We start from the raw sequence: 72,089 nt of genomic DNA, 5'->3' as shown, positions 1-72,089 counted from the left end.
TACAGTCCGTGGGTCGCAAAGAGTGGGACACGACTGAGCGTGCACAGTTGCAATAGAGAGCTCAGCTTATCCTACAGGGATATCTAAAGCTAGGATGGCCATTCAGAAAATTTATGAATGGAGAAGATGAGGCCAGGTCTTTGTGCCTCCACACTGACCAGTCATTGGATGTGGTCTTACCTGGAGGAAGTAGTGTACCCCTGGGCAAGGCAGCTCCCTTCAACCCATAGCAATTCCTAGAGGGTGATTCAGCTATGACTCTCAGCAGCCTATATTCCTAGCATCTGGGGGCATGTGAGTGCCTCAATCATAAAAGCGGGATCTGGGCAGTGCATTACATCATCCACTTCACTCAAGAAAGGAATGGGATCAGTATGATGGAACATAATTCAGCACTTAAAAAGAATAAGATACATTTATGCCAGCTGCTTTGGAGAGATTGTTGCAAGGTTTCTAGATAAAATGTGTAGAAAATTGCCTAATGTAGCCCCCTTTTTTTGTTAAATATACATTAGCTCCCCAAAGGCTTACATATGAATACACACATATACACATGTTATGTAGACATGAAGAACTAGGTGGTTAGTATGGATCACAAGAAGTGGGAAAGGGTTGATGCCATAGATGGAGTAGGGACTTTTGTGGAGGACTCCTACACAAAAGGAAAGGAAAAAACCTGCACTAAAATGGGAAATGGATCTGGATCAGATTTTGGCCAAGGCGATGTCAGGAAGGAATCATCTAGGAGGCTTTGGGAGGAGTTAATATGTATCCCTGAAAACTGGAAAATCAATAGAAACTTGTGAGAGTGATATAATCTTAATTGGGGTCCTGACAAGAAATAGATGCTACACACAAATGTAGCAGTGAGGGAAAATTAAAGAAGAGACTGTGTAAAAGGGTTTCAGTGTGGTTAAAAGAAATTGTAGTACATTGGATAAATTGTGTACAGATACTCACTCCTCACTACCCCCCCCAACCTTTGGGATGGAGTATACACACCTGTTCCTCTGAATTTACGCTTGGCCATTGCACTTGCTTTCATCAGTGAGATATGGGCAGACATGAAGTGCCCAGAGGATTTCAATATGCTTGTGTGGTTTTGCTAGTCTTCTTGCACTCCTATGATTGTCTTGAGAAGAGCTTGCCCCAGGTAACTGCTGATCCCAGTGTTTGAGCTACATAGTAATTCACATGGAGCAGATCTGAACACAGTTTGCATCCTAGAGCCAAGCCCATTCTAACTGCATTCTGAAGTAGAATAGCCCCAAATAGCCCATAGCACATGAGCAAGGAGAACAGGTGACTGTCCTAAGTTTTGGGGAGATATCTTATACAGCATTATTGTAGCAATAGCTAACTATTACTGACACCAACAAGGGATTTTTAAATAACCTGAGGCTAGCAATAGTGGGGAGCTGTTACCTCCCCCCAAAGCATGAAGGGGTAGTGTTAGTCACTTAGTCGTGTCCGACTCTTTGTGATCCCATGGACTGTAGCAAGCTCACTAGGCTCCTCTGTCCGTGGAATTCTTCAGGCAAGAATACTGGAGTGGGTTGCCATTTCCTTCTCCAGGGGATCTTTCTGACCCAGGGATGGAACCCGGGTCTCCTGCATTGCAGGCAGATTCTTTACTATCTGAGCCACCAGGGAAGAAGGGGTAGTAAGGGCAGGGAATGGTTACTGGAGCACAGTAACCTGGACAGAATTTGTGGCCTTTGGTAGAAGAACTCAGCCACAACCATCTTTTAGTCTGGTAGAGATGGAGCCTTCCCAGTGGCCAAACTCAACAAGAATCCAGAAGGCAAGGGAAACATTAATGCAGTCCATAACGGTCAGCTTCCTGGGCACAGAGTAGGGTGGAGGAGAGCGGTTATAAAAGGACAAATGGAAGATATTGAGAAGATATATGAACAGTCCATTCCAAGTGAGGAATATGCAAAGAGATGCACAATCATATTAGTAATCAGAGAGATTTTAAACAGAACAACATGGGACCCCATTTCAAAACTATTATGTTGGTAATAGTAAAAATAATGACAATATCAAGTGTTGAAGTGACATGGGGAAATGAGAATTCTCATATACTTCTTTTTTTAAAATTTTATTTGGCTGTGCTGGGTTGCTGAGTGTGGGCTTCTCGTTGTGGTGGCTTCTCTTGTTGCAGAACATGGGCCCTAGAGTGTGCTGGCTTGGTAGCTGTGGCACATGCGCATAGTTGACCTTCAGTATGTGGGATCTTCCCAGGGCAGGGGTAGAACCCATGTCCCCTGCATTGGCAGGCAGATTCTTAACCACTGGACCACCAGGAAAGTCCTCATATACTGCTTTTGACAGTACAACAAAATTGGAGATGAATGTGGCATGCCTTATAAAATTTGACATACATACCCTACAAACAAGCAATTCCGATAAAGATGTTGCCTGTAGCATTAAAAAAAAGTGTGTTATGACTAGGAACTCTCTTAAGCTGTATAGCACCATTGTCCACATTAATAAAAGGTGCCCCCTTGTAGTGAAAGCAATCTTATGTGTGCACAGTGCGGCAACCAGATGGTATTTTCCTGCTTAAAAAAAGCAACTCATAGTAAGTTCCATTGTTTGACTTGGTGAAATGGCTTGGGGCTGGAGTGCAGCCTCAGTTACTAGCTTGGTAAGGGGCACTTCAGAAGTGAACAACCTTCTGGACCATAAGCAGCATCCCTGTTTGTAGTCCCTGAAAATTGGAAACATTAAGTATCATAATGGAAAATGCATACATACATGTATATATAGATATTTCTTTTTGTCCTCTTTATATATAGTCACTTTAAATTTCAGAAAAGTTTCAAGAATAATTCAGGAAACTCCTATGTTCTTTATTGCATTAGCTTTTTCTCTTTCCCTATCTACCTGTAGCTATATATATATATATATATAAAATATGTATTTTCCGAATCATATGCATAATATATATAATACATCATATAATCATATGAATCATTTATATATAATCATATATGTACATATACACATATATCACTATATATATGAATTTTGTAATTATTTGATAGTAAGTTCATTAAAAACAATAATGTATATCTAGAAAAAAACTACAACTAAGATAATATTTAAAGGTTAAATACCAAATGCTTTCTTCTGAGGTCACAAACTGGACAGAATTGTCTAGTAGCACCATTTTTGTCCACAATGTCTTGGAGGTCTTAGCACAACTAGTCAATAAAAGGAAATAAAGGATATCGAGATAAGGGAAATAAAACCCACTATTTGAAGGTCTGACAGTATACAGTAAATTCCAGTAAATCTACAAATAATTAGAAATAATAAATTTAATGATTTTGCTGAATCCATGAATAATGTATACAAATTTAAAGCAGACAATGACAAGTATTGGTGACCATGTGGAGAAATTAGAGTCCTCATATATTGCTAGTAAAATGGTGCAGCTACTGTGAAAAACAGTCTGGCAGTTCCTCAAAAAGTTAAGCATAGAGTTAATAATACCACAGGACACAACCAGCAATTTCACTCCTAGGTATGTACTCAAGAGCACTGAAAATATACATCCCCACAAAAGCTTGTACATGAGTGCTTATAGCAGCACTATTCATAATTACCCGAAAGTGCAGACAACTCAAAAGTCCAGGAAGTGATGAATGAATAGCCAAATATGGTATATCCATGTATTGCAATATTATTCAACCATAAAGAGGAATGAAAGACTGATACATTTGATGAACCTAGAAAACATAGCACTTAAGTGAGAGAAACCAGCACAAAAGACACATATTGTGTAATTCTATTTATATGAAATATCCAGAACAGGCAAATATATAGATACAGGGAGTTGATTAGTGATTGTTGCAGCTTGGGGGAGGGGATGGTGGAGAGGCATAGGGTTTCTTTTTGGGGTAATGGAAATGTTTTAAAATTCAGTTCAGTTCAGTTGCTCAGTCATGTCCGACTCTTTGTGACCCCATGGACTGCAGCACACCAGGCTTCCCTGTCCATCACCAACTCCTGGAGCTTCCTCAAACTCAGGTCTATCAAGTCGGTGATGCCATTCAACCAGCTCATCCTCTGTTGTCCCCTTCTCCTCCTGCCTTCAATCTTTCCCAGCATCAGGGTCTTTTCCAGTGAGTCAGTTCTTCACATCAGGTGGCCAAAGGATTGGAGCTTCAGCTTCAGCATCAGTCCTTTCAAAGAATATTTAGGACTGATTTCCTTTAGGATGGACTAGTTTAATTTCCTTACAGTCCAAGGGACTCTCAAGAGTCTTCTCCAACACCACAGTTCAAAAGCATCAATTCTTTGGTGCTCAGCTTTCTTTATAGTCCAACTCTCACATCCATACATGACTCCTGGAAAAACCATAGCTTTGACTAGATGGACCTTTGTCAGCAAAGTAATGTCTCTGCTTTTTAATATGCTGTCTAGGTTGATCATAGCTTTTCTTTCAAGGAGCAAGCGTCTTTTAATTTCATGGCTGCAGTCACCATCTGCAGTGATTTTGGAGCAAAAAAAAATAAAGTCTGTCACAGTTTCCATCGTTTCCCCATCTATTTGCCATGAAGTGATGGGACCAGATGCCATGATCTTAGTTTTTTGAATGTTGAGTTTTCAGCAGATTTTTCAATCTCCTCTTTCACTTTCATCAAGAGGCTCTTTAGTTCCTCTTCACTTTCTGCCATAAGGGTGGTGTCATCTGTATATCTGAGTTTATTGGTATTTCTCCTGGCAATCTTGATTCCAGCTTGTGCTTCCTCCCTCCAGCCCAGCATTTCTTATGATGTACTCTGCATATAAGTTAAATAAGCAGGGTGATGATATACAGCTTTGATGAACTCCTTCCCCAATTTTGAACCAGTCCGTTGTTCTATGTCCAGTCCTAACTGTTGCTTCTTGACCTGCATACAGATTTCTCAGGAGGCAAGTAAGGTGGTCTGGTATTCCCACCTCTTTAAGAATTTTCCACAGTTTGTTGTGATACACACAGTCAAAGTCTTTGGTGTAGTCAATAAAGCAGAAGTAGATGTTTTTCTGGAACTCTCTTGCTTTTTCTATGATCCAACAGATGTTGGCAATTTGATCTCTGGTTCTTCTTTTTCTAAACCAGCTTGAACTTCTGGAAGTTCTCAGTTCACATACTATTGAAGCCTGGCTTGGAGAATTTTGAGCATTACTTTGCTAGTATGTAAGAAGAGTGCAATTGTGTGGTAGTTTGAAAATTCTTTGGCATTGCCTTTTTTTGGGATTGGAATGAAAACTGACCTTTTTCAGTCCTGTGGCCACTGCTGAGTTTTCCAAATTTTCTGGCATATTGAGTACAGCACAGGTAGTGGTAATGGTTGTACAGAGGAGGGCAAGACAACCCACTCCAGTGTTCTTGACTGGAAAACCCCATGCACAGAGGAGCCTGGGGGGCTACAGTCCATGGGGTCACAAAAAGTCAGACACAACAGAAGTGACTTAGCATGCATGCACACAATTATTGTACAACTCTGTGAATATATTAAAAACTACTGACTTGTATAGTTCTTTTAAAGAGTGATATTGTAGTGTGTGGACTATATCTCAACAAAGCTATTGTAAAAAGCTAATTGTATTCCTATTTCCTAAAAATAAACTAGTGGGAATAGTATTTAACAAAAATAATACCATTTATTATAGTTTATAAATTACCAAACACCCAGGAATAAAATATTTGCAATATTTCAACACTGGAAAATCCAAAATATTACTGAAGTAAATTGAGTAGCAAAATAAATGGAAGGCTATAATATGTTAATGAATTCAAAGACTCAAAATTGTTATATAATATATTCTTCCCAAATTTATTTTTAGATTCAGTGTGATTTCAGTCAAAATTAAGCAGGCTTTAGAAAAAAATACAGGAGGATATCTTTCTGATATTCAGTTATTCTTAAACAAGATACAAAAGTTAACCATAAAAAATGATAAGTGACTCTAAAATGTACATGAAAAGGCAAAGAATCTAGAATAGCCAGTCACTATTGAAGAAATACACAAAGCTGGATGACTTACACTACAGGACACCAAGGCTTATTGTAAAAAAAATAAAAAAGCACATGGTATTTGTGCACAGATAGACAAATAGACAAATGGAATACAATAAAAAATCCAGAAAAAAAATTTACACTTATATAGTCACCTGATTTATGACAAACCCACTGTCTCAGTTCAGTAGGGGAAAGAATGGCCTTTTCAATAAATATTTTTGGGTCAATTAGATATCCATATCGAAAAAAATTAACATTATCCCTTACCTCCCAGCAAACATAAAAATTAATTCAGTATAGATTATAGACTTAAATTTGAAAGCTAAAACAACCTTTCTGAATGTTGGAAATATTCTATACATTGATCTGGGCGGTAGTTACACTGATATATACATATGTAAAAATTCATCTACCCTATGCTTAAGATTTTTGTTCTCTACTGGATGTAATCTATTTCTCATGTTTTTAAATATAAGAAAAGAAAAAGAAAGGATTGCATATTTAGATAAATAATAGAGAAGTTGCAGAACATCAAATACAAAGAAAAGCTCTTAAAACAACCAAAGAAGAAACACAAAATTAAGCTGATAGCTAATTTATTAACAGTAAAAATAGAAGCTAAAAGACCATGGAATAATATTGTTTCCACCACTATGATTCAAATTTATCACATTTTAATATTTCTAAGAAAGGGTGTTTCCTACAACTAATTTTAGTCTTATAAATTGTTGTTGACCAAGTGGCCATTGTGACATAGTATCATTGCCTGCTCCTGTGCAAAAAGAAAAAGTACTGCAGCAAATCTTTCAGAACTAATGCCCATAGATAAATGAGAGTGGAATAGTCGTAACTATTACACCATTAATGTTTTGGGCACATAGTACAATATTGTGAGGATAAACAAACACATGGGTGACTCTGTATATGAAAGGGACTTAACAAAAATAATTTTTTAAAAGAATGGGAAAAAAAAAATAAAAGAATGGGGAAAATACATTTTCAGACATGAAAGGCATAAAATGTCCCCCTAATATATCATTGTTAAAAGAGTACATCTAAAGGATACTTTACAAGAGGAAAATGATACCAATAAAAATGTATGGGATGAAAGAAGAGATGATATATGGCTAAATCTAAACAAACTATAGCACAAATATTTAATTTTGAGTTTAAAAAATGAATGAAGCTTAAGTAATGACAAGAAGAGTACTTACCCTGATTACAAGAAGAGGTGATTATTTGTAATTAAAAGGTTCCAAGCTCTTTGCATTCTTTCATTAATTTCGTCTATTAGTTAAGAAGTTAAATTCTCTATTTCTATTCTTTTAGTGGTTGCTCTGAAAAGTTAACATCCCATGTTTAACAATATAGAAAATTAACCGATACAAAGAAATTAGAACAATATAATTGACAAAAACTTAGACTCTGACAATGCCAACTACTAGTGAGGAAATGGGAACACATATATTGAGGAGCATAAATTAAGAATTATTTTGGAAAACAACCTGCAGTGCCTTTGGATTAGTTTCCCTATAAGGTGACTCTGGCCAAGGACTCATATAAAAGTAATATATATCAAGAAGTGGTCCAAAAGATATATGGACAGGAAAAGTGGGGAATTGAACTGTGGAGGGGGTGCAGAGAAGAGAGTCAAGCAATATTTTCTACCAACCAAAGTCTCCCAGAGAATCCCTGTGGCATATCCATCAATCATTAGTTTAAATTACAAGATACTCACTCTTCATGCTTACAAACAAAGGGGGTTCTGATAGCCTGTGGGCAGTCCTATGAGAAAGAGCCACAGATTCTGGCTATTGGAAACAAAAGCACAGAGGAACTGAGGTGCATGAAAATGGCAGAGAGTTCTAAAACAGCATTAACAGCATCTGCTTCGATAGGCATTAGTTTCAAGATTCAATAACATGACACCTAGAGACTGCCCCTCCAGTCCCTCTTACAGTTGTTTGCAGTAAGTGCTCAAATATACCTGCTTAAAATATCTGGAGTATATTCTCTTGTTTGCAGATATCTGTTTATCTGTGCTCTTCTAAAGAAGTAGGCAGAAACATGGACCTTGTCTCAAGATGATGATGAAATAGAATCATGTGAATGATGCACATCTATTATTTTTGGTACCTATTAGGAGCTCAACACACATAAATCTTCATCACTTTTAATATTAGATGTTAACATGTTTTATTTTAGGCAGAGTGAACAATGCTGCCCTAATGTTATGGCTACTTACACAGCAAGTTCTTTGCTCCTCATCTTTATGGCCTTGATTATGTAAATTGTGTGGATATCAATTCATCAAATAATGGGTTCAAATGGCCCCTGGTGGCCTGAGGTTCTGGGATTGCCCAGGAGTGTCCTACTCAAAGCACTCTAGTGATCTGATAAAACTGAACATTCAGGCAGAATATCCATTCAGCTCATTTGGGAGATAACCGGATGGTTGAGGAGAGAAAGACTTTGAATGCATCCAGAGTATGAGTGCCATTCAAATAATGAAAGTACAGAAAAGAACTGAGAATGATGGTTATAGTCAAGATGTTATGCATCTTCGACTTTCAAGATAGGCTGTCTCTGCGTGATTCTATGAAGGGAGAACAAAGTAGAGTACTGGAGCCATTGGGAGGATTCTAGGCAATCCTCCATGTTGAAAGTAAATTTGAATGTTCATATCCTTTAACCATATATTCTCTAAACAACTGGTCCAGAACCACTTTAGACTAAATCCTCTGCTTAAGATTTCTTAGTGGGTGTGATTGTGGGCTCCACATTTGTGGGTAGTTACATATGAAGTTTTATTTGATGTTCAGTCCTTTTGTTTTCTCTCAACATCTCATGGCAGATATTCTTTTTATTTTATTCAATATTCTACTTGGCAAATTTGCTAGAGTTAGCAAATTAATTGAGTATACCTGTGTTTCTTCTTTTGGGAGGATGGGAACCCTTCATTGTTGTAGACCTCCGTGAACTTTGAAAAGGTCTCAATTCAACTTCACCATTGTCTTTATCTCTAGAATGTCATTTAACATCCAATACTTGAAAGTTGATTGATAAGCTTTCATATTATGAGTTAAATATTGCTCCTTATAGAGACCTAAAAATAATTTTTAAAATTCTAGCTGTATTATTTTCATACTTTCAGATGTCAACAATCTCCACCAACCTCATTGTTTGGGGATGAGAGTGGGATGTGAAAGTGGAAGCAAAAGTGTTCCAAATGTCTTGATTATGGTAAAGTAGAAGAGAGCAGAGGCACAAAGCAAATATATTCTGAAAGCCTCATTTTTGTTGACAGAGGTGAAGCAGGACAAAAGAGAACATTTTATTGTGGCAAAGAGTACTTATCTCTAACATCATACACAAAAATAAACTCAAAATGGATTAAGATCTAAATGTAAGACCAGAAACTATAAAATTCTAAGAGAAAAACATAAGCAGAACATTGTCTGACATAAATTACAGCAAGATCCTCTATGATCCACATCCCAGAGTAATGGAAATAAAAACAAAAATAGACAAATGGGACCTAATTAAACTTAAAAGCTTTTTCACAACAAAGGAAACTATAAGTAAGGTGAAAAGGCAGCCTTCAGAATGGGAGAAAATAATAGCAAATGAAACAACTGAAAAAGAATTAATCTCCAAAATATACAAGCAGCTCACGTAGCTCATACCAGGAAAATGAACGACCCAATCAAAAAGTGGGCAAAAGAACTAAACAGACATTTCTCCAAAGAAAACATATAGATGGCTAATAAACACATGAAAAGATGCTCAACACCTTTCATTATTAGAGAAATGCAAATCAAAACCACAATGAGTTACCATTTCACACAGGTCAGAATGGCTGCCATTAAAAATCTACAAACAATAAATGCTGGAGAGGGTGTAGAGAAAAGGGAAGCCTCTTACACTGTTGGTGGGAATGCAAACTAGTACAGCCATTGTGGAGAATAGTGTGGAGATTCCCTAAAAAACTGGAAATAGAGCTGCTATACGACTCAGCAATCCCACTGCTGGGCATACACACCAAAGAAATCAGAATTGAAAGAGACACGTGTACCCCAATGTTCACTGCAGCACTGTTTACAATAGCCAGGACATGGAAGCAACCTAGATGTCCATCAGCAGATGAATGGATAAGAAAGCTGTGGTACATACACACAATGAAATATTACTCAGCTATAAAAAAGAACACATTTGAGTCAGTTCTAATGAGGTGGATGAAACTGGAGCCTATTATACAGAGTGAAGTAAGTCAGAAAGATAAACACCAATACAGTATATTAATGCATATATATGGAATTTAGAAAGATGGTAATGTCAACCCTATATGCAAGACAGCAAAAGAGACACAGATGTAAAGAACAGACTTTTGGACTCTGTGGGAGAAGGCGAGGGTGGGATGATTTGAGAGAATAGCATTGAAACATGTATATTACCATATGTGAAATAGATGACCAGTGCAAGTTCGATGCATGAAGCAGGGCACTCAAAGTTGGTGCTCTGGGACAACCTTGAGGGATGGGGTGGGGAGGGAGGTGGGAGGGGGGTTCAGGATCGGGGGACACATGTGCACCCATGGCTGACTCATGTCGATGTATGGCAAAAACCACCACAATATTGTAAAGTAATTAGCCTCCAATGAAAATAAATTAATTAAAAAAAACTTTAAAAAAGAGTACTTATCATTGGGATATTATATCTTGATTGAAAATTTAAAATTTAATAATGATAGGGGCAAACAGATATTGCCTCACACTACTAGTGAGAATGTAACTTGAAAATCTTGCTGAGGTGAGACTTTGATGGGTCAAAATAGTGTTATATGGACTTTGATCTATATGCTCATTTTAGGACTCTAGCCTAATGACCTTATAAAGAATGTGCTTGCTTCTAGTGAGTTTAAATATGCAATCCTCCACTCAGCTTGCACAACAGGTATGGCTGCTGTCTTTAGCTCAATGCCCAAATTCAGACTTACTATATCCATAGGTCCAACAAGGTTCTGAAATTCTAAATGTCCCTCCTTTGATCATGTGACAGTATGCTTTCAGCTGCCATGAGACAGAGAAACAGCAGCAGCAGGGAGAGGGAAATAGGTTCTGGGGTCAGTAGGGCACTGGAGGCAGGGCCTTGGCTATCAGAAGGCTAGATGGCAGGCCATTGGAGTTGGGGTGGCATCCTTGAGGTTGGGGGGGAGAAAGTGAAAGAGAAAGTTGCTCAGCCATGTCCAACTCTTTGCGACCCCATGGACTACAAGGTCCATGGAATTCTCCAGGCCAGAATACTGGAGTCGGTAGCTGTTCCCTTCTCCAGAGGATCTTCCCAACCTAGGGATCAAACCCAGGTCCTCCACACTGCAGGCGGATTCTTTACTGGCTGAGCCACCAGGGAAGCCCAAGAATACTGGAGTGGGTAGCCTATCCCTTCTCCAGTGGATTTTCCTGACCCAGGAATCGAACTCAGCCTCCTGCATTGAAGGTGGATTCTTTACCAGCTGAGCTACCAAGGAGGGCAGAATGGATTTGGTGACTGTCTATGGATAATCAATAAGAGGGAGGGCACAAAGAGCACTTGGGTTGAGTGAGGGATGGTAGTGTGACCTGCAAGGGGACTAAAAGGAGCAGAATATACAGGGAAGATTAGGAGTTCTGGTCTGGACTTGTGACTGCTGAACCAGCCAGGCAGCCTCCTCTGGCCCATAACCTCCCTTGTCATGATGTCAGGGATTTCCTCCACATACAAACATAAACACAAAGTCCAGATACTTTCCATCTGGGGTCTGTGATTAGCTGTTGTGGTAGGAAGGTAGAGAGGGGTCTTGATGGATCCCACTATGTATTAACTGGTATACTGCTTTTATTTCCTCCTGTTCAGGCATTCCACTTCATCATGCTACTAGTCTGACTTCATGATGGGCTTTCATTTTACTTTATTTTCATTTCATTTCATTGAGCATGTGTGTTTTGACTGATCTTTGTCCTTTCCATACCCGGTGTCATTAGATGTGCTGCTTTTCATTGTAGACTCATTACTGTTCAGAACTGCTTGACATAAACTGAAGTAGTCACACTACCACCGTGATGGAAGCCAAAGTATGTCAACACCTGTATAAGCAAGCAGGGCATCAGATGCCTGCAAAGGTTACTGGAGGAAACTGTAGCACCCAGGATTCCTGGTACTCACTCTCTCACCCTACTCTTTCGGTTGCCTCCAAGTTTCTGATAGACAAATCAGGGACACTCACAAAGGGTCCATATAGAATCCCCTTCCCTACTTCATCTCTTCCCTAGGGCTGCCTTTGTGTACAGGGGTTAACTTAGGCCACTGGGGAATAATGAGGTGTTTCACCAGTACAGCCTATAAGATTTCCCTGAGACCCAAGAGTCCCCTGTGACACTGAAGCACCCAAAGGCCACTTTATTCTCATATTAAATTTTTGTGGATTTCAGCATGACAAAATCTCTCTGTATTATCTCAAATATAGGTTTCAAGTCATTACTGGCCTCAAGCACAAACAAAAATGATTAATTATGTTTTTCTATAATCCTTCATGCATTCATCTTCTCTTTTGACAAACTTTATATTTCTCTCTCCTTCTGAGGTAATGATTTTTGATTGTATATTGAGGATATTAATAGAATGAGGTGAGGGAAACAACCTAATCTAAGAATGACAATTGCAAAGGGGGCACTTATAAAGTTATGAGGGAAAAAACCTCCCTTCTGCCTTAAAAATGCCATTCCTTTGTATCAGTACAGAAACTTGCTAAGACATTCAAGATTAATTCTTGCAAAATATTGCCTCTCCCCAAAACATTTGTTATCACAAAAAAGGACCCGGTATGATACAAGTGGTATAGACAAAAGAATAATGCCTAACAGAGCCATTCTGGCAGGAAGAAGAAAACTGCAGGGGCATTTTTGTTGAGGGAGGCAAGGGGTTACCAACACTGTTCAAAGGATACCGAGTTGTCCCAGGCCATTCTACCTACCTTGAGAGCCAGATGGACACAGACTGTAGGGAATATGCTGGATCTACACCATAAACTGCTTCCAAGCACTTCTCAAACCACTTTAGCAGAATCTACGTTTAAAACCAAACAGTGAATATGCTTAACACAATCATCTTTCACACCCATCCAGAATGGCTGACCTCCAGCAACTTAAACTGGAATCTCAAAATTAGCCAGCTGTCAATTATTTTAAGAACTTGTGCATCATAAAACTCCAATTCAGTAAGTGATGCAAATTTTGCCTCTCACTTTAAAATTGTGGCTTGCTGCTGCTGCTGCTAAGTCGCTTCAGTCGTGTCCGACTCTGTGCGACCCCATAGACGGCAGCCCACCAGGCTCCCCCGTCCCTGGGATTCTCCAGGCAAGAACACTGGAGTGGGTTGCCATTTCCTTCTCCAATGCATGAAAGTGAAACGTGAAGTGAAGTCGCTCAGTCATGCCTGACTCTTAGCGACCACATGGACTGGAGCCTACCAGGCTCCTCCATCCATGGGATTTTTCCAGGCAAGAGTACTGGAGTGGCGTGCCATTGCCTTCTCTGAATTTTGGCCTATTATATGCCAAAGGCAAGTTAATATTGTTTCCACTATTTCTGATGATACTGAACAAAAAATCCTAATACAAAATGAGGATAATGTATTAGTACCTCCAGCTCCACCTAAGTCATATGAACCAGTGCTCAAGTTTACCTGTTCAAATTAAGAGAGAGTCAATAAAGTGAAAAACCACTGTAATGATTAATTCTTCTCTGCCCTGTTCAGGAAAAATCACCCAAACTAGAAATGAGGCAGACTTGATTCAGTATCCTTCTGTAACTCCATCTTTTTATCAGACTCTACTGAAACTTTAACCTTCCCTAGACATAGATGAAGCAGCAGCACTGGTGATTTAACAGGTTAGCATGAAGAGAAGTAGTAAGGAGTACCATTTTTGCCCATTGCAGAAAGTTATAATTTTATTTTCCTGCAGGTTCTCAACCAGGTTTCTACCTAGATTAATAAGAGCAGTTCTGAACTTCCTCCTCTTCCATTTAACAATCAAGGCTCCATAAATGTAAATGCCTTTTCTGAACCACCTGTCATTCTGCTAGTTTCCTGAGTAATAGATTAAATAAAACTTTGACAGGTTTTCACCAACAAATGTATGGGATTCCTCATTTGTAAAAATTAGCTATTATGCTTTCAAAAGCAGCTTTTTGGAAAAGAGAAACTCTTTCCCCAAAGTCTCCTAACTGTTCTTCCTGACATTGCCTTGACCAAAAATTTGATCCAGATCCATTTCCCAAGGAAGGGGCATGGAACTGACTGGTTTGGAGGAGTCAACATCTGAAACTGAATGATCACCAGCAGGGTCTCCATTACCAGGACCACCACAGGGCTATCTTTTTTGCTGGATAATACAAGACACCACATCAGCCACAGAATGGCAGAGGACATACCTTCTGAGCAAGTCATGGACCCCACTTATTGGACCATGGAGGGAGAGGTGTCATATTCATGGAGACTCATTTTCTTCCTGAACATCATCTGATACTTATTGAAAATAAGGGAAAAAAAGTTTGTCCAGGTAGTGTAGAAGAGCTAGGCAGAGTGCAGCGGCTACTGTGCTGAACAAAAGGCACACATCAGAGAGACAGCTGCACATTCAGAAGAGAACTGGATTCTGGGTGAAACCAACAAGTCCACAGGAGACAATGAGTGACTCGATTTGGCTGCCAGGCAGCCCTGGGACCTAGAGGTCACACCCAGCAGGAACAGAAGATGTCTCTGGGATAGGAAAGGCCTGGGTCCCATCACAGGTGAAAGGCTGGCCGGCCCCTCCAGGACGGTGGTGAGCTGTTGGAATCCTTGTTAGTCCAGAGGCTGTGGCCAGCTCAGACACCTCCCAGGTGAGTCCAGATAGCCAAAGACTACAGGCTGCAGGTGGGATGCGGTGCATGGTGATGGCCCCAACAGCGCAGGTCTCTGGCCACCCCGAGGCGGGCCTGGGAGTCTGGCAGGGGGCGGGCGGTTGGCAGCGGCCGGGTGTGGGTGATCTGCCCAGTGGGTAACAGGAGCCCGGCTTGCAATTGGAGCGCAGGACCGAGTCCAAGTGTGCAGGGGAGAGGCCGGGCTGACCCGAGAGGGCGGCTGCAGCAGCTAGAACCTGGAGCGCTATTCCTGGAACAAAAGCAAGCACTACGCGGGAGGGGACACGAGCACGGGGAAATCGCGGCCACCCGAAGGTGAGGGGGGACACGGCGGGAGGACGCCTGTGGCGATCTGGGAGGCGGCGACTGGCGCGGCGGACCCTCCCCCGAGCACCCGCCCCCAAACCTGAGGCGCTCCCGGCCTAGAAGTCCTCGTCTTCCACCCATCCGAACACCCGCTTCATCTCGGCCAGGAAACCCAGCAATCGTTGAGGAGGGGGCTCTGCTTCCTGATATAGGGGATCACTCACTGCAGGGCTGGCCCGGTCATGCAGGTGATGAGGAGCGTCACCTTCAGGGCACCGTTGGTGAACAGGTTCTCGGCCACTAGCATGTAGGCGCCCGTCTGCACGATAAACTCCGGGAGCCGGTCGGTGTCGCCATCAAACGTCTCGGGGAAGGGGATCGGGTTCCTCCACCGACGTGTCTGGGGCCGAATGGGCAGGGCCAGGAGGGCCTTGATCAGGTGCACTCAGCAGTCCATTGAGCTTCGCTCGTTTTGCTGGGCTCTGCGAGGTGCACGATGGTCCTTGAGGAGGCGTGGCAGGAAGTGCGTGTATTCTGAGGCTTCCCAGGCCTGGAGTGGGCTGGGCCATGGGCGGTCTCCAGTGCTCGTGAAGCTCCGCCCACGTGGACTGGCGGTCAATAATGCGCAGGCGCAACAGGAAGCCTGTCTCCACAGGGGTGGGGCTCCGTGCAGGAGGAGGGGGCGGAGCTAATGGGCTCTAGGGGCAGTGGAGGGGGCGGGGCAGTGGAGGGGGTGGGGTGGGAGGGGCAGGGCCGAGTGGGTGGGGCAGGACCAAGGATTCTCTAGGTGGGCTTCAGAGAGGGACAGGGGCATGGGTCAGAGCCAAAGACACTGAATGTTTTTTCTGTTTAATATCAAATTATTTCTATTATCGTATTTTATTTTTCATTGAAGTATAATATTATATAAGTTACTGGTTTATAATAGAGTGATTCCCAATTTTTAATCATTGTACTCCATTTATCATTAGTATAAAATACTGGCTATATTCCCTGTGTTGTACAATATATTCTTGTAGCTTATTCTTATTTCTGTCATGTCCTATGGCATGCAGGATCTTAGTTCCATAACCGGTCATCAAATCCAGGCCCCCTGTGTTGGAAGGGCAGTCTTAACCAATGGACTGCTAGAGAAATGGCTCTTGAAGCTTATTTTATACCTGATAACTTGTGCCTCTTAATTACCTATCCCATACTGACCCTCTTCAATCTCCTTCCTATTGGTAGCTACTATATCTGTGCTACTATATCTGTGAGCCCACTTCCTTTCTGTTAGATTCACCAGTTTGTTGTAGTATCTAGATTTCCACAGCAGTAAAGAATCTGCCTGACAATGCAGGAGATACAAATTTGATCCCTGAGTCTGGAAGATTGCCTGGAGAAGGAAATGGCAACCCACTCCAGTGTTCTTGCCTAGAGAATCCTGTGGACGGAGGAGCCTGATGGGCTGCCGTCCATAGGGTCACACAGACTTGGACACGACTGAAGCGACTTAGCATGCATGCATGCATTGGAGAAGGAAATGGCAACCCACTCTAGTATTTTTGCCTGGATAATCCGAGGGACAGAGGAGCCTGGTGGGCTGCCATCTATGGGGTCACACAGAGTCCGACACAACTGAAGTGACTTAGCAGCAGCAGCAGCAAATCCCATGGGCAGAGGAGCCTGGCAGGCTACAGTCTATGGAGTCACAATAAGAGTCAGAGAAGACTTAGTGACTAAACAACAGCAGCAGCAACATAAGTGACATCACGTAATATCTGTCTTTCTCTGTCTGACTTATTTCACTTAGTGTAATATCCTTCAGGTCCATCCATGTTGCTGCAAATGGCAAAAACTCATTTTTTATGACTGTGAAGAAGGCTGAGTGCCAAAGAATTGATGCTTTTGAACTGTGGTGTTGGAGAAGACTCTTGAGAGTCCCTTGGACTGCAAGGAGATCCAACCAGTCCATTCTAAAGGAGATCAGCCCTGGGATTTCTTTGGAAGGAGTGATGCTAAAGCTGAAACTCCAGTACTTTGGCCACCTCATGTGAAGAGTTGACTTATTGGAAAAGACTCTGATGCTGGGAGGGATTGGGGGCAGGAGGAGAAGGGGAGTTGGACACGACTGAGCGACTGATCTGATCTGATCTGATGGCTCAGTATTCCATAGTATATGTATACCACATCTTCTAAATCCATTGATCTATTGATGAACACTTAAGTTGTTTTCATATCTTGGCAATTGTAAAAAAAAAAAAACGTTGCTATGAACATTGGGATACATAAATCTTTTTGAATTAGTGGTTTTGTTTTTTGGGGGGTATGTACCCAGGAGTGGAATTGCTGGGTTATATGGCAGTTCTATTTTTAGTTTTTTGAGAAACCTCCATACTGCTTTCCACAGTGGCTGCACCAATTTATATTTCCATCAACAGTAGAGGGTTCCCTTTTCTTCACATCCTCACTAATGTGTATTTGTGTTCTTTTGATGATATTCATTCTGACAAGTGTGAGATGATAGCTAATTGTGGTTTTGATTTCCATTTTCCTGATGATTAGTGACAAAAAGTATAGACTCATATGATTCCTTTTTTATATTATTGTCAAGGATAGTCAAAACTAAATGTTTATAGAATACAGAATATTGGTTATCTCAAGACAATCATCCACTTCAGCATTCTTGCCGTGAGAACCCCATGAACAGTATGTAAAGGCAAAAAGATAGGACACTGAAAGATGAACTCCCCAGATCGGTAGGTGCCTAGTATGCTACTGGAGAAGAGCAAAGAAATAGTTCCAGAAGGAATGAAGAGGCTGAGCGAAAGTGGAAACAACACCCAGTTGTGGATGTGTCTGGTGGTGAAAGAAAAGTCCAATGCTGTAAAGAACAATATTGCATAGGAACCTGGAATGCTAGGTCCATGAATCAAGGTAAATTGGAAGTAGTCAAACCAGAGATGGCAAGAGTGAACATCAACGTTTTAGGAATCAGTGAACTAAAATGAACCAGAATGGGTGAATTTAATTCAGATGACCATTATATCTACTATGGCGGAAAAGAAACCCTTAGAAGAAATGGAGTAGCCCTCACAGTCCAAAATGCAGTACTTGGGTGCAATCTCAAAAATGACAGAATGATCTCTGTTTGTTTCCAAGGTAAACCATTCAATATCACAGTAATCTAAGTCAATGCCCCAACCACTAATGCCAAAGAATCTAAAGTTGAACGGTTCTATGAAGACCCACAAGACCTTCTAGGACTAAACCCAAAAAAGATGTCCTTTTCATCATAGGGGATTGGGATGCAAATGTAGAAGTCAAGAAACATATGGAGAAACAGGCAAGTCTGGCCTTGGAGTACAAAGTGAAGCAGGTCAAAGGCTAACAGAGTTTTGCCATGAGAACGCACTTGTCATAGCAAACATCCTCTTCCAACAACACAAGAGACAACTCCACACATGGACATCACCAGATGGTCAATACCAAAATCAAATTGATTATGTTCTTTGCAGCTGAAGATGGAGAAGCTCTGTACAGTCAGCAAAAGCAAGACCTGGAGATGACTGTGGCTCAGATCATGAACTCCTTATTGCAAAATTCAGACTTAAATTGAAGAAAGTAGGGAAAACCGCTAAGCCATTCAGGTATGACCTAAATCAAATCCCTTACAATTATACAGTGGAAGTGACAAATGGATTCAAGGGATTAGATGTGATAGACAGAGTGCCTGAAGAACTATGGACCAAGGTTCATGACATTGTACAGAAAGCGGTGATCAAAACCATTCCCAAGAAAAAGAAATGCCAAAAGGCAAAATGGTTGTCTGAGGGTGGCTTACAAATAGCTGAAAAAAGAAGAGAATTGAAAGGCAAAGGAGAAACGGAAAGATATACCCATCTGAACGCAGAGTTCCAAAGAACAGCAAGGAGAGATAAGAAAGCCTTCCTAAGTGATCAAAGCAAAGAAATAGAGGTAAACGATAGAATGTGAAAGACTAGAGATCTCTTCAAGAAAATTAGAGATACCAAGGGACCATTTCATGCAAAGATGGGAACAATAAAGGACAGAAACGGTATGGACCTAACAGAAGCAGAAGATATTAGGAGGTGGCAAGAATACACAGAAGAACTATACAAAGAGAGTTTAATGACCCAGATAACCACCATGGTGTGATCACTCACCTACTGCCAGACATCCTGGAGTGCAAAGTCAAGTGGGCATTATGAAACATCACTATGAACAAAGCTAGTGGAGGTGATGGAATTCCAGTTGAGCTATTTCGAATCCTAAAAGATAATGGTGTGAAAGTGTTGCACTCAGTATGCCAGCAAATTTTGAAAACTCAGCAGTGGCCACAGGACTAGAAAAGGTCAATTTTCATTCCAATCCTAAAGAAGGCCAATGCCAAAGAATGTTCAAACTGTTGCACAATTGCACTCCCTTCACACGCTAGCAAAGTAATGCTCAAAATTCTCCAAGCCAGGCTTCAACAGTACGTGAACCATGAACTTCCAGAAGTTCAAGCTGGATTTAGAAAAGGAAGAAGAACCAGAGATCAAATTGCCAACATCCGTTGGATCATAGAAAAAAGCAAGAGAGTTCGAGAAAAACATTTGCTTCTTTGACAACGCTAAAGCTTTAGACTCTGTGGATCACAACAAACTGTGGGAAATTCTCAAAGAGATGGGAATACCAGACCACCTTAACTGCCTCATGAGAAACCTGTATGCAGGTCAAGAAGCAACAGGTAGAACCAGACATGGAACAACAGACTGGTTCCAAATTGGGAAAGGAGTATGACAAGGTTCTGTATTGTCACCCTGCTTATTTAACTTCTATGCAGAGTACATCATGAGAAATGCTGGACTGGAAGAAACACAAGCTGGAATCAAGATTGCCAGGAGAAATATCAATAACCTCAGATGTGCAGATGACACCACCCTTATGGCAGAAAGTGAAGAGGAACTAAAGAGCCTCTTGATGAAGGTGAACGAGTAGAGTGAAAAAGTTGGCTTAAAGCTCAACATTCAGAAAATGAAGATCATGGCATCTGGTCCCATCACTTCATGGCAAATAGATGGGGAAACAGTGTCAGACTTTATTTTTCTGGGCTCCAAAATCACTGCAGATGGTGATTGCAGCCATGAAATAAAAGATGCTTATTCCTTGGAAGGAAAGTTATGACCAACCTAGACAGCATATTAAAAAGCAGAGACATTACTTTGCCAACCAAGGTCTGTCTAGTCAAAGCTATGGTTTTTCCAGGAGTCATGTATGGATGTGAGAGCTGGACTCACTGAAGAATTGATGCTTTTGAAGCATGGTGTTGAAGAAGACTCTTGAGAATCCCTTCGATTGCAAGGAGATCAAACAAGTCAATCTTAAAGGAAATCAATCCTGAATATTCACTGGAAGGACTGATGCTGAAGCTGAAGCTCCAGTACTTTGGCCACCTGATGCAAAGTGCTAACTCATTGGAAAAGACCCTGATGTTGGGAAATATTGAAGGCAGGAGGAGAATGGGATGACAGAGGATGAGATGGTTGGATGACATCACCGACTCGATGGACATGAGTTTGAGCAAGCTCTGAGAGATGTGAAGGACAAAGAAGCCTGGTTTGCTGCAGTCCATGGGGTCACAAAGGGTCAGATACAACTGACTGACTGGACAACAACAAGACAAGGGGAATTATATTCTGCAAAGTTGCATAAAGGAACCTTGTGAAAGAGATAAAATGTTTTCCAAAGTGGCTCTACTCTTCTGTATTCCCATCAGCATTTTATGAGAAATTAATTTATTCTTCAAACTCAGTGACAGTATTGTCAGGTTTTTTTTTTTGGTTCTGATTTTGGTTTGTTTTTACTTTAGCCATTCTAGTAAGTGTTAAATGGTAACTCATTGTGGGTTTAGTTTGCCATTCTTTTTTAAAATTTACCTTTAATTAGAGGATAATTGCTTTACACTGTTGTGTTGATTTCTGACATACAAAAACATGAATCAGCCATAAGTATGCATATGTCTACTCCCTCTTGAACCTTCCTCCCAACTCCCACCCCATCCAACCACTCTAGGTTGTCACAGAGCATCGGGTTGAGCTCCCTGTGTTATACAGCAACTTCCCACTAACTCTTCTACATATGGTAAAGTATGTTTCAATGCTACTCTCTCAATTTTTCCCTCTCTCCTTCACCCCGCTGTGTCCACAAGTCTGTTCTCTATGTCTGTGTCTCTAGCAATTCTTAATTCTTAAAGATTAACATCTTTTTTGTGTGCTTACTTACCATATGCAGAAAGTGAGGAAAAACTAAAGAGCCTCTTGATGAAAGTGAAAGAGGAGAGTGAAAAAGTTGGCTTAAAGTTCAACATTCAGAAAACTAAGATCATGGCATCTGGTCCCATCACTTCATGGCAAATAGATGGGGAAACAGTGGAAACAGTGTCAGACTTTATTTTTTGGGGCTCCAAAATCACTGCAGATGGTGATTGCAGCCATGAAATTAAAAGACGCTTACTCCTTGGAAGGAAAGTTATCACCAACCTAGACAGCATATTAAAAAGCAGAGACATTACTTTGTCAACAAAGGGCCATCTAGTCAAGGCTATGGTTTTTCCAGTGGTCATGTATGGATGTGAGAGTCGGACTGTGAAGAAAGCTGAGCACCAAAGAATTGATGCTTTTGAACTTTGGTGTTGGAGAAGACTCTTGAGTGTCCCTTGGACTGCAAGGAGATCCAACAAGTCCATCCTAAAGGAGATCAGTCCTGGGTGTTCATTGGAAGGACTGATGCTAAAGCTGAAACTCCAATACTTTGTCCACCTGATGCAAAGAGCTGACTCATTGGAAAAGACCCTGATGCTGGGAAAGATTGAGGGCAGGAGGAGAAGGGGACGACAGAGGATGAGATGGCTGGATGACATCACCAACTCGATAGACATGGGTTTGGGTGCACTCTGGGAGTTGGTGATGGACAGGGTGGCCTGGTGTGCTACGGTTCATGGGGTTGCAAAGAGTTGGACATGACTGAGTGACTGAACTGAACTGAACTTACCATATATATATATACATATATATGTTTGTGTGTGTTTGTGTGTATCTTCTTTTGTGAAGTGTCTGTTCAAATATTTTGCTCATTTTTAGTTGGATTGTTTACTTTTGTACTGGTGAGTTGTGTTGTGGTAGTCCAAGCATGGATTGGAAAAGACTTTCCAGACTCAGTATTTCAGAAGGGAGTGACTTTATTAAGATCAGGGAGCAGAGATAATGAAGGCACTGCAAATGGAGCAGGCAAGGGAGAGCCAACTGGATGCTGTTAGAGCAGCGGGCTGGTTCAAGGGAGAGCCAATGCTTTTTGTGGGTTAGTAGCCAATTTGTATAGCCTCAAGATAAAGAAAGTTCCTGCTGGAAAGGTGGCATTAGGTAATTGGCTATGGCACTGTAGGATGAGTACCAGGTGGGCATTTTTGCCTAACTCGGGGTCACAAAGCTTGCTGGTGAAGATCAGGGGGTCTTTTGGCAACAGTTATAAAGGGCTCAGTCAGTTCTGGAGGTGACCTTTGTTCTGGGTTCCACTTCTGTGACCTTGGTGCAAGGCCTTGCATCTGTGACCTCGCATCTGTGGCCTTGGGGCAGGACTCCACAAGTTGTATTCAAGTCTTATAAAGGTATGTGATTTACACACACTGCCCCTACTCCTGCCCCCAGTCTGTCCTTATTCTTTTCATTCTCTTAACAGTGTTTCTTGAAGAACACAAAATTTATCTTAAGAAGTCCTCTTTACCCAATTTTCCTTTTATGGATTATCTTTTTCATGTCACAGGTAAGACATCTTTGCCTAATCTAAAGTTGTTCAGGTTTTTTCCTTTCTTCTTCAAGTAGTTTTATAATTTTAGGTTGTGCCATTAGATCTATGAACCATTTTCAGTTAATTTTTGTGTATGGTATGAGGTATTGATAGGGCCTCCCTGATAACTCAGGGGTAAAGAATCCTTCCGCAATTCAGGAGGCATGGATTCAATTCCTGAGTCGTTGAAGATCCCCTGCTGGAGAAAAGGGCAACCCACTCCAGTATTTGTGCCTGAAAAATCCCATGGACAGAGAAGCCTGACGGGCTACAGTTCAAATAGTTGCAAAGAGTCGGACACAACTGAGTGACTGAGCACAGGTACAATGAGGTATTGACAGAAATTTATTTTTTGTATATGGGTATCTAATTGGCCCTGTATCATTGCTGAAAGTACTGTCCTTTCTCCACAGATCTGCACTGACACCTCCGTATATGTGTGGGTCTATTTGTGGATTCTATATTCTGTTCCATTCACCTATTTGTCTATCTTGATGACAATATACACTGTCTTAATTACTGTAGCTTTATCATAAATCTTGACATCAAATAGTATTGTTGCAGGAAGGGAGAGCCACTCCAGAGCCCAAGAGCGGGCTCTAGTCTAACACTTGGAAATGAATTGTCTGAGGAGACACACATGCTGACAAAGCAAGAGACTTTATTGGGAAGGGGCAACCAGGAGGAGGGCAGCAGGGTAAGGGAACAGGAGAACTGCTCTGCCATGTGGCTTGAAGTCTGGCATTTCATTGTAATGGGGTTTGTTTCTGGGTTTTCTCTGGCTGGTCGCTCTGATTTGAGTCCTTCTTGGTGACTGTACAATGCTCAGCCAAGACGAATTCCAGAGAGAAGGATTCTTTTGACATTTTCCAAATTCTTTTGGTTGGTGGTAGCTTACTAGTTCTGCATTTCTTAACAGGACTTCCTGTTGTTGTAAGATAACATGTTGTACGGTAACTATAATGTTGTAAGATAACTCTCGAAAGTCATTACTATGGTGCCTGGCTAGGGTGGGTGGTTTCAGTCTGTGGTCCCCCTAACATTCTTAGTCTTCCAAGTTAGTTCTGTTTTAAACTAGTTTTAATCATTGTGTGTCCTTTGCATTTCCATATGAGTTTTAGCATCAGTTGGGTTAGACAGTAAAGAACCTACCTGCACTGTGGTAGAGCCGGGTTCAATCCTTGGGTTGGGAAGATACCCTGGAGAAGGGAATGGCTACCTACTCCAGTATTCTTGCCTGGAGAATTCCGTGGACAGAGGAGCCTGGCGGGCTACAGTCCATGGGGTAGCAAAAGAGTCAGAGACTACTTAGCAACTAACACTTTCACACTTCACTTTAGAATCACTTACTTTTGCATATTTACATTGAAAAATTTCCTGATACTTTGAATCTATAAATCAATTTGGAAGATAATTGATATCTTAAAAATATTGTTTTCCAACCCATGAATAGATATCTCTCCATTACTCGGATGTATTGTCATTTATCTCAGGAAGGTCATATTTAGCTCTAAGTGTTTCACATTTTTATGGTGTTTAAAACTTCTTTATTTTCTGGAACCTCCTTGGCAGTCCAATGGTTAAGACTCTATGCTCCCACTGCAAGGGGCATGGGTTCGGTCCCTTGTTGGGGAACTAAGATCTCACATGCCAAGTGGCATGGCTTAAAAGCAGCAAAAACATTTTTAGTTTCAAAGTTCTCTTGTTTGTTACTAGAAACACAATTGATTTTTGTGTATTCACCTTGTGTGCTGCAAACATGCCTAGTTCACTCATTAGTTCTAGTTTTCTGTTGTTGTTGATCCTAGATCCTAGGCAGTCTGTTTTCTATATACATGATCATGTCCTCTTTGAACAAGGAGTTTGCCTTCTTTCTGCCGATCTAGATGCCTTTTGACTCTTTGTCTTCTCTCTTTCTTCCTTCATTTCTTTTTTCCTTCCTACCTTTCTTTCCTTCCATTATTTCACTGGTTGGAGTCTCCAGTAAAATATTGAATTGAAATGGTGAGAGTAAGCATGCTTATTGGAGAAGGCAATGGCAACCCACTCCAGTACTCTTGCCTGGAAAATCCCATGGACATAGGGGCCTGGTGGGCTGCAGTCCATGGGGTCGCTAAGAGTCGGACACGACTGAGCGCCTTCACTTTACTTTTCACTTTCATGCATTGGAGGAGGAAATGGCAACCCACTCCAGTGTTCTTGCCTGGAGAATCCCAGGGATGGGGGAGCCTGGTGGGCTGCCGTCTATGGGGTTGCACAGAGTTGGACACGACTGAAGTGACTTAGCAGCAGCAGGCATGCTTCCATTCTTGAATAACGTTGGAAAGCATTCTGGCCTTCACATTTTACAGTATATTAGCTGTAGGTTTTTGTAGATACCCTTTATTAGATAGAAGATTTTCCTTCTATTCCTATTTTGATGAGAGGTTTTTTTTTTTTCCTTTTAGAATCATATGACATAGGAATCTTCCTTGTAGGCATTTTCCCTAGAGAAATGAAAATACATGCTCCCAAAAAATCTGAATGTTTATAGCTGATTTATTTATAATTGCTAAAAGCTTTAAACACGCCAAATCCCTTCAACTGATGAATGAATCACCAAACTGTGGAACATACACCCACGCTGCGACAGACTAGAGTCTGTCCCAACCTCCTGATGATCCTTTTGAGTGTGGGTAGGAATTGTGACTTGCTTCTAACCCATAGAATGACAAATGTTACCCCTATGAATAGGTTACATTATACACAACTCCATCTTCCAAGCTGACTCCTTTTCCATCTCCTGCTGGCCATAAAAAGCAAATTGCAGTGTTGTAAATTGTCTCTAGAGTGGGCAACTGACAGAGAATTTCCAGCAAGCTTTGTAACAAATCAAGAGATTTCTTAACATTTAAGCCTCCTTTACGTTCCCTGGTCATGGTGCACTATTCTTTGAATATGCTGCTCTTGATTATGTTGACTAATATTTGGGAGATTCCACTCTGGTGCAAGGCAAAGAAATCTACAACCAGCGGTGCAAGACTTCTCTGAGAGTTCCATGAATAAGCAGGAAAACATGTTCACAGAAATGCATTCAAGTGGCTACAGAAGGTCGAGGCAGACGATACACTAGGGCGGAGACAGAGGGGTGGAAGCAGTGAAGTGGAGGACAACTCAGCGCCCTAGACAGTGACTCTCTCCTCCCTCACGACAGAGCCAGGTGTCCAAGGCTCCTCCCCTGGTCCCCGCCCCTTGCGCACAGCCCGCACTGCCCGCCTCCTTAGTTCCAGCTACCTCTCTTCTAGAGGGCGTTAGGCCCGTTCCCTTCTCCTGCAGAGCACCCCTTCTGGGTCCTCTTTGGCCCTTGTTAGGCTCCGTGTCGCACCTGCGCACTAGAGACAGCCAGGCCACCTGGGCGGAGCTAAACTGCAGCCGGAACCGCCCATGACTCCGCCCACGCGGGGACCGGTCAGCCCGCTTAAACACGCACTTCCCGCCACACCTCCTCACCAATCCCCGCTGAACCTCACCTAGCCCAGTAAAGAGAGCGAGGCTCGATGGACGGCCGAGTGCAGCTGATCAAGGCCCTCCTGGCCCTGCCCATTCGGCCCCAGACGCGTCGGTGGAGGAACCCGATCCCCTTCCCCGAGACGTTTGACGGCGACACCGACCGGCTCCCGGAGTTTATCGTGCAGACGGGCGCCTACATGCTAGTGGACGAGAACCTGTTCACCAATGATGCCCTGAAGGTGACGTTCCTCATCACCCGCATGACCGGGCCAGCCCTGCAGTGGGTGATCCCCTACATCAGGAAGCAGAGCCCCCTCCTCAACGATTACCGGGGCTTCCTGGCCGAGATGAAGCGGGTGTTTGGATGGGTGGAAGACGAGGACTTCTAGGCCGGGAGCGCCTCGGGTCTGGGGGCGGGTGCTCGGGGGAGGGTCCGCCGCGCCAGTCGCCGCCTCCCAGATCGCCACAGGCGTCCTCCCGCCGTGTCCCCCCTCACCTTCGGGTGGCCGCGATCTCCCCCGTGCTCGTGTCCCCTCCCGCGTAGTGCTTGCCTTTGTTCCAGGAATAGCGCTCCAGATTCCAGCTGCTGCCACCGCCCTCTCGGGTCAGCCCGGCCTCTCCCCTGTACACTTGGACTCGGTCCTGCGCTCCAACTGCAAGCTGGGCTCCTGTTACCCACTGGGCAGACCACCCACACCCGGCCGCTGCCAACCGCCCGCCCCCTGCCAGACTCCCAGGCCCGCCTCGGGGTGGCCAGAGACCTGCGCTGCGGCGGCCATCACCGCGCACCGCATTCCACCCACAGCCTGCAGCCTTCGGGGATCTGGACTCACCCGGGAGGTGTCTGAGCTGGCCACAGCCTCTGGACAAACAAGGATTCCAACAGCTCACCACCGTCCTGGAGGGGCCGGCCAGCCTTTCACCTGTGATGGGACCCAGGTCTTCCCTATCCCAGAGACATCTTCTGTTCCTGCTGGGTGTGACCACTAGGTCCCAGGGCTGCCTGGTAGCCAAATCGAGTCACTCATTGTCTCCTGTGGACTTGTTGGTTTCACCCAGAATCCAGTTCTCTTCTGAATGTGCAGCTGTCTCTCTGATGTGTGCCTTTTGTTCAGCACAGTAACCCCTGCACTCTGCCCAGCTCTTCTACACTACCGGGACAAACTTTTTTTTCCCTTATTTTCAATAAATGTCAGACGATGTTCAGAAAGAAATTGAGTCTCCATGAATATGACACCTCTCCCTCCATGGTCCAATAAGTGGGGTCCATGACTTGCTCAGAAGGTATGTCCTCTGCCATTCTGTGGCTGATGTGGTGTCTTGTATTATCCAGCAAAAAAGATAGCCCTGTGGTGGTCCTGGTGATGGTACCCTACTGGTGATCACTCAGTCTCAGATGCTGACTCTTCCAAAACCATCAGTTCCATGCCCCTTCCTTGGGAAATGGATCTGGATCAGATTTTGGCCAAGGTGATGCCAGGAAGAAATCAGCTAGGAGACTTTGGGGAAAGAGTTTCTCTTTTCAAAAAAGCTGCTTTTGAAAGCATAATATCTAATTTTTACAATGATGAATTCCACACATTTGTTGGTGAACACCTGTCAAAGTTTTATTCAGTCTATTACTCAGGAAATTAGAATAACAGATGGTTCAGAAAAAGCATTTACGTTTATGGAGCCTTGATAAGTGGAAGAGAAGGGAGTACAGAATTGCTCTTGTTAATCTAGGTAGAAACCTGGTTGAGAACCTGCAGGAAAATAAAATTATAACTTTCTGCAATGGGCAGAAAAGCAAAAATGATACTCCTTACTATTTCTCTTCATGCTAACCTGTTAAATCACCAGTGCTGCTGCTTCATCTTGTACATTCCAAAATCTCTATGTAGCATAGAGATACAAGAGAGTGCTAACAACGTGGATTAATGTTTTTACAGCAACATATTGAAATTTGAAATATTATATTACATTGGTGCATTCTGCTCTCTAATCTTTTATCAGATTGTATGTCTTAGTTGGTTAACATATGATATACTTATAATGCCTAATATTAGTATAATGCTTTCACAATTCATTTGCTATCCCTTTTCAATCTTCTCTGCAAATTTTGATTAATTGGTTCACTAATTGACAGTCAGGCACTTATTATTTATCAGGTACTTCCTATGCCCCAGGCATTGTACTATGAACTATGGATACACCATTACAAAATTATGGCCTAAGTCTTCAGGGAATTTAGAGTTCATATAGCTGTAGTGGAAAAAATGTCTATATGAAATCTCAGCTTTGGATTTAATTAAGAAGTTCTTGAATCCATGCTTGGTCACTCCACCTGTATGACATTAAGCAAATTTCTTAACCTTCCTAAGCCATATTTCCTCTTATGTAAGTGGGTAAAATAATACATATGTATTGGGTTCCTTTTGATAATTCAGTTAAATAACAAATATAAAGTCTGAGAACTCAGTGTGTAGGACTTGCTGTAACTATAATAACAGTAGGAGTTTAAATAATTTTTAGGTTATGATAATGACTTGGTGCTTTATATAACACAGTGGGAACATAAGATAAAGAATACTTATATCTGCCCTAGATGAGTCAGGGACCATCTTAATAGAGGAAGTAGTAAATGTGTTGAGATGTGATGCCAATTAAAGAGGGTCACCTCAATCTGAAGTTCAGAAGAATGAGAGAATGTGGTTAGTATATAAAAGTCAGGAAGAGGTCATGGTAGGAGTTGAGATAGCAAAAGTACAAAGCTACATTGTGAAAAATCTCTTATGTAATTTTAAGGCATATATCAATTATTCTGTATTCACTGGGGAACAATGGAAATATACTGAATAGGGGACTGATATGATTAGATTTGTCTTTTAATGTTCACTCTAGGGCTTCCCTGGTGGCTCAAACGGTAAAGAATCTGCCTGCAATACAAGAGACCCTGGTTTGATCCCTGGGTCAGAAGATCCCCTGGAGAAGGAAAAGGCAACCCACTCCAGTATTCTTGCCTGGAAAATTCTGTGGACAGAGAAACCTGGTGGGCTACAGTCCATGGGGTCGCAAAGAGTCAGACACGACTGAGCCTTTCAACCCCTTTCACCTTTTTACCTTCACCTGGGGCTGATATTGAAGATAGATTCTGGGAAGATGGAATGTAGGTCAAGTCCAGTAATGAATATTTTGCAGGTGATAATTTTTCAGGGCTTAGAGACAAAGAGGATGGGGAAATAAAAGTGACATTCAGATCATTAGAACTTGATGATTGGTTGGGATGTGGAAGTTGGGGAGAGCTAAGGATCTGGGATGGGAGCAAGTTTCTGGCTTAGGAATTGAACCATTCTTGGATGTGACATAGGCTAGCCTCTCTCTAGCTTTTCAACTCCTTTGCCTGGAACATTTTTCATTTCCTCTTCGCTGTTTCATAACTTTCACCAGACCAGTTCCTACTCACAGGATCTGTTCATGTCTCTCAGAAGTTCTTCCTGAGCTATCAAGTCTATTTTGGTAGTGTCTCTAGTAAGCAGGAGAAGGCAATGGCACCCCACTCCAGTACTCTTGCCTGGAAAATCCCATGGATGGAGGAGCCTGGTAGGCTGCAGTCCATGGGGTCGCTAAGAGTTGGACATGACTGAAGCGACACAGCAGCAGCAGCAGCAGCAGCTAGTAAGCATCTCATAATTCCTCCACCTTTTGTATGGCACTATGTTGAAATAGAATGACACATTAAATTGTGGATATTCAACTCAATATTTTTTTACAGATTTAAAAATCAACTGTAGATTGAGTTACAGTTTACATGCAATAAAATCACCCATGTTAAGTGTACACTTCAATACAATTTGAAATGCATTTTGAAATAATATATAATACATACAAGATTCCCCCTTTGTCCTCAGTTTCTCTTTCTGTGATTTCAGTTACTTGCAGCCAACTGTGGTTTGAAAATAGTAAATGGAAAATTCCAGAAATAAACAATTCATAAGCTTTAAATTGAGTGCCATTCTGAATAATGTGATCAAATCTCTCATCATCACGGCCCACCCCACCCTCTTCAGACCGCCTGGGATCCCCAGGCATGACATCATCTGCTCCTGCCATCCAGCACTCCACATCATCATGGCTTGATGATCCAGGATCACTTGAAGCAGATAATCCCCCTGACATATCAGGTCAATGGTAGCCTAACATTGTGTCACAGTGCCTACGTCATTCACTTCATTTCATCTCATCTGTAAGCATTTTATCATCTCACATCATCACAAAAGAAGGGTGAGTACAGCACAATAAGATTTTAAGAAAGAGGGAAACCACATTCACATAACATGTATTCCTGTATATTGTTGTACTTGTTCTATTTTATTAATAGCTATTGTTGTTAATCTCTTACTGTGCCTAACACAAATTAAACTGTATCATAGTCATGTATGTATAGGGAAAAAAACATAGTATATAGAGGGTTCAGTACCATCTGTGGCTTCAAGCATTCACTGGGGGTATTGGAACATATCCCCTGGGGATGTGTGTATATGTGTATAAGTGTATGTGTGTTTTAATCGCCTCCTATGCATCCTGCTGGCGAGGGAGGGATTCCTTCTCTAGGGTTATGGGGATGGCTGAGCACATGACACTTGACACTGGGCAAACAAGATCAACAATAGTTTATTGGTCACATATACTCACAACTCAGGGGAGGAAGACACTGCACACCACATGAGGGGTTGCATTTGGGAACTGAGGGAGCAAGCAGGGGCTTTGGGGGCAGGCTTTGTAGTATCAAGAGGATACAGTGCCCCTGTTTCCCAGGGGAGGATATGATTGGCTTGTTTGGATAATTCCTCATACTGGTGGGAAATTGAAACCCTCTACTCAGGGATAAGCAAGAATTGTGCCTGGTCTCCGTGATCAGAGAAGTTGCTTGTTTGGAGAATCATCTACATGGAAGCAGATTGGAGAGGGGAACTTGTGGTTAGGACATTTGAGGTCCTCCTGGTTTCCCCAGATGTTGAGGGAGCACACAATATTGGCCTTATACCACCATATGTAAAGATGTATGTACATATGTATATGTGTGTGAATACCACTGTAATCCAGATATAGAACTTCTGTCACTCCAAAATGTTTGTGCTACTTTGCAGCCAGTCACACCCATAGTCCAAGCAATCTAGCACTACAGATTAATTTTTCCTATTCCAGGACTTCACATAAATGGAATATGCCTGGCTTCTTTCACCTTAGCACAATGCTTTAATGTCCATCCATGTTATAGCATGCATCAGTAGTTCATTGCATATTATTGCTAGATAGTAGTCCAATGTATGTATATGCCATATTTGTTTTATTTATTAAGCTTTTTGATGAAAATGTGGGTGCAAGTCTTTATTTGGGCATATGTTTTTATTTCTAGGGCAAACTTCTAAGATACATGATTGATGTATATTTAACTTTAAGAAACTGCCAAATTGTTTTCCAAAATGGTTTTTCCACACTCCTACCAGCAATATATGAAAGTTTCAGTTCCTCCACATCCTCACCAATACTTGATATTGTCATTATTTTAATGTATTTTTAATTTTAGACATTCTAGTGCATGTGAATCTTATGTCATTGTATTTTTAATCTTCATTTCCCTGATGAATAGTAATATTATGCCTATTCCTCATGCCTTTATTACCCATTTATATATCTTCTTTGATGAAGGGTCTGTTCACATCCCTTAGCCATTTTTTGATTGTCATTTTTCTTCTTATTACTGAGTATAATGGTTCTTTACATATTCTAGGTAACAGTCCTTTGTCAGATATATGTATTCCAAATGTTTTTTTCTAGATCTGTATCTTGCTTTTCAATTTTCTGAAAGTTAAATTTTCAAATATGATGTTTTTCATAGCTTATATAAAGTCCAGTTTATAATTTTTGCCTTTTGTGATTTAAAGCTCCAGAAAGCAGATGCTGAGATAGAATTAGACATTCAAGTAGTTTATTGGGGGAAACACCTGTGGAAGATAAAGAAGAGAAGAAGGGACAGGTGGGAAGAGCCTTCAGTCCATGATGCTAGGCTGTACAAGGAGAGAGAGAAGAAAGGAAGAGCCTTACTCTGAAAAAAAAAAAAAACATCATTCAGGCGAATATTGTCTGTTATTGGAGTCCTGTGTCAGACAGGAACAGTCCAACTCTAGTACCCGTCCTCTCCTGAGTCATTAGCTGGTAGCAGCCTGAAGAGAGCATGACCTCAGTGTGAAGACTACTTTGGGTCTAAAAGTACAGCAGCTGGAAGGCAGCTACTCATTCTTACTGTCATAGAAGGTTGTCTAGAAAGGAGATCTGAGTGGTAATCTTCTATGGGTACTTCAGTGTGTGTCTTGTGCAGCACGGATCTACTTCTCTGTGCAGGTTAAGGCAGCATCTTCATGATTCCTATGGCCTCTCTTCCTGAGAGGAAACTTAGAAGATGTGTGCTCAGTTGCCCAGTCATGTCCAGCTCTTTGCCACCCCATGGACTGTAGCCCACTAGGCTTCTCTGTCCATGGGATTCTCCAGGCAAGAACACTGGAGTGGGTTGCCATGCCCTTCTCCGTTAGAAGATGTAGGTTAGTGTAATGAGCTACAGCCTCTGTTGCTGTAATTGATCTCCAGGCCACAATTGTGACTCGCTCTCTTCCTCCTCCACTATCCAGCCTAAAATTCCATCATTTTCAGATTTCATCTTGAAGGTCTTGATGGCTTACCTGGTTATCAGGGCTTGAGTCCTTGGCAGCCATATCCTTATAGGTTGGGGTTGCTACAAATGTGCAGCAATTCACAGTTGAAATTGAGCAAGGGAATACAAGGAAGTACTAAGCGAATTACCTGGGTTCAAGCCAACTTGAGTTTATTTCCTTATTAAGGCTGAAGAATATTCCATTGTATGTATGTACTACAGTTTCTTTATCCATTCACTCATCGATGGACATTTAGGTTGTTTCCTTATCTTGGCTATTGTGAATAATACTGCAGTCAACATGGAGGTGTAGGTCTCTCGTCAAGATCTTGATTTCAATTCCTTTGGGTAAATACCCAGAAGTGGAATTGCTGGATCATATGGTAGTTCTGTTTTCACTTTTTTTGGGGGGGTACCAACATACTAGGGCTTCCCTAGTGGCTCAGATGGTAAACTGTCTGTCTGCAATGCAGGAGACCTGGGTTGGGAAGATCCCTTGGAGAAGGAAATGGCAATCCACTCCAGTATTCTTGCCTGGAAAATCCCATGGACCGCGGAGCCTGGTAGGCTACTGTCCATGGGGTCACAAAGAGTTGGACATGACTGAGCAACTTCACTTCACTCCATACTATTTTCCATAGTGGCTGCACCATTTTATATCCCCACCAACAGTGTGCCAAGGTTCATCTTTTCTCTACATCTTTGCCAGCATTTAGTTGTTGTCTTTATGATAATAACCATCATAACAGGTGTAAGGTGACATTTCATTGTGGCTTTGATTTTCATTTCCCTGATTATGCAAGTTAGTTATGTTGAGCACTTTGCATAACTCTGTAAATACTAAAAGCCATTGGCTTGTACACTTCAAATGGCTGAATTTTATGGTATGCCAATTATATCTCAATATAGTTGTCCATTTTGTTATGATATAGGCTTTCATCTCTAATTCAAGGACATTTTTAAAATGGAAGAAAGTTAGTCCTGTGAAAATTTCAAAAAAAAAAACCCACTTCTGTAGATTTAAGGAATTAGTTTGTAGAAATTTAGTAAGAAGTGATAGTTTTCCAGACATTGACCAGGTTTATACATAAATTAACAATCATGTTAGTGCATTATTTTTCTCCAAATCTATAAATGATTTTTTTTCTATGAGCTCTGTCATTCTACTGGTTTCCTGAATAATGCATTAAATAATTTTGACAGGTACTCATCAACAAGTTGTGTGAGAATTATGGTTTTAACAGTTTGAGAGTTATACTTGCAAACTATTTGTTAAACAAGTTTTCTCCACCAGGATTGCTCTGGAATCTAAGATCTCAAGACACGCATCACTCAAAGGCCACTTTGTCCCCTCTGTGTCTATATTTCCTATATGAAATTTTTTGTATATGTGTCACAAAATTTGTGTAATATCTTAACTTTTAGAGTTCAAGTCAATATTGGCCCCAAGCCCTATCACAAAAAAAGTTTAATTGCATTTTCCCTCATGCATCTTATGTTTTATTTCCCCTTCTTTTCATCAGTCTCTATGTTTTTCTCTCCTTTGATATTCACTTTTGAGGTGGGGCTTAATGGTGGAGGACAGAGTAAATTGCTGAGAAGGAAGTTAGGGAAACAAACTATGAACGACAACTGTAATAGGTGAGATGGCAAAGTAATTGCTATGGAAAAGTTTGTATTCCTCCTCCCAAATTCATATGTTGTAGCTCTAATCCCCAAAGTGATGGTGTTTGAAGGTAGGGCATTTGGGAAAGTTATTAGGCTTAGATGAGCTCTAAGGTTGCATGAGATTGCAGTGCCCAGATGAGATTAGTATACTTATAATAAGAGGAAGAGATAGGACTTCTCTCTCTCTTCCTCTCTCTCCACCATGTATCTAAGAATACAGAGGAAAGGCAGCCACTTCCAAACCATGAAATGAGCCCTCAAAAGGCACCTGATGTACCTGCACCTTGAGTTTGGATTTCCCAGCCTCTAGAACTCTGAGAAATAAATGTTTTGTTGTTTAAGCCACCAAGTCTATGCGATTTTATTATAGCAGACTGAACTGAGACACTAATGAAAAATAACCTCCCTTCTCTACTTACAAATGCTGTTTCTTCTTCTGTCCCTTTATGGAATCTTTCAAATGCTTTCAAGATCATGATTAATTCTTGCAGAATATTGCCTCCCCCAAAACATTTGTATCACAAAAAAGGAACTGGGATGATACAACTGGTATAGACAAAGGAATAATGCCTAACAGAGCCATTCTGGCAGGAGCAAGAAGACTGCAGGGGCATTTTTCTTGAGGGAGGCAAGGGGTTACCAACACTGTTCAAAGGATAGCCAGTTGTCCCAGGTCATTCTACCTACCTCGAGAGCCAGATGGACAGACTGTAGGGAACATGCTGGATCTATACCATAAACTGCTTCCAACCACTTCTCAAACCACTTTAGGATGTGAGAGTTGGGCTGTGAAGAAGGCTGAGCACCAAAGAATTGATGCTTTTGAACTGTGGTGTTGGAGAAGACTCTTGAGAGTCCCTTGGACTGCAAGGAGATCCAAGCAGTCCATTCTGAAGGAGATCAGCCCTGGGATTTCTTTGGAAGGAATGATGCTAAAACTGAAACTCCAGTACTTTGGCCACCTCATGCGAAGAATTGACTCATTGGAAAAGACTCTGATGCTGGGAGGGATTGGGGGCAAGAGGAGAAGGGGACGACAGAGGATGAGATGGCTGGATGGCATCACTGACTCGATGGATGTGAGTCTGAGTGAACTCCGGGAGTTGGTGATGGACAGGGAGGCCTGGCGTGCTGCGATTCATGGGGTCGCAAAGAGTCGGACACGACTGAGCGACTGATCTGATCTGATCTGATGTTTAAAACCAAACAGTGACTATGCTTAACACAATCATCTTTCGTACCCATCCAGGTCAGCTGACTGCCAGCAACTTGAATTGAACCTCAAAATTAGCCAGCTGTCAATTATTTTAAGAACCCATGAATCATAAAACTTTATTTCATTAAGTGATTCAAATTTTGCTTTTGACTTTAAGCCTTTGACCTAATACATGCCAAGTTGCTAGTTAATGGTGGTTTCAGTATTTGGAGGAAAAAAAAATCAAGACACATAATGCAAGTAACATACCTCCATCTCAATGTTGTCTTGTGAACTACAACACATGAATGGCAAAAGCTTACCTGTCCAAATGAAGAAAGAGATGGATAGAGGGGAAAAAAGTGAAAAAAAAAAAAAACACTGGTGTGATTTCTCTATCCTATGTTCTGGAAAAATCACCAAAATTTAGAAATGAGACAAAATGTTAGATTGTACAACCTTTGAACATTACACCAGAGATTTGTCTATTTTATCTCACCCCTGTATCATCTGACACAGGATATTTAACTTTGTTGACCAACAATTTGTAAGGGAGCACAGGCTTTCTACAGTACTATAAGAGTTTAAACTGTAGATAAGTAAGGAAGGAGGACTTTTTTTCTGCTCATTAGGGAAGTTTATATTTTTACTGTTCCACAGGGTTTATCAACTAGGTTTATGTGTAAACAATATCATTTTTGCACACCTTTTCCCATCCCACTACCTACATAATGAAGGTTCTATAAATGTTTTTCAAAAGCACCTGTATCATTCTGCTGGCTCCCTGAATATTGGGATAAGTAAAACGATGACATTGTTTACCATCTTTGTGGGATTAATGGTTTGTAACAATTTGGGTGCTTTCCAGTGGCTTTTTGGAAATGAGAAAAGCTTTTCTGAGAAGCCTCCAGACTGACTTCTCACATCACCATGGCCAAAGTAAAGATCCATTAAAAAGGCATGAAACAATCCTAACTGGTTTAAAGGATTCATCATCCGTGATTGAACAGTTGCCAGTGGGGTCTCCATCCTCAGGAACACCTCAGGATACTGACTTTGATATTTTATACGCGAGACTCAACAGAAAGGAGAGTGTCTCTAACATCACCCATGGAAAAGCAAGAGATACATCTTCTGAACCACTTTTACATGAATAGGGAAGGAGAAATGTCATATTCATTGAGACTCAATTTCTTTTTAAATAGTGTCTGACATTTATTGAAAATAAGAAAGACTTTTCTCCAAGTAGTGCTGAGTTGGGGAGATATGAGTTATATTGTTGACCAACAAACACATAACTAAGAAAATACTGCACATTCAGAAGACAATTGGATTCTGGGTGAAACTAAGGGTCCACAGGAGACAATGAATGATTCGGTTTGACTGCCAGGCAGCCCTGGGACCTGGCGGTCACACCCAGCAGGAACAGAAGATGTCTCTGGGAGTAGGGAAGGCCTGGGTCCCATCACAGGTGAAAGTCTGGCCGACTCCTCCAGAGCGGTGGCAAGCTGTTGGAATCCTTGTTTGTCCAGAGGCTGTGGCCAGCTCAGACACTTCCCGGGTGAATCCAGATCGCCAAAGGCTGCAGGCTGCGGGTGGAATGCGGTGCACGGTGATGGCCGCCACAGCGCGTCTCTGGCCACCCGGAGGCGGGCTTGGGAGTCTGGCAGGGGGCGGGCAGTTGGCAGCGGCCGTGTGTGGGTGGTCTGCCCAGTGGGTAACAGGAGCCCAGCTCGCAGCTGGAGAGCAGGCCGAGTCCAAGTGTGCAAGGGAGATGCCGGGCTGACCCGAGAGGGTGGCAGCAGCAGCTGGAATCTGGAGCGCTATTCCTGGAACAAAGGCAAGCACTACGCGGGAGGGGACACGAGCACGGGGGAGATCGCGGCCACCCGAAGGTGAGGGGGGACACGGCGGGAGGACGCCTGTGGCGATCTGGGAGGCGGCGACTGGCGCGGCGGACCCTCCCCCGAGCACCCGCCCCCAGACCCGAGGCGCTCCCGGCCTAGAAGTCCTCGTCTTCCACCCATCCAAACACCCGCTTCATCTCGGCCAGGAAGCCCCGGTAATCGTTGAGGAGGGGGCTCTGCTTCCTGATGTAGGGGATCACCCACTGCAGGGCTGGCCCGGTCATGCGGGTGATGAGGAACGTCACCTTCAGGGCATCGTTGGTGAACAGGTTCTCGTCCACTAGCATGTAGGCGCCCGTCTGCACGATAAACTCCGGGAGCCGGTCGGTGTCGCCGTCAAACGTCTCGGGGAAGGGGATCGGGTTCCTCCACCGACGTGTCTGAGGCCGAATGGGCAGGGCCAGGAGGGCCTTGATCAGCTGCACTCGGCCATCCATCGCGCCTGGCTCTCTTTGCTGGGGTTGGCGAGGTTCAGCTAGGGTCGGCGAGAAGGCGTGGCGGGAAGTGCGTAAGTGTGGAGGCGGGCCCGGAGTGGGTTGGGGCATAGGCGGTGCCTGGCGCCGCGGGGCTCCGCCCACAAGGCTTGGTTCTTGCTATGGCGCAGGCGCGACACTGGGTCTAGTTGGGTGGGTCGGGAGTAGCGGAAGGAAGCGAGGCTAATGCTAGCTCGAGGAGGCGGGATCAGATTATAAGGGGCTGGGCTAAATTTTCCTAAGGCGGTACTCAAGTGAGGGGCGGGAGCCACAGGAGTAGTCCAGCCGGATCTCGCAGCACTTGTAGAAGCCAGGGATGGACTCTCTGGAGTAGAGAAGTAGGCCTGGTGCCCACTCTCTCTGTGGGCTCCTCACTTGTCTTTCTGAGTTTCTTGTAAGACCCTCGGCCTCTGGAAGCCCCTTGCCTAAGATTCTGTTGTGAACACATTTTCTTGTTTATTCATACATCTCTCAGCCAGAGATTATTGGCACCCATGCTGCGGATGTGGTTGCCTGCCATATTAATGTGAAAGCCCCAAATATTAGCTAACACAAATTAAAGCAGCATATTCATAGAAAGATGTACCATGACCAGGGAATGTAAGGAAGTTTTAACGTTAAGAAATCTCCTAATTTGCTATATTAAAAGACCAAAAGAGACTAATCAGTAGAGAAAGGCAAATGTGAGAGGGATGCTTTCCAAAATCGATTTTATACATGTTCAATGTAAGGATAAAGGAAATGAAAAACTAAGAGTTTTACCAAATAGGAAAGGAGGAGAGGAATTTAACCATTACCTGTTATATCTGAATTCCATGTTGTGACTGAGTATAAAATTAATATAAATTTATCACCAGCTTCCATATATAAATAAAATAGCCAGTTAAAATACATAATGGTAAAAGACTCTATTCAGTAAAGCAATTCAAAGCAAATAGTGCCTAGGAATGTATTTTTAAACTGTAAAAACCACATGAAAAATGTTTTAAATGCTAAAGAGGGGTGCAAAGAATACTCAAAAAAATGGAATGATAGCCCCAGACACAGGTTGACTCAGTGTCATAAAGTTGTTAAATTTTCCTGAGTTAAATTATACTTCCAACACATGACTAGTAATGGGATCTTGTCCTGAGGCAATATTGTGTTTAATCAAGTATAGGCACTATTTTTCCCTCCAGCATCATCCTACAAAAACACCAAGAAGATTTTGTTTTGATTAGATGAACTGATTTTAAGATTCATGTGGAAGAGTAAACAATGAAAAGTGGTATGAAAAATTTTGAAACATAGGGTTAGTGAAGAATGGCTTGCTTTAACAGATAATCACAAATAAATGATTATTTATTGGTATATTTTCGTTGTCTTTTTCTCCTGAATAAAATATAAGATGTTGGCAACCTCAGGTAGCCATGATGTGAAAAAATTGCCTCTGATTTTTTAAGTAAATGCCCTGAGGATAGGGCTTTCCCATAGCTATCTCCCACTTAGATTAAATAAACACTGTCCTGAGAATGGAAATTTTTCAGGAAGCTACAATATCACACTTTGAAGAAAGTCTCAACTATGCTGGAGGTTACAAGGTTCTATGAGAGTCTTATCCTGCCTACTTTCTCCCAACCCACCTCCTCCCAAACTCAGACACCTCTCCTTACTGCACCAGCCATTCCACCCTCCTGTTTCTTAAATACACAAGCTCATTTACTGAGACACATTCTTATCTCAGACTGGAAAATAAAAAGACAAGGGCCCATGTGGCAGTTGAGGCAAGGAGGTTTGTTCAGGAGTTCTCTGGGTTGAAAGAAAGGCTAAGTATGAAGAGGACTTAAGCTGTTTGGGGGAAGGTTTTGCCAACAGCAAGAGAACCAAGAGTATCAAAGTACAGGGAAGATTCAGATAAAGAAATCCCATTTTTAAAGTTTGGTCAAATTCATTTTCAGAAGGATTGTGCAGATTTCAAGCTCCTTTAAACAGTGTATGTCCTTCCCATCGTGTAACAACTCCACCAGCAGTGATTTTCTTTTAATAGCAATTGAACATGATGGATTACATGGTGGGTCTATAAGTGCATTAATTGACAATATTTCATTACCACTACAGTGGAAATATTTTTGTATCTTTATATTTCAGTAGTCTTTTATCTTCTCAGGTGAATCTGTTTATATGATGCACATTTTTTGGTCTAAGTTTTGCTTACCTGTTTGTATTAAGTATTAGTGTACATGCATCTGTAATAATTGTTGTTGTTGTTTAGTTGCTCAGTCATGTCCGACTCTTTGCGACCCCATGGACTGCAGCATGCCACACTTCCCTGTCCTTCACCATCTCCCGGAGCTTGCTCAAACTCATGTCCATCGAATCAGAGATACCATCCAACCATCTCATCCTCTGTCATTCCCTTCTCCTGCCTTCAGTATTTCCCAGGATCAGAGTCTTTTCTAATGAGTCAGTTCTTCGCATCAGGTGGCCAAAGGATTGGAGCTTCAACTTCAGCATCAGTCCTTCCAATGAATATTCAGGACTGATTTCCTTTAGGATGGACTGGTTGGATGTCCTTGCTATCTAAGAGACTCTCAAGAGTCTTCTCCAACACCACATTTCAAAAGCATCAATTCTTCTGTGCTCAGCCTTCTTTATCATCCAATTCTCATACCCGTACACACTGCTGGAAAAACCAAAGTTTTTACTATACAACCTTCATTGGCAAAGTAATGTCTCTGCTTTTTAAGATGCTGTCTAGGTTTGTCATAGCTTTTCTTTCAAGGAGCAAGCATCTTTTAATTTCATGGCTATAATAATATAATCCATAATAATATAAAATATTTTTTCACTGCCTTGAATTATCATTTCTGGACAAATGTAACTGTTGACATTTTAATTAACCAAATGGATTTCTGTGATTATTATATTCAATTTGACACTGAACCAAGACAAAGGAAACACCCCAATTGTCTCTTGCAGATTTTCTTTAAATTTTTAATCCTATAAGTTTTTGACTCATCCGGAATACCTTTTTAAGATTGTACAACTTGAAAATCTTGTTCGTTGCACACCATTTTTTAATAAAAACAAGTTTTATAACATTAGTTAACAAATTCACATGAGGATGAAAGTGATTTTAATGGTTTTCACTGGTTTGGGAACATCGGCTTGTGAAGTGAGAATTAAAATCTACAGGCTGAGATGATACAATACTAAAAATTTGAGTTCCATCAACATTTTTGTACCATTCAGTCTTCTTTTAAGGCTGAGATCCACTTTATCAAGTGCTGCCTGTTCACTGGAGGGAGATTCCTCAACTGCCAAATAAGAAAAGACCTCATCAGGCAATCCATAAAATACATTACAAATGACTGTTAATCATGTAATAAAATATTCATCTAAATTTTATACAAACACACTGACAAGATAAATTAAAACATTATTTTTCACGATAAGATTTCTGATTGAAGGCTGGAAAATCTAACATTCAGAATGCAGGAAAACAGTCACTTGCACATCTTTCATGAGGGGATGAGGAACAATAAAAATATCATGAGGAAAGATTTGTAAATATAAATGAAGACTAGGAATGAACTTTAATCAGAAAATTGATACAACATTACATTCACCTAAATATTTAAGGCCAAATTAAAGGCACTTGTCTATTTTAAAAGAAATATAAAATACAACATTTGTATTAGTCAGGGTCCTCCATAGCAAGAGAACTAAAAGGATGTACTATGTGTGGTGTGTGTGTGTGTGTGTAAAGAGAGAAAGAGACTGAAAGAGAGTCAGAAAGAGATGATTATAAGGAATCGGCACACAGTTACAATAGAAAACAATTCAATGGGAAAGAGTAGAGATCTCTTCAAGAAAATTAGAGATACCAAGGGAAAGCTTCATGCAAAGATGGGCACAATAAAGGGCAGAAATGCTATGGACCTAACAGAAGCAGACGATATTAAGAAGAGGTGGCAAGAATACACAGAAGAACTATACAAAGAGAGCTTAATGACCCAGATGACCACGATGGTGTGATCACTCATCTAGAGCCAGACACGCTAGAATGCAAAGTCAAGTAGATGTTAGGAAGCATCACTATGAACAAAGCTAGTGGAGGTGATGGAATTCCAGCTGAGCTGTTTCAAATCCTAAAAGATGATGCTGCCTTTTCTAAAACCAGCTTGTACATCTGGAAGTTCATGGTTCACGTATTGCTGAAGCCTGGCTTGGAGAATTTTGAGCATTACTTTGCTAGCGTGTGAGATGAGTACAATTGTGCAGTAGTTTGAGCATTCTTTGGCATTGCCTTTTTTGGGATTAGAATGAAAACTGACCTTTTCGAGTCTCGTGGCCACTGCTGAATTTTCCAGTTTGCTGACATATTGAGTGTAGCACTTTCACAACATCATCTATTAGGATTTGATATAGCTCAACTGGAATTCCATCACCTCCACAAGCTTTGTTCATAGGGATGCTTCCTGAGGCCCACTAGACTTCACATTCCAGGATGTCTGGCTCTAGGTGAGTGTGAGTGATCATACCGTCATGATTATCTGTGTCGTGAAGATCTTTTTTGTACAGTTCTTCTGTGTATTCTTGCTACCACTTCTTAATATCTTCTGCTTCTCTTAGGTCAATACCATTTCTGTCCTTTATTGAGCCCATCTTTACATGAAATGGTCCTTGGTATCTCTAATTTTATTGAAGAGATTTTTAGTCTTTCCAATTCTATTGTTTCCCTCTATTTCTTTGCATTGATCACTAAGGAAGGCTTTCTTATCTCTCCTTACTATTCTTTGGAACTCTGCATTTTAATAGGTATATCTTTCCATTTCTCCTTTGCTTTTCGCTACTCTTCTTTTCACAGCTATTTGTAAGGCCTCCCCAGACAGCCATTTTGCTTTTTTGCATTTCTTTTTCTTGAGGATGGTCTTGATTCCTGTCTCCTGTACAATGTCACAAACCTCCGTCCATAGTTCATCAGGCACTCTGTCTATCAGATCTAGTCCCTTAAATCTATTTCTCACTTCCACTGTATACTCATAAGGGATTTGATTTAGGTCATACCTGAATGGTCTCGTGGTTTTCCCTACTTTCTTCAATTTCAGTCTGAATTTGGCAATAAGGAGTTCATGATCTGAGCCACAGTCAGCTCCCCGTCATGTTTCTGCTGACTGTATAGAGGTTCTCCATCTTTGGCTGCAAAGAATACAATCAATCTTATTTCAGGGTTGACCATCTGGTGAGGTCCATGTGTATAGTCATCTCTTGTGTTCTTGGAAGAGGGTGTTTGCTATGACCAGTGCGTTCTCTTGGCAGAAGTCTATTAGCCTTTGCCCTGCTTCATTCTGTACTCCAAGGCCAAATTTGCCTGTTACTCCAGGTGTTTCTTGACTTGCTACTTTGGCATTCCAGTCCCCTATAATGAAAAGGACATCTTTGAGGGGTGTTATTTCTAGAAGGTCTTGTAGATAACCTCACAGAGGTGTATTTTCAAAGTGTTCTTAGTGCCTCCAATGAAAGAGATTGCCAAAGAACAAAGTATTACCGTGATGACCAGTCCTTTTGGGTGGGGGCGGGGAGGCTGTCCTTTCTATGAATACTGGCACCAAAACAAAAACCAATATTCAGAACCTGCTCAGAACGCTAGTCCATATCACGTTACCACTTCTAACTCAGATGGTGTCAAGCCATGCCTTATTTATCATCATGTCAACAAAAATAATCAATAAATGATCTGTAACAGGAATAGAAATAGAAAAGAGTTTTCTTTGAACCAAACTGAGGACTATAGCCTAGGGAAAAACTTATCAGTAACTCTCAGAAGCTGTGCTGGAGAAGCATGGTTTTCATCACAGTTTTGTATCTTTTCAGAACAAAGAACCATCAAACAGAAACATGCAGGGGTATATTCCTTCAAGATTTCAAAAGGGATAGATTAGCACGTACAAGAGTGAATCAGCAGGAACTTGGTATCTGGGAAGAAAAACTTATCTTTAAAGGAACACTAGCATAAGCATCATAGGAGAGGGTAGCATTTATCCCTACCTTCAAAGTGGACATACTTTACTTCTGGATAATGATTTCTTTTCTTAAGGGCTAAGGCAGATGTACACTGCAGGATAAACAGGTCATAAGACAGGCTACTCTAGTTAGCATAAAGTTCAAGCTAAATCACATATAAGCCAGAATGATTTCCCCATAACCTCAATTGCGAAAATTTCTTCCTTCAGTCACAAAGTTGTACTGATCCCAAATTGTGGTCTCAAACTCTAATCCTGCATCTAAACTTTGCACAACATTCAAGTTGTGGGCTATATGCTTATTTTCTCCTCTACTCTCCTGGAGGTAGAAAGGAGATTCCATTTATTTTCTACTCCTCTTAGGATATGGAGAGAGCACACTGAGCTGAAATTCTCACCCCTTGCAAATCCGCAGATGTTTCCTTTACACCCATTTTTGATTCTGTGTCCACCCTAGTGGATTAGAAGGGATTCATACACCTTGAGTAAGCACATACCTTCCATACTGACCTTGTTTCTGTATATTGGCTCATGTCTTTTTATGAGTCCATATTCTGCTTGTGGGACTCTGCTTCTAGGTATTGGCTCATATTTCCACATACAGACTGTGGTACAAATTGACTGAAAAAAAAGGCCACAGCAATTCCTCCTGTTCCTGGATGTGCAGCCCTTTGCTTATATGTTGAAGGCCGAGCTGAGGATTTGCTGATGGAGTTAGTGTGGGACATGAAGGAAACAGAGGAGTCAAGGGGGATGCCAAGGTGCTTGGCCTAAGCAATATGAAGAAAAGAACTTTCATTTACAAAGGGGAAGAAGACAAGAGGAAGAACAGAGTTGGGAGGGGCAATAAAGCAGTCAGTGAGGAAAACCTTCATGAATACCAAACCTATTATCTTTTAAAAAGTAAACTTATAAAATTCGTAAAACTAAGATTCCCTTAAATGTTCCCATATATATGCAATATATTAAGGAAGAGTTCAACTAAAATCCCAACTCCAAACAGGTGAGTTAATTACCTATTTTCATTTGGAACAAGAGTCACATCCTCTTCGGGTTGAGCTGTTGTGGGTATCCAGGGAGGTTGACCTGTGGCACTGTCTCATAAAAACACATGACTTGTGAAAGAAATTGGAGTGCCATTGCCCTAAGTCAACAGTGAATTTGTGTATATATGTGATGATGCTGTCAGAGAAAGTAACTTAATGATCTGAGTGTTAATTTGATTTTCTGGTATTGGTAATAGACTAAAAGCAAATGCCTCTGGTAACATCAGATACCCCTTCATTTTTATCTTTTCAAAGCTGATGCAGATGACCAGATGATTATTTTCTTTTAGTCTTTTAATATAGAAAATTAAGAGATTTCTTAGCATTCAACCTTCCTTACATTCCCTGGTCACGGTGCACTCTTTGAACATGCTGCTCTGGATTACGCTGGCTAGTGTTTGGGGCTTTCCCATTAATGTGGCAGGCAACATCTGCAGCGTAGGTGCCAATCATCTGTCTGAGAGATGCATGAATAAGCAGGGAAATGTGTTCACAGAACCTCATGCAAGCCAAGGAACTCAGAAGGCCAAGTGAGTGGGGGCTCAGCAGGGAGGGTGGGCACCTGGCTGACTCCTCTGCTCCAAGTGCAGAGGGCCTCGCCCCCATCCTGTAAGATGCAGAGACCTGGGCCTTGGCCCCTGCCCTTCAACCACGGCCCGCCTGGGGAAACCTAGGCCCCGCCCCTCGTTGCTGATCCCGCCTCCTTATGGCTATTAACTCCGCCGATCCCCAGCCCTCTTCTCCCGCCCCTCCAGTCCTAGCTCCGCCTCCACCTTGCGCCTGCGCACTTGCAGCCAACTGTTCTTGAGGGCGGGGCCTGCGCAGGCGCCAGTACAGCTCGCGGCCCCGCCCACCCCTGCCCTGGCCCCGCCTCCATGGAAAGCGCTGGTGAGGCTTGGCGTGTCAATTAAGATCAGAATGGTAGTGGGATTTCACGGTGTTTAGCAGTCTCAATGCAAATGCCTCAGGTAAAATCATACCCACTGACCTGAAATAGGGCCAGTGGGAGATGGCTTACAGTCTTATATGAGACTCGTTCTGTAACAGGAGAGGATAATTAAGGGATACAAAGTTCCAGCTGCAATTAGAGAAAAAGAGAAGTGATCTGAGCTCTGCATCCTGATGAACCTCTGGGCAGGAAATGAGACACTGAAGCCTGAGGCCCTCGAGACTGAACGGCAAGAACAGAATTGCTGCCACCTTCAGCTCAAGATCTTTATGACACCCAGCCACCCTGAAGATCTACAGGCAGAACACTGCCAGTCTTACTCTCCTTTCCTATGGGGGTGGGGAGGGGGTTACTGACCACAGTAAGGCTATTTGCTGGGAAAATATATTTTTCTAATATTTATTAATTTGGCTGCGCTGGGTTTTAGCTGTGGCATGTGGAATCAATTTTCCCAGCCACAGATCGAACTTGGGCCCCCCTGCATTGGAAGCATGGAGTCTCAGCCACTGGACCACCGGGGAAGTCCCTGCTGAAATGTTTAAACCATGGTAAGTTATACGTAAGACCTGCAATTTTAGGTAATTGCATTTCTAATTCCAGTTAGAACTGTAAAGTGTATCTATGTGTTTAAAGAATAAACAATGCCAAAAAACTCTACCCACTTAGTAATTTAATTCTGCTATTACAAAGTCTTTATAAGACCTAGTGGTGTGGCATAATAAAAGATGTCTCAGGCACAAGGGACCGAGATTCTAATGCAGGCCTCAGCAGGAATTAATTGTGTGCTTGCTGCTTCTAGTTTGGTCCTACTGACTTCTGAACTAATCTTCTATAAAACCATGCTGGTCACCCTACCTCTCCTTGCCCTTGGGAGTATCAGAAGATTTCTCGACAATCCCCAAATATGCATTCATGGCCTTCATGAAGTGGCTAAAAGCAGCACTTCTCATAAGGAGGTATTAGATTACCTGCTACCTTTAGGGGATCGGGCTTCCCAGGTGGCTTGGATGGTAAAGAATCTGCCTGTAATGCAGGAGACCAGGGTTCGATCCCTGGGTCAGGAAGATACCCTGGGGAAGGGAATGGCAACCAACTCCAGTATTCTTGCCTGGAAAATCCCATGGACAGAGGAGCCTGGCGGGCTACAGTCCATGGGGTCGCACAGAGTCGGACATGACTGAGTGACTAACATTAAGGGGAATACTCCCTGAACAAAGGGGTGAGCTTAACAAAGAGGGGAACTTTTAGCATGGCCTGGAGACCCCATCCCTTTGCCACCCGCTCCTGTTCGTAACACATCAGCCTTCAGAGCTTAGTGCTCCGCCCTGGTTCAGGTGACAATGCCCATGAGAGAGCCGCAGCTTCCTTGATCATGCTGGTGTTCATTGTGAGAAAGAAACGCATTCAAGTGAGATCTTCTGAAGCAAATGGATTTTATTGGAAGAACACAAGTATTTAACAAAATACAAGAAACTTAACCAACAAATACATTTTAAAGACACAGAAATGAGGCTAGCTCAGGGAAACTCAGCATTAGGTCTTTCTTTTTTTTTTTTTTTTGGACATGCCATGCAGCATGTGGGATCTTAGTTCCCCCACCAGGGATTGAACCCCTCCCCTCTATATTGGAAGCACAGAGTCTTAAGAACTGGACTACTGGGGAAGTCCCAACAGTGTATCTTTTTACATTCTCTGCAGTAAAAGGTTACTAGTGAACCTTTGCAGGCTCTCACTCATTCTTGCGGGTCTAGTCCCAAACTATAGCAAAAGTATTACTGGCTCAACGAGGATAAGATGAAAAGTATACCAAACCAAGTAGCTTGGCCAGGAAACTCAGTGACACAGAAAATAGAAGGCTGTGGGAAGGTCTCAGAGAAAAGAGGCCTGCTAGAGAGACCAATGAGCCTGACACAGGGCCTTCCACCCTGTGGAATACAAATACAGCACACACGCATGTTGACATGCCCCCATGGGTACACAATTTTTAAAGATTTCTTGAGTAAGCACAAAAGCATATATTACAGAAAATGAAAACAACCCAAAGTCCAAGCCATTCCCAAAGGCACAATACCCAAAGTCAATTTCTGGTCAAATGACCACTCGCTGATGTCATAGGGTCACTCCTTGAGCCGAAGTCCCCCGCATGAAGTTGACGACTTCTGTAGAACTGCTGTGATTCTATGAAATTCAAAACCCTACGGACTAAAGGATAACCTTATACACCACTAATGCAAATACTATGTATCCATAGAAAAACTAAGGCAAAACCAGAATACAGAAGCTGTAAATGGCATTACCCATTTCCCCAAGGAGAAACAGTCTTCCCTCTCAGTTCTAAAATCTAAAAACACTTGGAGGGGGGCACTCATTTGTGATCACAGAAGGGTCTTTTTTATTATGTTTTTAAACCCCTTCATTGAGGTATGAGCAATGAGTGACATACAAAAATAAAGTACACATTTAATGTATACAATCTAATGAGTCTGGAGATAGGTTACATCCATAAAGCATCCCCATAATCTATATCGTAAACACACCCATCCACTCTGAAGTTTCATTCCACCTTCGTAATTGATTGTTATCTGGTAATAAAAACATGACGGAGTAAGATCTACCCTCTTAGCCTTTCCAGTACACATCAGTTCTGGGGTCCGGAGGAGATGCACAGGTGCTTGGTTCCTGGCTTTAACTATATCCTATAGCCTGTAGCTCAGTACTCTGACAATCTACTAGAGGAAAATCTACAACAGGCCTTTCAGCATTCTGGAAGGTGCTCTGTCTGACTGCTGGGGAGAGGCTGAGTAAACCAGTGAATCTCCTTAGGATTCACTGAAGTGAGCCCACTGCTGTTCTTTTCCAAAGCTGATGAGAAGCAGGACAGCAGGCCTGCACATGAATAAGGAGAGGCGAAGGAAGCTCAGAAAGCCAACCCAAATCTTAACTGTGAGGTGGCCTGGCTGGCGACGCTCAGTAACCCATTTTGTGTGTGCTGGAGTCAGCATAGTGGACTGGGAGGGCACATTCAAGTCCAGACGGATGAAGAGACCATTCACATTGTACAGGAATGCACGGATTTTGCTCTTTCTGTCCACTCTTTTTGACAGAGCTGCCCACTAAAATTCCATAACTGAAACTCTGCAGATCTGAGTCCTTGCCTCCTACCAAGTATTCAGGCAGGTCCTGTGCACCACGAGACACTGAAATCGGACCTCTGCCAACTGGAGATCAAATCTCTGCTCCTTCAGAGCACTTGAGAAAGGGACGGTGAGAGATGAAGTTCAGCTCCACTGGCCAGCAGACTGCTGACATCAGCAGAGCGGTTTAAACCATCTCTAAACAAGGTTTGTGGTTTTAATCCTCATCCCGAGTGACCCTACTGATCACAGAGAATTCCCCCTGAGGACATATGTATGGGTAAAAAGCTCCTAGAGGATAAGCAGTCACTCATACTTCTTACTTGTCCTTCAGGCGCTCTTTCCACAAGTTCCTCTTGAGGAAGTTCTCTGCACAGGTCTGACTATGGCCAGGACTTTAGATTCAGCACTTGGAGCGAGGGTGAAGATACCCAGGGGTATCTCACGGGGAGCACATTGTAAGGGAAACTAAAATAAGGAAAACTAAACTGCTCATGCTGAAAAGGGACAAGACATTCTTTCTCGCCTTTCCTAAAAAACGGTGGAATACGGGTCAGTTCTTTGTCTGACTCTGCTGCTGCTAAATCACTTCAGCCGTGCTCGACTCTGTGCGACCCCATAGACGGCAGCCCACCAGGCTCCTCTGTCCCTGGGATTCTCCAGGCAATGGGTTGCCATCTCTGACTCTCTGCAATGTATGCAAATCTGTTCTCTAAGTTAAATAAGCCTCTTGGTAATTTGACAAACCAAGAGAGTTCCTTCAGGGACCTGGCAGCAAAAGCAGTCACCAAGAGCCCATAAAGCTACAGGAAAAGGGCAGAAAATATCTCTGCAGAAAAACAATCAATAGTGTAAGCAACAGCAGTTCCTTCTCAGAACTCCCTTAGATTATACACTGAGCAACAGTACAGCAGGACAGAGAGCTCCCCTTCCGCAACAGCCGTTTTTCGTGGGTCTAGGCCACACAGAACGAGGAACAGGCAGCCAAGCCTTCACTTGCAGACAAAATCACAATTCACTTGGGAAAATGGACAATAATCCTGTTCCCATAGTAAATGTCCTAGTTTATGAGAAAGCCGTATTTTCTTATAGTATACCCATCAGGGTCCATTGCTATCTTCTGTCCCTCAGCTGTGCTAACCCAAAGGAAGGGCACAAGAATGGAGAAAGGAGACAGGAGAAAGAGCCCTGAACCCACAATGCCCACCACAGTCGTCACACCAGAGACCGTTGTCCTCCCCACTGTCAGTCTTTCCTTATACTCTCAGAGCCTCCTCCTCATAGCCCTGCTGGGCCCAAATTTCCCTAATCAAGAGAAAGCAAAATCCTGAAATGCGGAAACCATGGGACCTTTTCCCTCGCCAAGTTGAGCTCCCCTTTCCTCTCCCCGACTCCAGTGGCACACCACCACAAACAATGCATAGCTGTCCCTCCACTGTTGTACCAACACCACCTTCTTCCTTCAGAATGCAGTGAAGGCCCCTTGAGGCAATGCCACCCCCACCAACAGGAAGACCCAAATGGAAGAGAAGCCACCAGCAGCCAGCCTTTCTGCTAGAAAGGCTTTCTAGCGGACACACGGGGGGAGAGACAGCCACAGCCTGGGGGTGTAGCCCTCTCCAGCAAGAGGAATACAAGGGCTTCATGCTCCAGCTGGGGCACCTGACTCGGGAGGTTCCTGGACATCCAGGCTCATCGGCATATGCGCCGAAACAAGCAAATGGCCCCGGATTCATCGACAGTTCATTGATAAGACCCATCGGACCTCTTTCTTCCAACCAATGTGCAGAGTGTGCCCAGTGGAAGAGTGCAGAAAGTGAACGTGGAAAGTTCCAACCACATTCCTACAGAGTTGGGACTCCTCGGGAATCCCAATGTGCCCTCGCTCTGCACAAAGGCACAGAACTCTGACATCAGGCTACCGCCAACTTCTGCCCCAGACTCAACATTTCCCACGCCCCACATGCTGCCGTTGCCAATATGCGCCTCCTTTAGGACTTTAGCAAGGCACCTGAGGTGTGTGAGTGTGGAAGGAAGAAGTGTCTGGCTGCTATATCACTAGAACACACCAGCAACAGCAGCTCACTTTCATGTGCCTCTTTATGGCCACAGGTAGTCCCAACAGAAGACTTGAGTGGTCTACTCAACCAAGTGTAGTGACCATCAGTGGGCGCCTCCCAGGAGACGCTCTCAGATTACTGCTCTAGGCCACAGTATAGGAGGGGGAAAGCTCACCTTTCCCGAGCCGCTTTTGACAGCCTAAGCCAGTGCATAGACTGAAGCAGGAACACAAGAACATCCCTAACAGTGAACTCCAAAATTCTGAGGGATGCTGTAACATAGGGTAAAGCCTTCATCATCAAAGTCTCACCTTTGCCAGAAAGTAATCCACTCTCACGTCACACTCAGCGATGTGCACTATTCTCTTCAGACCCCGTGCTACAATGATCCCAGGCAGTATCAGGGACTGAGAAATAGGTAGCAGACACTTTTGACCACAGAAAGTCCAACGCACCTTTCACATTGAGGGCCTATATCCTCCTGTCCAGCTTTCTCCTTGTGCTCTGAGAGCAGCTCTATAGAGGGTCACTCTTCTCAGCCCCTTCCCCACCTCTAGGCTTTAGGAACCCCAACGAAGGTCCGTATGTAGTCAGTCATTCCATCTTTCCTGATCAGGGGCGTGCTTTCCCCTTTGAGCCCCTAATCTCTCCAGTACTTCTCCTGAAAAGAACCGACAATCAAAAGTGGCCGAGAACCGTTCACGAAACTCATTTAGTTCAAGACTAAATTGGTACAGCTACTATGGAAAACAGTATGAAAGTCCCTCAAAAACTTAAAAACAGAACTACCATCTAGTCCAGCAATCCCACTTGTGGTATGTATCCAAAGGAATACCTCACACCAAGAATTTATAGAACATTAACATTCCCACGAGTGAGTAGACATTCAGAGGTACTATCTCAGGAGCCTAAGTGACATGGCTGGCCTAGGAATGAATTCCTGGGAAGGAACCAGAAAGCCAGATTCCATCTCAAATTCAGAAGATTACCTTCTCTTTCCATGAGAGCCCTGATTTGTGAGACTGTCACCATTTGGAGAGTCACCTTTGTGGAATCCTCAACCTTGTGACTTATTTTTAAGTGCCAATACACAGCAGATTTACCAATTACACCATCCATTTAGGCTTTCTTGACCCCTGCCTCCAATGAAGGCAGCCAAGATGACTTTGATGGGCAGTGCGAACAAGCGTGTATGGAAGGGGAAGAAGGCCTCACGGTTATTCTTAAGTTTCACAACTGTTTTGACTAGGAAATAAGCCAGTTTTGATCATCATCATGTCACTTGGTGAAGGAACATGGGCCTACGACAGGTTTTTCTAAGTATCTCAGGCTTCAGGTTTTCACTGAGTAGGAGACTATCCCACCCCCATCTTTCACAGCTTTAAAGTAATTTCACCAATTACAGGGATGAACAAAAAGTCTTCAAACATGCCCTCTAAAGACTACACACTTTCGTTTCCAATCACAAGGAAATGTGGATTTTCTTTTTACCTTCGGTGAATGAAATTCAGGTTCTGTGACGCCTCCTTCTGGATAAAACCTGTGCTAATAAAGCAACAGAGGAGCCCGAGGTTTCTATGAAACTAGAGGTTAGAAGTGTCTCTGAATGCACCTTGGAAGAGTTCACATTTCTATTTAGCGCTTTTCCCCCACCCCAACTGTGAAAACTCTTCCACACATTTTCAACAAATTAACCACTGCCCAGGAAAGAAGTAACTTTATACAGACAACGAAAGAGAGGAGACCTTTTCCGCACCGCCAGTTAACAAGCACCTTCTTGGTGCCTGAACTTGGTGCTGAGCCACATCAGCTTCGGCATAAGGCCTCAGAGATGGCCAGAAAAGAAAGTGGCTCAGAGCAAGGCAAAGTGTGAGTTGCTGGGCTACCTCTTGGCATCATAGCAGGATTAATGAGGCTGGTTTCCAAGAAGCCCAGTAATAGCTGAGGAAATCTGCTGGCCCTGTGAAAGGAAACAAACGTTTGGTTGAAATGGGGGTCTGGACAGGTAGGGAGACGAGCTAAATCAAGCCACAGTGTTCTGTTCCCATATGTTGGAAATGGTGTACTAATTCCCTCCGTACCTCCTGTGAGCTGAGTGCTTTACAAAAACCATACAAGAGATATCCCTGAGAGCAAGGTGTGATTCCCATTTTGCAAATGTGGAAATTGAGGCTCAAAGATGACAGTAAGAAAGAGTCAGACTCAGACGATAAAATTTATTTTTAATGAAACACGATGTATTGTCTCAGCAACACCTGCAAAGCAAAAAAAAAAAAAAAAAAAAAAGCCCGACAAACTGTGGAAGGGTAAATATTTAATGAAGTACTGACCCGCATATTACTTGAATTGTTAGCCTACACCTCCAGGACCCCTGCAAAGTAAATGCCCACCCACTTATGGAGGGGAGACTATCATTCTCTGCCACTCACTTGGTGTACAGGCCTCATCTTTCTCCCCTTTCCTAAATAGAGCTGGCTTTAAATTACATTCAAATCCATGTTCCCCTACCTGAAAAAAACAGCACTCCCACAGTCTCTGGATTCCTGAAGTTTGTTTTTCACAATCCCATCCAGTCCAGCCTGCTTCTGCCTGGTATTACAAGTGTTTTCCAAAAGGATAAAAAGACAGGTCAGAGCTCTGATGTGAAAATAGCAAGATCAGGCTTTTTGGAAATGTGACATTCTAATAAATTCAGTCCGTCTGTAATAATGGCACTCATGGTGAACTGGAAAAAGATGCCGCTGACTAGTTAAAGACATGGATTATAAACAGTGTCTGAGCAGCGCTCAGGGAGTGATCCTGACATTGTTGGAAGTTCCGATCTTAGACACTCAGGGAAGACATTTCAACACCATGTTAAATAATCTTACAGCTGATGGGATGGATGCTACCCTCCTCCCAGCATTTGTGGCCCCACATAACATAAGGTTGCACTTACTCATCTGGCAGGTCTGGACAGATGTGGCTAATTCCGGGTCCACTCTCTTCTCATTACACGCCCATCGGCTGGCCAGTACTAGATTTTTCCATCACAGGTCCTGAAGGAAACAGTGATTATGCAGACCTCCAAGGAGACTTGCTTACAGATGGACAGCCTAACACAGCGGCAGGAAAATTAGGTAAGTTGCAAGCTCGTAACATGAGTGGCTGGGGCAAACTTCCCCTTTCCCTTATCCACAAAACACCAAGGCAGCCAAGGGCCGTCAGCTGTCCTAACACCGCACGCGGTCCCTCAGAGCCTTACTGTCTCGTTTCACGTGGAAAATAACAGAAATACCCTCAATGGTGAAGAAAGGTCACAAAAATGGCCAAGATCAACATTTGAACCAATCCCCGGCAACGATATATCCACCCCAAACGCCCTGCAAGGGAAAGCAGAATCAGCTCCAGGGCGGCCGCCAGTCACCAGTCAGACTGTCCGGCACCCCCACCCACCCAGCCAAACGCACCCGCCCTTCCCTCTCTTTAAGCCGCAAACACTACAAAGCATTAAGACTATAACTGGGAAGGAGGCTCCGAGACCCACATTTAAACCAAGAAAATCTTCTTCAAGTTTCAGCATGCCGTTACAATAATGCCCAACACCAAACCCGGAAGTGCCGGAGAGCTCTTCTCCGCCATCCACCCAAGAGCCCACAGACACGTCTGTCAAAGTGTCCATCAGGACACACCATCTACCCGACTCTCCACTCACACCGCAGACAGCCAAATATGAATAAAGTTAGTAAAACTTACACTTTTGCCATCTCCGGAAAGGGAGCCGCCATGTTAAATCCTAACCGAGGAAAACGGTCTACGGAAGCCCCACAGCACAATCCAGACAGTCAGGAGCTTAGGCACGTGCTAGGGCTTCTTCCGCCTTTCACGCCCCCGCCTCCCAACATCGTCATTGGTGGGCCTGCGATGATTGACGGGGACAATGGCCATTCCTCTCAGCTAGGTCTACTGGGGGGAAACTGTCCATTTCCCAAGGCCCAGCTGACGTTATGAAATCTCTGCTCCTATTCCTATGTCTTGCTATATCTGTGTCCATCCCTGAAGGCCTAGCTCTACTTCTTAGGCCTTTGCACATACCTTGTGCCTTGTTTCTTGTCATCTTAGACTTTGGAAAGCATGAACATTCCATTTACCCGTGCCTAGATCAGTTACGTCCCCCTCCAGGAAGCCTTGGAGAAGGCGATGGCACCCCACTCCAGTACTCTTGCCTGGAATATTTCATGGGCGGAGGAGCCCGGTAGGCTGCAGTCCATGGGGTCGCGAAGAGTCAGACATGACTGAGCGACTTCCCTCTCGCTTTTCACTTTCATGCATTGGAGAAGGAAATGGCAACCCACTCCAGTGTTCTTGCCTGGAGAATTCCAGGGACGGGGGAGCCTGGTGGGCTGCCGTCTGTGGGGTCGCACAGAGTCGGACACGACTGAAGTGTGACTTAGCAGCCAGGAAGCCTTCCAAGTTTTACTCCTTCCAGGCAAAATGTGAGTTCTTCATATTAGATAGGGACATGGAGATGTATCAGAGCAGAGAGGCAGAGGACTTGTTTCTGAGCCCTGGGGTCAGATAGTACTGGGCTGTGCATGTTGTGTGGGACCCAAGGTTTGCACCTGGATATTTTGCAAGTCAGTTCAGGTTGCAGACATTTGGGGAAGACCAGGGAACACTGACAACAGGCTAACTCTAAGAAGCTTGCTAGGATTGGTACGACCGTTTTCAGGAATTTCATATCCTTTCCTGCTTTTCTATCTGTGAAAATCTTGTCCTTCCTACAAGGCCCAGGCATAAATCACTTCCCTAACTTTTTCCTGAATTCATGTTCCCACCCCCAACCACAAGAGTTATTTCTCCTATTGCTATAGGAAGAAAGATATGAGGATTTCATATCTCTGCTGCAAATGTCATTAAGCTTCACAGTTATCCAAAGTGAGACTGGAAGCCCCCTTCCTTCCAGGAGGCCTCTTGCTGAGAGATTTCTGCACCTGCTCACAATTTGTGAATTGTACAAATAAGAAGGCGCAGTTCCCCTAGGCTTGACTGCCTTGAGTGTTTAACTCATCTACACTCTACATGGTGTGTGGACCACATAGGCACGGGGTCCCTTAGCTGGACTGCATGGTCACAGTGCACAGTGCTCCTAGGAAAGGTGATCTACTGCTAGCAGTGTCCCTCCCATGGGAAAGATCATTTGAGGCTTCGTGGTGTGCAGTGTTATGCAGCAGTCCATGATGTTGCCCTACACACTGTGATGCCTAATTTTATGTGCCAACTTGCCTGGCCATGGAGCGTCCAAATTAAACATTATTTCTGGTTGTATCTGTGAGGGTGTTTCTGGATGAGTCTCATTTGTATTCCTCCCTGTTCTCATTCTAAAGAATGAACACCATAACCACCTGTTTTGAGTGGCTCCAGGAACTAAGAGTGTACTTCACATTTTGTGGAACCATTGTTTTGCTGCATACTAGATGTGCTTCTTCTAGGGAACGAGAACTTCTAAACCAGCAGAGATCAGACTTGCAGGGACACAAAGTACAACTGTTGCAGATGAGTCAGATTTATTTATGAGAGACACCACCTTTGTTTCTGCCCCTCTGTTCTGAAACTTGCAGATCTTGGCAATGGGAGAAACAACAGCATAAATGGGTTCCTGGTTCATAGTGGATATTACCTCCTAGCAGCCTGAGCTACAATTCTTGCCACATGCTCCACACAGCAAGCATAGCCATTCACCCTAAACGTTTTGGGCACAACAGGATCTGCTACATGATAAGAGCCAAGAGGCTGACCTACTAGCATGGAGAGCTTGTTTTAGCTGTGGATCCACTTTAGCCTGGGTGTGGTAGGAATAACAAGTGCTTTTTGAAGTCTTGGATGGTGGCCAAAATCTCTGCAATTCCCATAAGGATAACCCCGTTTTACTTCCTCTATTGATAAGGAGGGTGATTCGCTCCTTCTGAACCTCATAGCTCTTTCTCCAGTGGCCAGGGAGCATGGGGCAGTAGACAGGAGATGAGAGTCTGTCTCTGCCTGGAAATTTCTGAAGTCAGGAGGTTTCCTGGAGCAGTCTATTCCAGCAGGGTGAGCAGAGACCATTATAGGGTGGATTCCGGAAGAAAAGGATGGGAACAAACTTCCACACCCAGTCTTAACTCTGCATCCCTCAGAAGGTGCAGAAGATGATTTCAGTGTCTTCAGAGATACAACCAGCTGGAGCACAGAGGTTAGAGGAAGCAACAGAACATTAGGATAGCCCTGACACTTACCAGCCACATAGAAATAGATGACCATTCATCACCACATTTATCCTCACAGCAATGCTTGTGTGGGAAATACATACAGCCCGGCCTAAAAAAGCCCTCAATAAATGAAAAAAAAAAAAAAAATATGCACACTCCTCTCAAGTCTTCCCCAGGCCCAATATCCCTTGGTCTCCTATAAAACACAAAATGTGTCAATTGATTAATTAATTAATACCTGCCAATCCTGTATTAGGAGTACAGATGAGAAGAAGACCTACTCCCCCACATCCAAATCTCAGCATGTTTCTCTCCTGCCTGCTGACTTGGACTTGCATAGCTTAGTCGGGTAGCTCACATCTTAATGGATAAGTCATTCTTTAACACAAGTAGGTAATAATACTGAGATAAAGAGGTAAATTCCAGCTCTGATAAGAGAACAGAGAACTTTCTTTGACATCTGCATCCTGAGGAACCCCTCGGGCAGGAGGTGACACGTTGCAGCTTTGGGGGACCCCTAGACCGGGATGGCAAGATGTGAGTTGCGGACACCCACAGCCTATAAAATCTTTATGAATAATCGGGGAGAGACCCGAGCCCACCCACCCAGCGGGCACATCTTCAATCAGGACAGACTGTGACACTCTTGGTTTCTTTTCCCCAGGAGGATGATTTCAATGAGCACATGGTTTTAATGACCGCCCTCCGCCCTCCCTGCCTCAGCTGCCGCGCGCCCAACTTGCGCCGCCTCACTCCAAGGCCATGTGAGCCTTGTGCCTGCACAAGCCCACCAGGTCTCATGGCCAGTGGAACAGGGTGGGCCTGTGGATGTCAGCACAGAAGGCAAGGTCGACGGCTTCACCCGAGAAGCAGTTCAGGCAGCCATCATCCCCGTGTTGGACCAGGTCAACACCTGCCTGGACCACCTGGAGGAGAGGAATGACCACCTCCCTGGCCGCCTCCAGGAGTGCTTGAATCTAGCTGGCAGACACATCTTGAGTTCCAGCAGCTGCTCAGGGAGGCCCCAAGCGATTGGCAGCCCCTAGTGGAGCCCTCCAGGGGCCCTGGGGCCAGGCCTCAACCCTGCCTGCCTGAGCCCTCACCACCTGGCCTAGGGAGGCCTGCAGATGTCTTGGGGGATCTGCCTACCTGGGCCATCCTTCTGGTCCTTCCCTTCGTGGGCCTGGCATACCCCATCCTGGCATCCCCACCCAGGGTCAGGTGTGGGCCTGTGACCCACCCAACTTGCCTGCCTGCCCAACTCCTGGATGCTGCTCACTCTGCCCAGGCCTTGAGTGTTCACACTGAAGTAGTCTCCAACAGTGTGTGCACACTCACGCACACAAACACACATAAAAGGTCCTTAATATTCTCAAGTTTTTATAATATGGGCAAACCTCATACAAAAGAAGGGGTTAGGCTTGGTTTGGTGGATTCTAAATGGAGGCCAAAATGTCCCTTTTGAGAGGGTCCTTGGCTTTATCAGGGGAGTTCGGATTCCTTCAGGCGTGACATCAACCACAATTACAAAAAATGCATATTCTAAGCAGTGTGCAGATGTTACCTGATGCTAAGTGTTCCTGGGAACTGGTAGAATAATCCCAGAGGAGGGGGTCAGGGTCTCCCTGAGCCTGCTGAGTTTCAACCTCCGAGAAGAACCCTTTTTTCCTAACCTCCAAAAGCACTCCCTCCATTCTGTGCTAGGTACTACTGCGGGGGTGTCCTGGATCCCTTACCTTAGCAGTAGTTTTGCCTGAAAGGCAGTTTCCAGTTAGCCTCTGGAAGGTGTGTGGCTATCCTGCTTCCCTCTGTAAGTTGCCAGGGTTAACTGGTACAGGTACTTTGGGGCGAGGCCAAGAGGAAGTTTCACAAGTGTTACAAAGGATTCACCTGACCATCCTCTATTCTAAGGACTCTGGGTGTGAATAAATCATGCCTGGGAATTGAACGTGAGCTATTCCTTTGTTAGGCTAGTGTGGTGACTAAAAGGCCAGGCACTTCTGTTGGCCAGACCGAAGAATCTTTTTGGTTATAGAAATCAAATTTGGCCTGGGTGGATGATCTGTAGATTTCATTCACGGGACCTCCAAGGTTAATTACCTGTGGCCAGAGATCTGCACGTGTTTTAGTCCACTCAGAATGCTGTAACAAAATGCCACAGACTGGGTGGCTTAAATAGCTCCCATTTATTTTCTCATAATGCTGGAGCCTGAAAGCCCAAGAATAACGCTGCCAGCAGGATTGGTTTCCGGTGAGACCTGTCTTCCTGGCTTGCAGATGGTCCCCTTCTCTTTGCGCCTTCACATGGTCTCTCTTTTATGTGTTTGTAGAGAGAGAGATCTAGCGTCTCTCCCTCTTACAAGGACACTCATTCTATCAGAAGAGGGCCCCACCCAGATGACTTCATTTAACCTTAATTATATCCTTAAAGGCCCCATCTCCAAATATAGTCACATTGGGAATTAGGTCTTTGACATATGAATTATGGGGAGGGGGAGCACAATTCAGTCCATAACATGTCAGATGATCCCCAGATGTATGTTATATCTTCTTTGCTACTGATGTTAACTGTCACCACCTAGGCTCATCTATGCCTGGCCCCCTCCAATATGCTACAAATCAGAGAGCCCATTTCAATGGCATCTACTTCTCAACGGCAAACTGAGTCTCAGCGGAAGTGCTTTTGCAAGCTTTGGATGCTTCCCTCACCCACTAATTTCTCCAGGTAAGGGTTACAGGAAAGATGCTTTAATTTCTTTGGAGGGCAAAGTTAGCAGTGAATGGGTAGACCCTCATAAGATTCAATACGGTACTCTCACGTTCAGAAGTTTTGAATTTCCTCCCCTACATTATGCCAGTAGCCTTCCAACCACTCAATACCATATGTCAGAGGCTAGCATCTGGTCCAGGTTTGCATTAGACAACCCAGAAAACAGAATCACAGCCTGCTGCCTGAGCTCACCACTGTAAATAAAATTCATGAATGCCTACCACTCTTTCCATTTAACTCTATTCCTTTCCTGACACTGCATCTCACTTGCCATCCCTGGGTAATATACCTTAAGTCAATCTAGAAGGATGACAGCATCTTTGGACGGTCAATAATATTACGATCTCCATGAGGTGGCCCCTTTCCCTCTGCACATAAATACATAGGGCCCATGGGATAGAATAAATGGACAGCAGTTATTGAATCATATCATGAAAATGACCGTTTAATACTTCTCATTAGGAATGACTTCATCTTTGCACCATAAGCATTTTATCTTTCCAACTTGGGGACAAAGGAGGGTTAATAAACAGTTAATTTCAGTACTCCCTTTCCTGGAAAAAAGATTAGTGCAAGCTCTTCAGGATTCTATCATTCCCGTTGTCAGCGAGCGTAAAAGAAATGGAAATATGATTCAGTCGGGACCATTGAGAGGTGCAGAGTGTACTAGGGTGCTTCTAAGAAACGTTTCCTCTCTCCCCAGAACTAAATGCACAGAGGGCTGGTCCTTTTGTTTTCCCTGTGGAAATGGTTGGATCTGGATGTGACTCCTGGGAACTGCTGTAGCCATCTTGCCAAGAGCCTGACAGTGAAGCCAAATCATGGAGGATGACAGATACAGGGAATCACAGAGAAGTGGAACTGGAGCGCTGTGTCTAGAGCCTGCTATACCTCTGGACTTCTCCCCTGATGACACTAAAAAAAAAGGGAAGCTCTTAATAAGTGTGTAACAGGTATTGGAAACCCACGTACGTGGTTTCCTCTGTGTGTCCATCTGTGTGTGTGTATCTTGCTCAATGTAAATTATTAGAGTCACTGGGCTTCCTTGGTGGTACAGTGGATAAGAATCTGCCTACCAATGCAGGGGACACAGGTGTGATCCCCGGTCCAGGAAGATTCCACATGCTGCGGAACAACTAAGCCCGTGTGCCACAACTACCAAGCCCACGTGCAGCAACTACTGAGGCCTGTGCGCCTAGAACCTGTGTCCACAGCAAGAAGCCACTGCAGGGAGAAGCCCATGCGCCACAACAAAGGGTAGCCTCACTCTCTGCAACTAGAGAAAGCCCACATGCAGCGCAACCAAAATGAAGGCCCAGCACAACCAAAAACAAAGTCATTTAAAAAATAAATTATTAGAGCCACTGAAGTCAAGTATTAGCCATCATCCAAATAGGCACTGATTTACAGGAGCGTAGTGCAAATCAATTAGATGATTAAACGGAGGCTGAAGAAGGGAAGGAGAATTGCCTAAGGTCACTCCAGAAGTTAGTAGCAGGTATAAGACTAGAACCCTAGTATTGGCCTGGGAGAGGCTGCAACTCTCCAAGTATTCTGGGATGCTAATGAAGAGTAGAAGGGACAAGAAAAAAGGATCTCAAAATGACAGAGTTTCAGAGGCACCTCTCTAAATGACCCGTCATCAGATATATTTAAAAAATATGCATTCTTAAAGAATATATCAACAGAAGGATGGCTTAGGAAAACTAGCTGTCTCAGCCTGACATGTATCTCTGTCCATCTCAAGATTTAGTAGATGGCACTGTGGGCAGAGTAGGCTCTACAGGAAAGGTACCCTCCACCTCTCCTTTCCAAATCTAGACTTCTCTTTCCCTCAGTTCTCCTCTTCCCAGGCCGGAGACATGGCCTGTGAGGAATACAATAAACACCCAGGCAGATGCTTTATCCGTGGCACTGATTCCTGAAATACAAAGCTGTTGTATTTCAAGACTCAAATGAATTCAGTACTCATTCAACTTCTCCACCTGTGCAGGCACAGACTAAAACAAAGACACAGACTGCCACCTAGGGGTTATTTTTCAGTTTAGATCAGTTCAGTCGCTCAGACCTGTCTGACTCTGTGCGAACCCAAGGACTGCAGCACGCCAGGCCTCTCTGTCCATCACCAACTCCTGGAGCTTGCCCAAATTCATATCCATCGAGTCATCAATGCCATCCAACCATCTCATCCTCTGTCGTCCCCTTCTCCTCCCACCTTCTGTCTTTCCCAGCATCAGGGTCATTTGCAATGACTCACTTTTTCGCATTGGGTGGCCAAAGGATTGGAGTTTCAGCTTCAGTATCAGTCCGTCCAATGAATATTCAGGACTTATTTGCCTTAGGATTGACCGGTTGGACTCCATTCAGTCCAAGGATGCTTAGGAGTCTTCTCCAACACCATAGTTCAAAAGCATCAATTCTTTGGCACTCAGCTTTCTTTATGGTCCAACTCTCACATCCATACATGACCGCTGGAAAAACCATAGCTTTGACTAGACGAACCTTTGTCGGAAAATAATGTCTCTGCTTTTTAATATGCTGTCTAGGTTGGTCATAGCTTTTCTTCTAAGGAGCAAGCGTCTTTTAATTTCATGGCTGCAGTCACCATCTGCAGTGATTTGGGAGCCCCCAAAATAAAGTCTGTCAGTGTGTCCATTGCTTCCCCATCTATTTGCCATGAAGTGATGGCACTGGATGACATGTTCTTAGTTTTCTGAATGTTGAGATTTGCCCCAGCTTTTCCCCTCTCCTCTTTCACCTTCACCAAGAGGCTCTTTAGTTCCTCTTCGCTTTCTGCCATAAGGATGGTGTCATATGCATATCTGAGGTTATTGAAATTTCTCCCAGCAATGTTGGCCAAGAGGACACACTGATCATAGCAAACACCCTCCTCCAGCAACACAAGAGATGACTATACTCATGGACATCACTAGATGGTCAATACTGGTATCAGGTTGATTATATTCTTTGCAGCTGAAGATGGAGAAGCTCTATACCGCCAGCAAAAACACGACCAGAAGCTGACTGTGGCTCAGATCATGAACTCTTTATTGCCAAATTCAGACTTAAATTGAAGAAAGTAGGGAAAACAACTAGACGATTCAGGTATGACCTAAATCAACTCCCTTACGATTATATAGTGGAAAGGACAAATAGATTCAAGGGATTAGATCTGAAAGAAAGACTGCCTGAAAAACTAGGGTCGGAGGTTTGTGACATTGTACAGGAGGCGGTGATCAAGACCATCCCCAAGAAAAAGAAGTACAAAAAGGCAAAACGGTTGTCTGAGCAGTCCTTACAAATAGCTGAGAAAAGAAGAGAAGCTAAAGGCAAAGGAGAAAAGGAAAGATATAAGCATCTGAATGCAGAGCTCCAAAGAATAGCAAGGAGAGATAAGAGAGCCTTCCTAAGTGATCAATGCAAAGAAAGACGAGAACAATAGAATGGGAAAGAGTACAGATCTCTTCAAGAAAATTAGAGATACCAAGGGAACGTTTCATGCAAAGATGGGCACAATAAAGGACAGAAATGCTATGGACCTAACAGAAGCAGAAGATATTAAGAAGAGGTGGCAAGAATACACAGAAGAACTATACAAAGAGAGCTTCATGACCCAGATGACCACGATGGTGTGATCACTCATCTAGAGCCAGACATGCTGGAATGCAAAGTCAAGTGGACCTTAGGAAGCATCACTATGAACAAAGCTAGAGGAGGTGGAATTCCAGCTGAGCTGTTTCAAATCCTAAAAGATGATGGTGTGAAAGTGCTGCACTCAATACGCCAGCAAATTTGGAAAACTCAGCAGTGGCTACAGGACTGGAAAAGGTCAGTTTCATTCCAATCCCAAAGAAAGGTAATGCCAAAGAATGTTCAAAGTACTGCACAATTGCACTCATCTCACACACTAGCAAAGTAATGCTCAAGATTCTCCAAGCCAGGCTTCAACAGTATGTGAACCATGAACTTCCAGAAGTTCAAGCTGGATTTAGAAAAGGCAGAGGGACTAGAGATCAAATTGCCAACATCTGTTGGATCATCGAAAAAGCAATAGAGTTCCAGAAAAACATCTACTTCTGCTTTATTGACTATGCCAATGCCTTTCACTGTGTGGATCATGACAAAATGTGGAAAATTCTGAAAGAGATGGGAACACCAGACCACCTTACCTGCCTCCTGAGAAATCTGTATGCAGATCAGGAAGCAACAGTTAGAAACAGACATGGAACGACAGACTGGTTCAAGATTGGGAAAGGAGTATGTCAAGGCTGAATATTGTCACCCTGCTTACTTAACTGATAGGCAGAGTACATCATAAGACATGCCGGGCCAGATGAAGCAAAAGCTGGAATCATGATTGCTCGGAGAAATATCAAAAACCTCAGGTGGTATTTATAGTGGAGGGGGAGATGGTCCAAATATTTTGCTCTGTGCTCACGCTTGGGCAAGCATTTTCCCTACAAGGAGCATAATTTCCTCGCCTATAACATGAGTATGTGGTCCTGGAACAGTAGTTCCCAAACTCAGCTCCACAAAAATCTGTATGCTTTTAGTCATTCATAATCTAGGGCACTCTGCCCCTAGCTATTCTGGTTCAGAGGTGTGGAGTTAGCAAAGTCAAGGCCTGGACAGGTGTGAAACAAGAACAAAAACAATCCCCCAGGGCTTCCACAGGCCCCATGTAAGAAATCTGTGATGTAGATGTTAAAAGGTGCTGCTCCGACAAGGTAGCCAGGTTTCCTCACTCTCGGGCTCTGAAAGCCTTCAACAGCCTAATGCAAGTTGTGAACTATCAATAGATGTTAATATCATGCAACATTCTGAAAGGTGTTTGACCAGAGAACCAACACCTACTAACAGTCCAGGCACAACAGCATTTTCCACATCACAGTTAAGAAAACCCTAGATTAGGTGTCTTGGCTCAGATTGTCTAAACAAAGTATCATAGACTAGGTAGCTCAAACTACAGAAATCTATTTCTCACAAATTTGGCGGCTGTTAACTCCAAGATTAAGGCGCCAGCATATGATTGCCTTCTCCCTATGTCCTCACATGGCCTTTCCTCAGTGTGTGTAGGCAGAAAGAGATCTCTCTATCTCTTCCTCTTCTTATAAGGCCATCAATCCTGTTGGATTAAGACGGCCCCCTCATGACCTCTTTTAAATTCATCTCCAAGACTTTCTATCTTCAAATATAATCACATTAGAGTTAAGTGTTGAAAAGACTAACTGGGGTGAGGAGTGGTTACACAAGTCAGGCTATAGCACTAGAAGATATCCAAGGCCACTCTGAGTCTATATCCTAAGATTCTCAGTGAACCATTTTGTCCTGACGAATCATTGTTCACAATATGAAGGAATTTCCACTGGGAAAATAGTATAGATAACCTCAGTTCAGTTCAGTTCACTCAGCCGTGTCCGACTCTTTAGGACCCCATGAACCGCAGCACACCAGGCCTCCCTGTCCATTGGTAGACGGCCGAAGTCCACCCAAGCCCATGTCCACTGAGTTGGTGATGCCATCCAGCCATCTCATCCTCTGTCGTCCTCTTCTCCTCCTGCCCTCAGTCTTTCCCAGCATCAGGGTCTTCTCAAATGAGTCAGCTTTTCACATCAGGTGGCCAAAGTATTGGAGCTTCAGCTTCAACATCAGTCCTTCCAATGAACACCCAGGACCGATCTCCTTTAGGATGGACTGGTTGGAGCTCCTTGCAGTCCAGGGGACGCTCAAGAGTCTTCTCCAACACCACAGTTCAAAAGCATCAATTCTTCGGCGCTCAGCTTTCTTCACAGTCCAACTCTCACATCCATACATGACCACTGGAGAAACCATGGCCTTGACTAGACAGACCTTTGTTGACAAAGTAATGTCTCTGCTTTTTAATATGCTGTCTAGGAGAAATCTGTATGCAGGTCAGGAAGCCAACAGTTAGAACTGGACATGGAACAACAGACTGGTTCCAAATAGGAAAAGGAGTATGTCAAGGCTGTATATTGTCACCTGCTTATTTAACTTATATGCAGAGTACATCATGAGAAACACTGGACTGGAAGAAGCACAAGCTGGAATCAAGATTGCCGGGAGAAATATCAATAACCTCAGATATGCAGATGACACCACCCTTATGGCAGAAAGTGAAGAGGAACTAAAAAGCCTCTTGATGAAAGTGAAAGTGGAGAGTGAAAAGTTGGCTTAAAGCTCAACATTCAGAAAACTAAGATCATGGCATCCGGTCCCATCACTTCATGGGAAATAGATGGGGAAACAGTGGAAACAGTGTCAGACTTTATTTCCTTGGGCTCCAAAATCACTGCAGATGGTGACTGCAGCCATGAAATTAAAAGACACTTACTCCTTGGAAGGAAAGTTATGACCAACCTAGATAGCATATTCAAAAGCAGAGGCATTACTTTGCCAACAAAGGTCTGTCTAGTCAAGGCTATGGTTTTTCTTGTGGTCATGTATGGATGTAAGAGTTGGACTGTGATGAAGGCTGAGCGCCGAAGAATTGATGCTTTTGAACTGTGGTGTTGGAGAAGACTCTTGAGAGTCCCTTGGACTGCAAGGAGATCCAACCAGTCCATTCTGAAGGCGATCAGCCCTGGGATTTCTTTGGAAGGAATGATGCTAAAGCTGAAACTCCAGTACTTTGGCCACCTCATGTGAAGAGTTGACTCGTTGGAAAAGACTCTGATCCTGGGAGGGATTGGGGGCAGGAGGAGAAGGGGACGACAGAGGATGAGATGGCTGGATGGCATCACTGACTCGATGGATGTGAGTCTGAGTGAACTCCGGGAGTTGGTGATGGACAGGGAGGCCTGGCGTGCTGCGATTCATGGGGTCGCAAAGAGTTGAACACGACTGAGCGACTGAACTGAACTGAAGTGAACTGAGGTTGGTCATAACTTTCCTTCCAAGGAGTAAGCGTCTTTTAATTTCATGGCTCCAATCACCATCTGCAGAGATTTTGGAGCCCAGAAAAACAAAGTCACCCACTGTTTCCAATGTATCCCCATCTACTTGCCATGAAGTGATGGGACCGGATGCCATGATCTCAGTTTTCTGAATGTTGAGCTTTAAGCCAACTTCTTCACTCTCCTCTTTCACTTTCAGCAAGAGGCTCTTTAGTTCTTCTTCACTTTCTGCCATAAGGGTGGTATCATCTGCATATCTGAGGTTATTGATATTTCTCCCAGCAATCTTGTTTCCAGCTTGTGCTTTCTCCAGCCCTGCGTTTCTCATGATGTACTCTGCATATGAGTTAAATAAGCAGGTGACAATATACAGCCTTGATGTACTCCTTTTCCTATATGGAACCAGTCTGTTGTTCCATGTCCAGTTCTAACTGTTGCTTCCTGACCTGTATACAGGTTTCTCAAGAGGCAGGTCAGGTGGTCTGGTATTCCCATCTCCTTCAGAATTTTCCACAGTTTATTGTGATCCACACAGTCAAAGGCTTTGGCATAGTCAACAAAGCAGAAATAAATGTTTTCTTGGAACTCTCTTGCTTTGTCAGTGACCCAGCAGATGTTGGCAATTTGATCTCTGGTTCCTCTGCCTTTTCCAAAACCAGCTTGTACATCTGGAAGTTCATGGTTCACATATTGCTGAAGCCTGGCTTGGAGAATTTTGAGCATTACTTTTGCTAGAGTGTGAGATTAGTGCAATTGTGCGGTAGTCTGAGCATTCTTTGGCATTGCCTTTTTTGGGATTGCAATGAAAACTGACCTTTTCCAGTCCTGTGGCCACTGCTGAATTTTCCAAATTTGCTGGCATATTGAGTGCAGCACTTTCACAGCATCATCTATTAGGATTTGATATAGCTCAGCTGGAATCCCAACACCTCCACTAGCTTTGTTCATCGTGATGCTTCCTGAAGCCCACTTGACTTCACATTCCAGGATGTCTGGTTCTACGTGAGTGTGAGTGATCACACCATCATTATTATCTGGGTCGTGAAGATATTTTTTGTACAGTTCTTCTCTGTATTCTTGCCACCACTTCTTAATATCTTCTGCTTCTGTTAGGTCCATACCATATCTGTCCTTTATCGAGCCCATCTTTGCATGAAATGTTCCCTTGGTATCTCTAATTTTCTTGAAGAGATCTTTAGTCTTTCCCATTCTATTGTTTTCTTCTATTTCTTTGCATTGATCGCTAAGGAAGGCTTTCTTATCTCTCCTTGCTATTCTTTGGAACTCTGCATTCAGATGCTTATATCTTTCCTTTTCTCCTTTGCTTTTCGTTACTCTTCTTTTCACAGCTATTTGTAAGGGGTCCCCAGACAGTCATTTTGCTTTTTTGCATTTCTTTTCTTGGGGATAGTCTTGATTCCTGTCTCCTGTACAATGTCACAAACCTCCATCCACAGTTCATCAGGCACTCTGTCTATCAGATCTAGTCCCTTAAATCTATTTCTCACTTCCACTGTACAGTCATAAGGGATTTGATTTAGGTCATACCGGAATGGTCTAGTGGTTTTTCCCCACTTTCTTCAATTTCAGTCTGAATTTGCCAATAAGGAGTTCATGATCTGAGCCACAGTCAGCTCCCGGTCTTGTTTTTGCTGACTGTATAGAGCTCCTCCATGTTTGGCTGCAAAGAATACAATCAATTGGATTTTGGGGTTGACCATCTGGTGAGGTCCATGTGTAGAGTCTCCTCTTGTGTTGTTGGAAGAGGGTGTTTGCTATGACCAGCGCATTCTCTTGGCAGAACTCTATTAGCCTTTGCCCTGCTTCACTCTGTACTCCAAGGCCAAATTTGCCTGTTACTCCAGGTGTTTCTTGACTTCCTACTTTGGCATTCCAGTCCCCTATAATGAAAAGGACATCTTTGGGGGGTGTTATTTCTAGAAGGTCTTGTAGATAACCTCACAGAGGTGTATTTTCAAAGTGTTCTTAGTGCCTCCAATGAAAGAGATTGCCAAAGAACAAAGTATTACTGTGATGAGCAGTCCTTTTGAGTGGGGGAGGGGAGGCTGTCCTTTCTATGAATACTGGGACCAAAACAAGTACCAATATTCTGAACCTGCTCAGAACGCTAGTCCATATCACGTTACCAATTCTAACTCAGATGGTGCCAAGCCATGCCTTATTTGTCATCAGTTCAGTTCAATTTAGCCGCTCAGTCGTGTCCGACTCTTTGCGACCCCATAAATTGCAGCACACCAGGCCTCCCTGTCTATCACCAACTCTCGGAGCTCACCCAAACCCACGTCCATCGAGTCAGTGATGCCATCCAACCATCTCATCCTCTGTCGTCCCCTTTTCCTCCTGCCCCCAATCCCTCCCAGCATCAGAGACTTTTCCAATGAGTCAACTCTTCGCATCAGGTGGACAATCATGTCAACACAAATAACCAATAAACGATCTGTAACAGGAATAGAAATAGAAAAGAGTTTTCTTTGTACCAAACTAAGGACTATAGCCTAGGGAAAAACTTATCAGTAACTCTCAGAAGCTGTGATGGAGAAGTGTGGTTTTCATCACAGTTTTGTATCTTTTCAGAACAAAGAACCATCAAACAGAGACATGCAGGGGTACAGTCCTTCAAGATTTCAAAAGGGATAGATTATCACGTACAAGAGTGAATCAGCAGGAACTCGGTATCTGGGAAGAAAAACTTATCTTTAAAGGAATACTAGCATAAGCATCATAGGAGAGGGTAGCATTTATCCCTACCTTCAAAGTGGACATACTTTACTTCTGGATAATGATTTCTTTTCTTAAGGGCTAAGGCAGATGTACACTGCAGGATAAACAGGTCATAAGACAGGCTACTCTAGTTAGCATAAAGTTCAAGCTAAATCACATATAAGCCAGAATGATTTCCCCATACCTCAATTGCGAAAATTTCTTCCTTCAGTCACAAAGTTGTACTGGTGCCAAACAGTGATCTCAAACTCGAATCCTGCATCTCAGCTTTACACAACATTCAAGTTGTGGACCATATGCTTATTTTCTCCTCTACTCTCCTGGAGGTAGAAAGGAGATTCCATTTATTTTCTACTCCTCTTAGGATATGGGGAGAGCACACTGAGCTGAAATTCTAACCCTTTGCAAATCCACAGATATTTCCTTTACACCCATTTTTGATTCTGTGTCCACCCTAGGGGATTAGAAGGGATTCATACACCTTGTGTAAGCACATACCTTCCATACTGACTTTGTTTCTGTATACTGGCTCATGTCTTTTTATGAGTCCATATTCTGCTTGTGGGACTCTGCTTCTAGGTATTGGCTCATATTTCCACATACAGACTGTGGTAAATTGACTGAAAAAAAAGGCCACAGCAATTCCTCCTGTTCCTGGATGTGCAGCCCTTTGCTTATATGTTGAAGGCCGAGCTGAGGATTTGCTGATGGAGTTAGTGTGGGACATGAAGGAAACAGAGGAGTCGAGGAGGATGCCAAGGTGCTTGGCCTAGGCAATATGAAGAAAAGAACTTTCATTTACAAAGGGGAAGAAGACAAGAGGAAGAACAGAGTTGGGAGGGGCAATAAAGCAGTCAGTGAGGAAAACCTTCATGAATACCAAACCTATTTTTAAGTAAACTTATAAAATTCGTAAAACTGAGATTCCCTTAAATGTTCCCATATATATGCAATATATTAAGGAAGAGTTCAACTAAAATCCCAACTCCAAACAGGTGAGTTAATTACCTATTTTCATTTGGAACAAGAGTCACATCCTCTTCGGGTTGAGCTGTTGTGGGTATCCAGGGAGGTTGACCTGTAGCACTGTCTCATAAAAACACATGATTTGTGAAAGAAATTGGAGTGCCATTGCCCTAAGTCAACAGTGAATTATGTGCATATATGTGATGATGCTGTCAGAGAAAGTAACTTAATGACCTGAGTGTTAATTTGATTTTCTGGTATTGGTAATAGACTAAAAGCAAATGCCTCTGGTAACATCAGATACCCCTTCATTTTTATCTTTTCAAAGCTGATGCAGATGACCAGATGATTATTTTTTTTTAGTCTTTTAATATAGAAAATTAAGAGATTTCTTAGCATTCAACCTTCCTTACATTCCCTGGTCACGGTGCACTCTTTGAACATGCTGCTCTGGATTACGCTGGCTAGTGTTTGGGGCTTTCCCATTAATGTGGCAGGCAACATCTGCAGCGTAGGTGCCAATCATCTGTCTGAGAGATGCATGAATAAGCAGGGAAATGTGTTCACAGAACCTCATGCAAGCCAAAGAACTCAGATGGCCAAGTGAATGGCGGGCTCAGGAGGGAGGGTGGGAACTGGCTGACTCCTCTGCTCCAAGTGCAGAGGGCCTCGCCCCCATCCTGTAAGATGCAGAGTCCTGGGCCCTGGCCCCTGCCCTTCACCCACCGCCCGCCTGGGGAAACCTAGGCCCCGCCCCTCGT

The 72,089-nt window shown here is 43.3% G+C and overlaps 3 long non-coding RNA genes across 8 annotated transcripts; 1 reads left to right on the top strand and 2 right to left on the bottom strand.

Annotated features, from left to right (window-relative positions):
• Window positions 1-41,566: 41,566 nt before the first annotated feature.
• On the bottom strand, window positions 41,567-45,275 carry LOC129639525 (uncharacterized). Its single transcript, XR_008708451.1, has 3 exons — window positions 45,031-45,275; window positions 43,565-43,916; window positions 41,567-41,811 (listed from the first exon to the last, which is right to left on the bottom strand). It is a non-coding gene; the product is annotated as an uncharacterized LOC129639525 (long non-coding RNA).
• Window positions 45,276-47,931: 2,656 nt separating this feature from the next.
• LOC129638746 (uncharacterized) lies at window positions 47,932-60,024 on the bottom strand. 6 transcript variants are annotated; one of them, XR_008707996.1, is made up of 6 exons: window positions 55,445-55,599; window positions 54,648-54,747; window positions 54,218-54,298; window positions 53,201-53,669; window positions 52,261-52,370; window positions 47,932-48,717 (listed from the first exon to the last, which is right to left on the bottom strand). It is a non-coding gene; the product is annotated as an uncharacterized LOC129638746 (long non-coding RNA). The 6 variants fall into 6 exon arrangements; XR_008707994.1 differs by lacking the exon at window positions 55,445-55,599 and adding an exon at window positions 59,673-60,024 and having other exon boundaries at window positions 52,261-53,669; XR_008707992.1 differs by having other exon boundaries at window positions 52,261-53,669.
• Window positions 60,025-60,506: 482 nt separating this feature from the next.
• LOC129638747 (uncharacterized) lies at window positions 60,507-63,401 on the top strand. The gene is made up of 2 exons (XR_008707998.1): window positions 60,507-60,661; window positions 61,410-63,401. It is a non-coding gene; the product is annotated as an uncharacterized LOC129638747 (long non-coding RNA).
• The last annotated feature ends 8,688 nt before the right edge of the window (window positions 63,402-72,089 follow it).

The sequence above is a fragment of the Bubalus kerabau genome, chromosome X, assembly GCF_029407905.1.
Source record: "Bubalus kerabau isolate K-KA32 ecotype Philippines breed swamp buffalo chromosome X, PCC_UOA_SB_1v2, whole genome shotgun sequence".
NCBI classification, from domain to species: domain Eukaryota; kingdom Metazoa; phylum Chordata; class Mammalia; order Artiodactyla; family Bovidae; genus Bubalus; species Bubalus kerabau.
Note: the sequence above shows the minus strand (reverse complement) of the source record. Positions and strands in the feature narration are given on the sequence as shown.